The sequence below is a fragment of the Eschrichtius robustus genome, chromosome 14, assembly GCF_028021215.1.
Source record: "Eschrichtius robustus isolate mEscRob2 chromosome 14, mEscRob2.pri, whole genome shotgun sequence".
Lineage (NCBI taxonomy): Eukaryota > Metazoa > Chordata > Mammalia > Artiodactyla > Eschrichtiidae > Eschrichtius > Eschrichtius robustus.
In genome coordinates, this window is record NC_090837.1 from 100,014,862 (window position 1) to 100,075,809 (window position 60,948).

At 42.2% G+C, this 60,948-nt stretch overlaps 1 protein-coding gene and 1 long non-coding RNA gene across 2 annotated transcripts; both read left to right on the plus strand.

The window, feature by feature from the left end:
* The first annotated feature begins 11,668 nt into the window (after nt 1-11,668).
* Nucleotides 11,669-42,805, plus strand: ADNP2 (ADNP homeobox 2). The gene is made up of 4 exons (XM_068563449.1): nt 11,669-11,727; nt 20,091-20,211; nt 34,311-34,400; nt 38,037-42,805. The coding sequence occupies exons 2-4, from the start codon at nt 20,104-20,106 to the stop codon at nt 41,310-41,312; spliced, it is 3,474 nt and encodes a 1,157-aa protein (XP_068419550.1). The 5' UTR covers nt 11,669-11,727; nt 20,091-20,103; the 3' UTR covers nt 41,313-42,805.
* Nucleotides 42,806-52,150: 9,345 nt separating this feature from the next.
* LOC137776487 (uncharacterized) lies at nt 52,151-53,868 on the plus strand. The gene is made up of 3 exons (XR_011076230.1): nt 52,151-52,364; nt 52,454-52,598; nt 53,701-53,868. It is a non-coding gene; the product is annotated as an uncharacterized lncRNA (long non-coding RNA).
* Nucleotides 53,869-60,948: the final 7,080 nt, after the last annotated feature.

The window sequence follows — 60,948 nt, forward strand, 5'->3', positions numbered from 1 at the left end:
CTGCATTGGCAGGCAGATTCTCAACCACTGCGCCACCAGGGAAGCCTGGACTGCTTCTTTAGTTGTGAATCATGAACCAAGTTGTGAAATGTGACTCTGGATTTTAACTGCTGGGTTTTGTTGTTAACAGTAGATGGTAAGGGGCCTTCCAGTGAAACTTAGGAGCAGTTTTCTCAGCTGTCTCTTCCAATAGACAAGACCCCTGAGCTGAAGATCATGAACAGACTGTTTAGGATGATGTTGTGGGGAGGTGGCCTCAGCCGCTGATGATAGGACTGGCTATAGTGGATGAGTCCTTTGCAACGTTTCGCCATGATCTGTGTGCAGGAAGGCAGAGTCTAGTGTTGGAGGTGAAACCCCTAAATGCATCGGCCTTCCCTGTTATCAGATCATAGGGTAACTGATGTATCCCTGGAGGAGTACACCGTGTGCCCGTAGGGCTATTGGAGTGCTCTTGGTCCAAGGAGCTCAGGGTTTCTGAAAACCGCTAGTTTTAATTTAAGAATGCCATGGGTTCTTTCAACCTTTCCAGAATATTTGGGGGGCAAAGTAGTGTAGTTGCTGAGTGAGGAGTAACACCTTACAGAGTTCTCTCATAATGGTTCCTGTGGACGAAGAATGCTGCCCAGCATCAAGCCATCAGCCGCTGCAGCTGCCCCCATCGGAGGGCCCTGAGGGGAGTTCAGGAGGGAGAGAAACAGGATGCTGGCCCTAGATAGTTAAGATGCATATCAGGGGAATAATTTCAATGAGCCCAGACTTTTGCATCTTCCCGGACGTAGGAAAACACGATCATTAACTTGAGATACGTTTTTTTTTGTGATCAGCAGTAATCTTTTGATGTTCCATTACATGTTTTTGTTTGTTTGTTTGTTTCAGCAAAACCTGACTATGTATCCTGGTTCCTCCGTTTCCTCTTTGGAGTAGCTCCTCAGAGCTACTGAGAGGCTGTCTCCTGGGCTGTAGTCCTCAGTAAGGTCACTGAATAAAACACAACTCACAACTTTTAGGTTGTGCTTTTTTTTTTTTTCAGTCAACATTCCTATAAAATGTGTGCCTTGATGACTTGATATGAAAGTTGGGATACCCCGTGTTGGAAACACAAAATCAAACAATTTTTAGCATCTGTAAGGACTAAAGCTTTTTGGGAAGGAAATGCTTCAACCCATTCTGGAAATATGCATACAATAACTAAAACATTGGAAACCCACGGAAGCCACATAAAATCCATCTGAAGGTATTCAGAGGGCCCTTGAGGCTTTGGTTCTTGGCTGTGTCCCATTGGGATGGTTAATTGTTATGTGTGAACCTGACTGGCTACAGGATGAGCAGAGTAAACATTATTTCTGGGTGTGTCTGTGAGCGTATTAGCATTTGAATGGTAGACTCAGGAAAGTTGATTTCCCTCTCCAGTGTGGGTGGGCACCATCCAATCCCTGCGGGCCTGAATAGAACGGAAGGAGAAGGAAGGAGGAACTTGCCCCTTTTTCTGCCTGCTGAACGGGGACACCCCTGTTCTCCTGCTCCTGGGATTTACACCAGCAGGGCTCAGACAGAATTACACCACTGGCTTCCCTGGGTCTGTAGCTTGCAGACAGCAGATTGTGGAACTTCGCAGCCTCCATAATTTTGTGAGCCAATTCCTCATAATAAACCTTCTTGTGACTTTTCTTGTGTCCCCTTCTTCCAGATAAAGAACGAATTATGACAATCTATTGATCAGATTCTAGGTAATTATAAATTTGAATTTAACAACCTTCATAGAGCAATGGGCCGAACACTTGCCACCTGAAAGAGACCAAAGCAGATAACCAGCTGAGGTAAGGCCTTGCGTCCCAGGCAAATTCTCTTTTACTGGATCTCCATGTGCCCCTACTGGGTACTAGTTTTTGCGGACCAGGACATTTGGTGCTGCTTGCCTCAGACCAACTCCTCATGAACTTTAGGAAGAGTATTCTCAGACTTGTCTATACACAGAGGCCCTAAATCTAGAAGTCACCAAGGCTGGAAATTCTGAGACATGAGCTCTGAAATGAGGCCACCTTGATTACTCAGGCACTTTTCCTAGAGGAATCAGACTCATTGTGATGTCAACAACCAGAGCGGAGTTCCCAAAGGTGGGACCGTACAAAGAGAAAGGCTCTAAGAGAGTTACCATTACCTCCGCGGACGTTACGGCCACCCGCCTCCCCCGCCTCCCCACCCCCGGGAATCGCAGGCTGGTGGGGCAGAGGGAGGTGACCACAGTGCTCTAGATTTCGGGTTGGACAGCCATGTACCACTGCTAATACTTGCTGTGCTTGGATCAATGAAACAGGCCAAGCAGGACACACGATATGTCACCTTAAAGAAAAAGCTATTTGTCGCTTTAGGGTTAATCCTCATGGTCTACGGGACTTTTTTCTCTCGGCCTAGGTGGGGCAGTCGGTGTTCCTAGTTCAAAGCAACCTACAGGGACTACTGATGGCTCTTGTTTTTGTTGTGGTCATGACATTCTATCCAGCCTCACAGGCTTCCGTGCAGCCGCTCCCTCATCAGGTCAGATGATTGCCGTGACGATACAACAGCTAGAAGAAAAAATAAATCTCATGATATGATTGATGATGGAGACAGCTAGAGGATCCCCAAGCTGTGAGGATCTGGATCCCTAACCTTCCCTGAACTGATCGGCTTCCCACAGGCGACAGAGAGACCCAAGTGGGAGGGGGACCGAGAGACTAAATACACAAATGGACAAGGGTCAGGCCATTTGTGACAGCCTCTGGCTCACCACCTCTGCAGCAGTCAGCCCGGAATAATCAGGACTTGGTCAGTGGCTGCCAGCTTCCCTATTATGATTATTATTTTTTGCTTCCACTTCCAACTTAGGACCAGCCAGAGAAACTCAGATGTGCTCCCTAGAGCCCGGTCTGCTCCACAAACATAAGGGGTCCCAATTCTAGTCAGCCACCTGCAGCTCCCCAGGGCACCTGCCTGAAGCCTTCCCTTTTCACTCCAAAGGTTTCTCACTCATCTGCCTGCCTCTGAGTCTCTACCGAACACAGGTGATGGTGACTGACAACGCTTGCTACAGCAAGACCCAGATAAATAGGCTCTGTTTGCTCTCATTTGGGGGATCTTCATTTATCTCCACTGACAAACTGGACTTATGTAGATTGTGAAGCTGTCTGAAAAAGAAGGATGGTAACAGCTGAACTGGAGTGACCTTTCCCAAGCCTGTACTTACTTAGATCAGCGCCCCACCCTGCTTCAGAGCCTTCATTGGCTCCCCCGCCCCTGCTCTTCTTAACCATCTTGATTGGCTTCCAGCCTCTCTCCCTTACACTGGTAACCAAACCGACCTTTTATTTTCTGGAATGTGCCTTGCTTTCTTTTCCTTCCTGGCTTTGGGACAGGCAGTTTCTTCTACCTGGAATTCTCCCCTATTTCTCTCTTGAACTGGATACATCCTCACTACCTCTCAGGTCTCCACACGGACATCACTTTCTCTGGCCAGCTCTCCTCCACGCCTGCCTGTGTTAATTGCTCCTCCTATTGTTACCGTAATGCACCATTTTCCCACTGATTATTTGGTTGTGTTCACCATTAAACTGTAAGCTGAATTATAGTGGTCATATACCACACCAAGCCTAATCCCATCGACCCTCACAGTAGTTTTGCAACTCCTTATCTAGATAATCTGAACATATCTGAAACTTTTCCTCTGAAGAAATTATTTCTAGAATTATTTTCTATCAGTATGGGATCTAATGCTTTGCTGATTACATAATACCACCAACTGACTGTACACTTTAACTTTTCCATGATCTTATTTGTCATAACTAACCTAGGAAGGCAGTTGTCTACAAAGTGTTTTGTATTTTAACTTTATTATTATATTAAAATCATAGAATCTCAGGGTAGAAGTGACTTCAAGAACAAGCTCCATCTAGTACATTCCTTTGTGTTGGTTCACTCTTTACTCTCTCTCACCCATGTTCATGGCTTTGTAACTGAGCGGGACCCTATGGGGTCTTCCCGGGACAGACCCCTCCCCCATATCCTCTGCTGCAGCTCCTCTCTGAAGTACCTGGGTAACAGTATCTGAAGCACGCTTCCTGAGTTGTTTTACAGATGCTAAAACCACCACCAAGTGGAAGAAATTAACTACCTTATGACCATGAGCATGTAGCCCCCAGACCTCCTGGAGCCTAAGGATTGATAAGGTGAACCCCTGTGACACCACCTTGGTACCCCATCATCAACCAGTCAGAGAATTGTGCACGAGCTGGTCACAGACCCTGCGACCCACCCCCTCTCCCTCACCCGGCCTTTAAAAATGCTTTGCTGAAACCCTTTAGGGAGTTCGGGTTTTTTTTTTTTTGTTTTTTTTTTTTTCACATAGGTATTTGTTTAACTTTATTAGAAACTATCAACATGTTTTCCAGGATGATTATCCCATTTTGCATTCTTACAAGCAATGTAGGAGAGTTCCAGTTGCTATAGATCTTTTTTTTTTTTTTAAACATCTTTATTGGAGTATAATTGCTTTACAATGGTGTGTTAGTTTCTGCTTTATAACAAAGTGAATCAGTTATACATACACATATGTTCCCATATCTCTTCCCTCTTGCATCTCGCTCCCTCCCACCCTCCCTATCCCACCCCTCTAGGTGGTCACAAAGCACCGAGCTGATCTCCCTGTGCTATGCGGCTGCTTCCCACCTGCTAGCTATTTTACATTTGGTAGTGTGTATATGTCCTTTGAGCACTAGCTGCCCTGGACTCCTTGTGTGGTGCCTGCAATAAATGCTGCACTTTCCTTCACCGCAACCCACTGTCAGTAGATTGGCTTTGCTGTGCGTAGGCCAGCTGACCCAAGTTTGGTTCAGTAACAGCTTCAATTATTATCTGTATTATGGTGACTTTATATTTCTCACCCAGACCTGCATTCTTAGATCCAGACCTGTATTTCCAACTATTTGATTTTAGCATCTAGAGGTCTCAACAGCCATCTTCAACATTGTCAAGACCAAACTTGTGATCCCTTCATCCTCTTTCCAGTGTTTCCACTATCTGTCCTCACTGCCCTCATTCTTGACACTTCACTCACAGCCCTGTCCAAACTGTCAGGTCTGGTTCACTTCACTTCCTAAATACCTCTTGGAGCTATCTGCTCTTCTTCATCTCCAGGGCTACCCGCCAAATCTCGGTTCCAAATGGCCATCGTCTTCCCCCTGCACGTCCCCGGCACTCTCCTCTGATTCCCACACCTGCTCTCCTCCACACTAGAGCCAGCTGTGCTCTCCAAAAGCAAATCTGATCCTGTCATCCCACGCACTGAAAACACTTCATTGGCTTCTCATTGGTCTTATTATTATTATTTTTTTAATTATTATTTTTCGCTGTGTTGGGTCTTCGTTTCTGTGCGAGGGCTTTCTCTAGTTGTGGCAAGCGGGGGCCACTCTTCATCGCGGTGCGCGGGCCTCTCACTATCGCGGCCTCTCTTGTTGCGGAGCACAAGCTCCAGACGCGCAGGCTCAGTTATTGTGGCTCACGGGCCTAGTTGCTCCGCGGCATGTGGGATCTTCCCAGACCAGGGCTCGAACCCGTGTCCCCTGCATTGGCAGGCAGATTCTCAACCACTGCGCCACCAGGGGAGCCCCACTGGTCTTAAAAAGACCAAAATGGTTTACTGATCTGGCTCCTAGCTTCCCCTCATAATGTTTTTTCTTCCTGTGACCTGACCTGTAATTCAGTCATTCTGGTTTCCTTGGTCAGCCTGTGCCAGGCCCGCTCCAGGCACCGGGCTTGGCAGGACTGTTCCCACTGCCTGGACTCATCTCCCCTCACCACCTCTCTCTGCCTTGATCCACTCAGGCCTCCTTGTCCTTTTGACCTCAGGTTGCCACTGCATCAAGATTGCTCAGCCGGATCAGGTCTCTGGGCTGTAGATACCTGGAGAGCCTACCTTCTTCAGGAGCGTTTACTCAGTTGGTAATTAAACTTTCACTGTGTACTTATTTCTCTAATGATGATCTCCCTCACTGTTCTCTAAGCTCTGTGAAAGCAGGGATGGAGCTGCTTTTGTTTTCTGCTCATCACTGTCTCCTTGGCGTCTAGTAGACACACAAATAAATGTAGAACCAAGGTGAGAAAGGCAAGATCACATGTCAGGGGTTCACAAAGAATATCATCTCCCCTCTCCATAGAAATTTCAGTGGTTTTGGATTAACCGTAGCAATTAAATTTATTGTAGGTGAGCGTGGACAGTTGTCTCTGTGTGTTGCCAGATGCAGTTGCAGAGGGTGCCTACGAGGCCTGGAAATCCAGCCCACTCTGCTAGCCGAGCTCTGCCCAGAGGAAGGGACACTCCTTTCTCTTTCTTTCTTTCTTTCTTTGTCTGGAAGCTGGGTGGGGCCCTCAGGGCAGCACACGCCCAAGGGCTCCCCCTGTGGGCCAACGTGTCAGGCTCTGGGGCCAGTTTAAGATTTTTCTCTGTTCTGTGGTCACCCAGATTGCTCTTTTTATGGTGGACAATTATTTTTGCAAAAGCTGATGCTGATTATAGAAGGAACCAGATGAGAGAGTAGGAAAAGTCCAGCACATCTTTTGACCCAACTGAACCTAAAATCAAAGCATCTGTACTTGTACTGACACCAAGTAGGTTGAGAAGAAGCAGAACAAACTTGTTTGTGCTATGACGTGCCCAGCACATGTCCTCAGGTCTAACTTCTGATTTTGAATGATTTGATGACTGAGTCCCTCTGGGTGATATTGCTCATTCCTCTGTCATGGGGAGGGACAGTCCTTTCTACATCAAAGCCGTTGATTGTAGTTTTAAATGTCATTTGTTACATATCCACGCATGCTGAAGTGTTTAGCAACATTAGCGACATAGTAGACCAATGTCTGCAATTTCCTTTGAATGCATCCAAAAAACAAAAAAAAGATGGAACAAGAGATGAATAGTTGATTCACATTAGCCAAAACATGGAAACAACCTAAATGTCCATCAGCAGATGAATGGATAAAGAAGATGTGGTATATATATACAGTGGAATATTACTCAGCTATTAAAAAGGGTGAAGTAATGCCATTTGCAGCAACATGGATGGACCTAGAGATTATCATACTAAGTGAAGTAAGTCAGAAAGAGAAAGACAAATACCAATATCAAATATGATATCACTTATATGTGGAATCTGAAATATACCACAAATGAACCTATCTATGAAACAGAAACAGACTCACAGACGTAGAGAACAGACTTGGGGTTGCCAAGGGGGAGGGAGGTGAGGGAGGGAAGGACTGGGAGTTTGGGATTAGCAGATGCAAACTGTTGTATACAGGATGGATAAACAACAAGGTCCTCCTGTAGAGCACAGGAAACTATATTCAATACCCTGTGATAAACCATCATGGAAAAGTATATAAAAAAAAGAACGTCTGTACGTGTAGAACTGAGTCACTTTGCTGTACAGCAGAGATTGGCACAGCATTGTAAATCAACTATACTTCAATAAAAAAATAGAAGAATTGAAAGAGATGAATAGTTAGATAGCTGGGTGATAAAGCAAATAGAGTAAAATTGTTAATGATAAGATCCAGGTGATGATGGGCTTCTCTGGTGGCGCAGTGGTTAAGAATCCACCTGCCAATGCAGGGGACACGGGTTTGAGCCCTGGTCCAGGAAGATCCCACATGCTGCGGAGCAACTAAGCCCGTGCACCACAGCTGCTGAGCCCAAACTCTGGAGCCCATTGAGCCACAACTAATGAGCCTGTGTGCCACAACTACTGAAGCCCGCGCACCTAGAGCCCGTGCTCCGCAACAAGAGAAGCCACCACAATGAGAAGCCCACGCACTGCAACGAAGAGTAACCCCTGCTTGCCGCAGCTAGAGAAAGCCCACGCACAGCAGTGAAGACCCAACACAGCCAAAAAATAAATAAATTAAATAAATAAATTAATTAAAAAAAAAAGAATACTGGATACTCTTAAGAAAATTGTAAAAAAAAAGGATCTAGGTGATGGTGTTTACTGTGCATTTATTTCAACTTTTCAGTATGTTCAAAATTTTGCATAAGATGTTGGGAGAAAACTTAATTCATTCAACATTTATTAAAACCTTATGATATTTATTAAAATATTTATTAATATAAATTTTATGAAAGTAACCTAGGCATCAGGGATACAGTGATGATCGGAAGACATGGCCCCTGTTGGTACAGCACTCCCTGAGAGAGACAGACATGTTAGCAGTTGATGATCAGTGATAGATACACACAGACTGCTCTGGGCGTGTCAAGAAGAACCCACCACATTTTGCCATGTGTATGTGTGCGGTGGTGGTGGTCAGGGAGATCTTCCTGGAAGAGAAGCCACCAGAACTCAGCCTTGAATGGCAATGGGATAGAGATCAGGTCAGGTAGTAGGGAAGGAAGGAATTCCATGAACAAACCCTGTACAGTGTTTGCGGCAGCGAGAGATGGGCTGGACTGGTCAGCTCTGGGGAGCTTGTGTTCCAAGCTGGCCAGTGGGGCTTGCTCCTTGGTGGTGGGGGGAGGTGGAATGGCTGAAGGTAAGAAGGGAAAGGCAGGGTCAGATTTGCTTTTTGCTGCGTCTCTACCTAGCTGACTGCAGAGCATCCCTGAGACGCCAAAGCTGGAGGTCAGGTCGGTGCCTGACTGTGCAGGTGTTCCTGTCAGGAGATGCACACGTGGTAAGACGGCTGCAGGTGGGGGAACAGATTTGAGGAGCATTAAGGATGTAAAATTAGAAAACTGGAGATGGGAAAGATGAAGGGTGGTAAGCATGCTGCTTACGGTTAGAGGGGCTGTTGAGGAGGGATGATGGGCTCAGCCTTGAACACCTGGGGCACCCAAGTGGAGCTGCCAAGTTGGCAGCCAGAAAACAAAGCTGAAACTTAAGGAAGAGGTGGATACACTTCATTACTGGAATCGAAATAATGAAGTTTGAATCTGCAGTTGAGACTAATATGGGAGAGTATGGAGAGTGATAAATGAAAGGGATGGGGTTTCCAATACCTGGAACAGTGCCTGGCACATAGGACGTGGTGATGAATATGAACAAAAGTGGGAAGAATTCTGGGACAAACATTCAAGGATGGGCTGAGAAAGGGAAGCTGGTAAAGGTGTAAGGACCGGTCAGAGAGGGTGGAGAAGATTAAAGGTCATGTTTGGGAAGGAAGGGCTTCAGGACAGGGAGGAGGTTACACATAAAAGATGAGGACTAGGGCTTCCCTGGTGGCGCAGTGGTTGAGAGTCTGCCTGCCAAGGCAGGGGACACGGGTTCGAGCCCTGGTCTGGGAAGATCCCACATGCCGCGAAGCGACTGGGCCCGTGAGCCACAACTACTGAGCCTGCGCGTCTGGAGCCTGTGCTCCGCAACAAGAGAGGCCGCGACAGCGAGAGGCCCGCGCACCGCGATGAAGAGTGGCCCCCGCTTGCCGCAACTAGAGAAAGCCCTCGCACAGAAATGAAGACCCAACAGAGTCATAAATAAATCAATAAATAAAATTTAAAAAAAGAAAAAAAAAAAAGATGAGGACTAAAATCTGTTCTTGGGTGTAACAGTCGGGAGGTCACTGGTAGCCAAGGGGTATCTGCAGAGCGCAGAGGGTGGGGACGAGAGCGCAGGGTGAGGAGTGGAAGCAGCTGAGGCATCGGGAGAAATGTGACACAACTGCTCCATCCTGGAGCGCCGTGGTCTAGATCAAGGGTGACTGGAAGCCTTTAACTTTTCATCACACCCATAATTACTTGAAGAAAGATATCTAGGGACATCATACCCATTTACTGCTGTGATTTATTATCAAATTAAATCATGATTCATAAATAACTATAAAGAGCAAATTCTCCTTCAATTATGCCTTGTATTCCTGGAGGAAAAAAGCAATTTGTGGCTAAATAGCATCAGCCCAGCATTCAACACAATTTTTTTAAAAATAAATTTTGTGTATGTATTTATTTATTTTTGGCTGCGTTGGGTCTTCGTTGCTGCACGCGGGCTTTCTCTAGTTGTGGCGAGCAGGGGCTACTCTTCTTTGCAGTGTGCGGGCTTCTCATTGCGGTGGCTTCTCTTGTTGTGGAGCACGGGCTCTAGGTGCGTGGGCTTCAGCAGTTGTGGCTCGCGGGCTTTAGAGCGCAGGCTCAGTAGTTGTGGCACACGGGCTCAGTTGCCTCGCGGCATGTGGGATCTTCCCGGACCAGGGCTCACACCCGGGTCCCCTGCATTGGCAGGCAGATTCTTAAGCACTGCGCCACCAGGGAAGCCCTCAACACAATTTCTAAATTAACTCAGACATTTATTTAGTGCCTGTTATGTTTTTAGTCACTGGGCTAAACTGAACAGAAGTTACCAGTAGAAAGAGAGAAGCTGAAATTATGGGAGAGGGATGGCTGGACAGTGAGGTGCTGGGTAGGGCAAACAAGGCCCAAGGATGAAGGCACTGGCCATGGGCGTGAGCAGACACATCCTCTGATCAGGATGGTTGCGGAGGAAAAAGGCGTGTACGTGGGGCCAGGAGGGGGTTCCAGGGAGACCAGGTCTGATGGTCTTGCTGTTCTGGAAGAAGGAGGAGACATGGTCTTCTGCTGAAAAGGAAGTTGAGGATTATCCCGGCAGCTTCAATGAAGTGGGAAAGGTCTGGAATAGTTATTGAGGAGCGATAAAGTAGCTGTTTGCATACACACCAGGCCTCTCGTTAAACTGCAAGTTCTCTGAGGGCGATGTGGCCCTTTTCTTCCCCCTTGGGCGCTTGACTCAACGGAGGAAGACCCAAAGGCATTTTGAAAGCTCCTACTCCATGATTTCATTCATTTTGAAAAATAATTATTGCTTCACAATTTTTTAAAGAGTTGGGTAGAAGTGAACTTCTAGGCCGTTTAAGCGATTTAACAAATGTATGCAATTAACTTTTTTCCTACACAACATGTAGTAGCTCTGACTTAAAAATCAGAATTCTCAAGAAAAGGTGTGACATTAATTTTCTTAGAAAATAATTACTAAGTCAGGAGACCCTATCCAGTCAGTTCACCAAGATGTGTCAATCAAGGGCATACTTGTCAAAGTTCTGATAGTCCAAGTTCTATCCTCCAATGGCAGGGCAGGCTTCTCCTCACAGCTGGTTTCCCATTGGCTCTGAGATGTGGGCGGGGCCACCCATTCCTGCTGCTGCCACTAGCTCCACCCCACCCCATGCAAATGAAATCAAAGCTCTGGTGAACCCACGTGATTGGTCACGTGGTACGACACACTCGCCCCCTCCCCCCCCCTCAAATGACATCATCACCCTCTCAAACTCTCACGAGAGTTTGCACAGATGCTGGTGAGAGGCTGGCAGGCCAGGCCACTGTGGCAGGAGGGGGGTCAGGGGAGGGAGCTTCAATACAGACCCCCATTCCCACTGCTGAGTCTCCAGTCCAGCTTAAGGCAGGGGCCCCTAGGGGCCTGTGGGGCAGTGCCCAGGGGTCCCATACACGCTCTTCCCCCATTGGCTGGCTGCACTGGCATGCAAATGAGGGCGCGCGTCACTTCCGGAGGCCAATCGAACGCCATTTTCTCTTTCTGGCCGAGCTGGGAGGAGGGGGACGGGGTCGCGCGGGGTGGGCGCGCGCCGAGCCGGGGTCCCGCCGCGCGGGGCTGAGGCGGGCGGGCGCGGGGCCCCAGCGGGCGCGGCGAGAGCGGCGGGGGACGCGGCGGCGCTGCGGTCGCGCAGCGGCAGGTAACCCCAGACCGCGCCGACGCCCCTGGCCCGGCCCGGCCCGCGAAGTCCCGGCGGCGGCCCCGCCCCATCCCGCCCACACCCCGCGGCCCGGGGCCGCCTTAGAATCCTGCGACATTCTCCCGGCGCGGGGTTCGCCGCCAGAAGGACGCCCGTCGTTCCTCCGCGTCACGTGGGGGCCGGGGGTGGGGAGGGGGGTTCGGGGGGCGGGGCGGAGGGACGGGACCGGGGTGAGAGGGGTGCGCGGGGACTGGGCGGCGGCAGGGGAGGGCCGGGCGTGCGGCGGGCGGCGGGACGGGGACCCGGGGAACCGCCCGGAGCGAGTGCGGACGAGGGCGGAGCGGACGCGCGCTCACCCGGCCTGCCCTGTGGCGGGTGTCTCTCAGGAGGAGAGAACAGCCCGTTAGCAAAGCCCAGTTCCTTCACCGCTGAGCGTTTGCTGTGAATATTGATCACATGCAGTTGTTGACATGAACGTTTTAACTTTTCATATGCCGTCGCTTACTGCGTTGACGTACAGTCTGTGTGCAGAATTTTTCCTCTCACTTGGCTTTGGAACGTCCAAACCTGTAACCACCAGTTCACCCTGTACACAGTTGCAAAATAATAAGTAATTAAATATTTAAAGTATTTTTTTTGAATTTGAATGGGAGGCTTGCCTGAATGCTCTTAAAACTCGTTCTAATTGAATGGAATGGGTAATGGCAGCCTCTTGAGACCTGAAGGACTCTTCTGTGTGGTGATTTACAATGCAGATGGGCAAGTGCCGGCAGCCACCGGCGGGTACCCTGGTCTCGCCAGATAGGTGGGGCGGGGAGTCAAGGTTGTGGGGAGCGTCTTGGGGAGAGGACCGCGTGAAAAGTGCGGCTTGTGGGAAGTGCGTGTTCATCTTTGGAAGTCAAGTAATGCGTGCGTGACTTATTTAGAGCTGAACGAACTTTGATATTCCGGTTGGAGATGCAGCTGTGTTGAGCCAGTGGTCTTTAGGCGTGGAAGTGACAGACCTGTGTGCAGGAAGGGAACTGGTGCCGGTCTGGAGGAGGGACTGGAGTGGGGGCGGAGATGCTCACTCGTCCGTCTGAGCAGTGGTGAGGACGTGAGAGCTGGATTTAGGGTTAGGAATTGAAGGTCGGTGACGGGAGGTGAAGGTGGAGTTGTTACAAGATTTTTAACTGCAGAGATCTGGGACACCTTTTTAACTTGAACCCAGGTTTGCGATGTGCTTTTGGTGAATTTGTGGTTGAAGTCCCTTTGAGGGGGTCACGCCCCAGCTTTCTGCCGTGGCCGCCACTCTGGATGTCACACACCTGTTAGGGCAGTGTGTTGCAAGTGGGGAGACTGACTGAAAGGTGATGACTTGCTGAAGGCCACAAGTCTGAGACGGGGTCTTCCTGTGTTTGAACCCAGACCTTTGAATCTTGCTTTCATGCATTGTACAAATACTATGTGTTTTTTTAAAAAAAAAAATTTATTTATTTATTTATTTATTTATTTATGGCTGTGTTGGGTCTTCGTTGTTGCGCGCGGGCTTTTCTCTAGTTGCGGCGAGCCAGGGCTTCTCTTCCTTGCGGTGCGTGGGCTTCTCCTCACAGTGGCTTCTCTTGTTGCGGAGCACGGGCTCTAGGTGTGCGGGCTTCAGTAGTTGTGGCTCCCGGGCTTCAGTAGTTGTGGCGCACAGGCTTAGTTGCTCTGCGGCGTGTGGGATCTTACCGGACCAGGGCTCGAACCCGTGTCTCCTGCATTGGCAGGCGGATTCTTATCCACCGCGCCCCCAGGGAAATCCCTGAATATTATGTGTTTTTAAAGTTACTTAAAAACAAAAAACAACAAACCTGTGTTCCAGTAGTTGGGACATTTCATTTAGATTTTTTGGAGTTAGATAATGGCAAACTCACAGTCTGTGTTCTAGGTGCTTTTCTTGTATTAAACTGTTCTTCCTCAAAAGTACTTCTCAGAGTAGGTTGTGCAGTCCCTGTTTCACAGAAGGAACTGAGGCCCCAGGATTAAGTGACTTGTCAAAGATCACACAGCTAGTCAACTGTGGAGCTGATTTGAACCCAGGCAGTGCAGCTCCAGAATCTTTTGCTTGTGAGATGATTGTGTGGGGTTGCTTCTGAAGTGAAATCTTTTTAGAACTTAGATTTCACAGGAACTCAAAAGAAAGTTCTGTGGCTTTAAAAAGTATTATTTATTACCTGAATGATTTACTTTTTTGTAGTGTATTTTTTCAGTAATGGAATATTCTTAAATAATCATGATACTAAAAAGCAACAGAAGAAACCCTTTAAGTGCCTCTTTGGGAAGTAATATTTTCTTGTGCGCATCAGCGCAGTTTTTGGTAGTTCCGTGTCTACCACGCACTGTGAAATTAAAGGTAATTTACTGTGAACAGAGGTTGATTAGTGCAGCTGCATTAGCCTGCTGTTTCCTAATGGTGAAGATACAGATTTAACTGAGTACTAAGAATATATAGAGAACAGCATCAATAAAGGATGTATAGATATGGAAGCATTGAACAGCTTCTTTCCTAGTTAATTAATCCACTAGGTCCTCTGTATGGAATCTTGCATCTCTTAGAATGGAGAAGTAATGGTAAAAGTCAGCTTCTGTTCCCCAAAGTGATTGGCAACAGTAGACCAAGGATTTTGAAAGAATTGTTTTAAGGTTATGAAACTTCTGTGATTTACCTATGTTTTATTTTTTATTATCTTTACTTGGTTTCCCTAAAACAGCAAACTGCTGAAAAGGGGAAACTTTTTTTTTTTTTTTAAATTAAGAATGGATCTGTGTACTTGTTTTGGGAGGGGGCGGGCAAACACAATAGCAATGATGAGGGAATGGGGGCACTTACAGTTGATAATAAAAAGCTCCTATTCTCCAAATTCAAGAAGACAGACTTCCTTGGCCCTCCTCCCAAGCCTTGAACAAGTAACTGCAGAGCCCTTTAGAACTTGCCCAATCACTGGAAGCCTCTTTTCAGTGCCTTCCTCCTGAGGGTTGGCCCGTCAGTAGCAGCCTTGGGAACGGTCCTGTGAAAATTGGCCAATCCCTAAACTGCTTCTGAGAGTGTACCAATCCCTGTGCTCCTTGCTTCTCAAAACTGTGATAAGATCAGCACTTGCTATGTAAGGCCAGATTTCTTTGCAAGCAGTAAATTTAGCTTTTTTGTTTTGGATATATGTGGATGGTGGTCTTAACCTTGGACAATCCTTTTTATCAGCTTTGGGGAAAGAAGAGCCCCAAAGGCTAGAGAGGATAGTGGGACTTTAAGGAGGAAATAACGGCAAGTCTGATAGAGTGAGTGGAAAGCATAAAGAAGGATTTTTGTTGAGGCTTGCTCTGGCCAAGGAAGCCAGTCTGGGCTTGAAAGTGACCTTGTGCTTAATATTTAGGAATATTAGGTTCTTGACAGCTCCTCTGTTAAATTATGCTTTTGAAGGCTAGAACTCAATTCCGTGAATTTTATTGTTAATAATTTTATTATTTTTAACTTTACTTCCTATGATTTTTATATCTCCCAGTTTTAAAATGCTAAATGATCCTTCAAGCTCACTTTCTACTGAGCCTGAGATATACTTTGCACATAGATAACTTGTCTGAAAAACGTATCCATTCCAAATCAGCTTCTCAAATACTTCATGTTTCTTTCTTACCCACGGAAAGGGCCTCCCACCGTTAACCCTCCCTGCCCCGCTCATCTCTAGTTTTATTCCAGTCCGCCTTTTTGGTTTTACTTACCTTTTGCCCAGTATATTCAGGCTTTTACTACCTTATCTCAGTCATTTTCTGATGCTGATCTATTCACTTGGAATGTCTTGGACTCCAGCTCACCAACCCTCCACAGCCTTTCCATTTTGAACATCAGTGATAGGCCCAGATGTGCAAAGAAAACATGATTCCTGCCCTGAAGAAGTTCAGTCCAATAGGGGAAATAGGTATAGAAGTAGATAATTGCAACGTAGTGAGGTGAGTGCAGTGAAATAAGTATAAACTGGCCACTCTGGGAATTCCTCGGAGGGGCACCAAGCTTATCCTTGAGGGAGGAGGGGTTATAAGAGGGTATAGAAGTGGAATTGCGGACTTACAGAAATTGTTATTTAAAACCTTGGGAGATACTGCCAGTTGTCCTCTAAACATGTAGAAATTACAGTTTTTCTACTTATCCTCACTACCAGTGGATGTTATCAATCTTTAAGTTACTGTTTTGATAATAAAAAATTGGCATTCATTTTTTTACCTGGCATTTCTTTAACTCGAGTTTAACGGATTTTGTTTTATAGCTTGCGCATTAAAACCTGTTTTGAAATAGTTTCAGATTTATAGAAAGTTGCAAGTACAGTACAAAGAAGAACTTCTTCCCCTGAATCATTTGAAACTAAGTTGACAAAAATGATGCCACGTTACCCCCAATATTGTCTGTTTCCTACAATAAGAACATTCTCGTATATCCAGAACACAACCATCAAAATCAGGAGATCAATTTATTACCATCTAATCCTCAGACTCCATTGAAGTTTTGCCAGTTGTTCCAATAACATCATTTATAGTAAAGAATCTAGTTAGAATTGCACATTGTATTTAGTTATCTTTAGTCTCTCTCAATCTGCAACAGTTCTTAGTTTTTCCTTCCATGATCTTTTTCTAAGTGTATACTTAGTTGATTTTTAGTAAATTTATAGAGTTGTGCAACCAACAACACAATCTAATATTAGAACATTTCCAGCACTCTCCCCAAAAACCTATCCATGTGCAGTTACTACCCGTTCCCACCCGCAGCTGACTGCTAATCTACCTTCTATCTCTGTAGATTTGTCTCTTCTGAACATTTCATGTAAATGGAATCAGACAGTATGAGGACTTTTGCATCTGGCTTCTTTCACTTAGCATCATGTTTTTGAGATTCATTCATGTTGTAGCGTGCATCAGTACCTAGTTACCTTTATTGCCAGATAGTATTTTGTGGTGTGGGTATGCCATATTTTGTTCATCCATTCACCATTTGGTGGACACTTGGATTGTTTCCACATTTTGGCTATTATGAACAGTGCTCCCTTGTATCATCTGGACACTTTTGAAGATTGCAGGTTAGGTATTTTGTACAGTGTCTCTTAACTGAATGTCTGCCAGACTTCTGTTAATTACACTTTCCCCTTTGGTTATTATCAAGTATTTTGTGGGGAGATGCTTGGAAACCATGTAAAATATCCCATTCCTCACTATACTTTCAATTTATTAAATTGTTTATGTTACCATGGACTTAAGTTTATATTCTAGTGGGTTATATTTTGGTTACTATTTCTGAATACCAAACCACCCCAAAACTTTGTAGAATGAAACATTTTATTGAAAAAACTCAGTAATTCTTTGGGTCAGGAGTTCAGGTGGGAGCAGGGAAGATGGCTTGTTTATATTCCACAGTGTCTGGGACCTCATCTGGGAAGACTCAAAGGCTTGGGGTGACTGGACAGCTGCAGGCTCTAGAGCATCTTCACTCTTGTGTCTGCTGGTTGATGTGGAAACTCTCCGTGTGGGCTAGTTGAACTTCTTACAATAAGGAATCTAGATTCCAAGAGTAATGGTACCCAGAGGGCAGGCAAAAGCATGTGGCATTTTTATGGTCTACCTTTGGAATTCACATGGCATTACTTCTGCCGTACGTTATTGGTTGAGGTTGCCACAAAGTTCTGCCCGGGTTCAAAGGGTGGGAGCATAGATGCCCCTACTTTTTGGGAGGAGTGTCAAGGACATATTTTAAGGAAAGCATGTGGGATGGGAGATACTGTTACACTATCTTTGGAAAATTCAGTGCCACAGGTTAATCTGTTATTGTCATTACTTATTTGGTACCCACATTGTCCCATATTTGGCTTGTGGGAACTTTTTCAAGCTGACTTCTTTTGAGTCCTTTTGACATGTCTCACCATTCTTTGAGCAACTTCGTTATTTTCTGGCATAAGACATTCTAGGCTCATCTTGTCTTTTATGTGTTACAGCCCTAGAATCAGCCGTTTTTTCCAAGGAGCCCTGTTTCCTTTTAATGGAAAGTGGTATTTAGAAAATAAGATTTGAGGGACTTCCCAGGTGGCACAGTGGTTAAGAATCTGCCTGCCAATGCAGGGGACACGGGTTCGAGCCCTGGTCTGGGAAGATCCCACATGCTGTGGAGCAGCTAAGCCCATGAGCCACAACTACTGAGCCTGCACTCTAGAGCCCATGAGCCACAACAGCTGAGCCCGTGTGCCACAACTACTGAGTCCATGCCCTGCAACAAGAGAAGCCGCCGCAATGAGAAGCCTGCGTACCACAATGAAGACTAGCCCCCCTCTCTCCGCAACTAGAGAAAGCCTGCACGCGGCAACAAAGACCCCACGCAGCCAAAAATAAGTCAATAAATAAATAAAATTAAAAAAAAAAAGAAAAGTAAGATTTGGGCCCAGAGAGTGCTCACTGTTACTGGAGTGTGTAACTGCTTCCAGGCTCTCGCAGTGGACAAAGCTATACAATGTACACAGACACATTAACAAATGTATTTATTTTTTAATCTATGTATGTGTTAAAAATAATGAGGTCACAGCTATACCCCTAATCATGGTCAAGTACCACAGGATTTATTTTAATTTTATGCTTTTTCAGGTATTTTAAAAACAGCTTTATGGAGATGTAATTTACATACCATACACTTCACCTTTTTTAAAAAAAATTATTTATTTATTTATTTATTTATTTGGCTCTGCCGGGTCTTAGTTGCGGCACGTGGGATCTTCATTGAGGCACGCGGGATCTTTAGTTGCGGCATGCAGGATCTAGTTCCCTGACCAGGGATCGAACCCGGGCTCCCGGCATTGGGAGCGTGGAGTCTTAACCGCTGGACCACCAGGGAAGTCCCCAGTTCACCTATTTAAAGTGTGCTTACTAAGTGGCTTTTAGTAGGTTCGCAGAGCTGTGCATGCATCACCACAGTGGATTTTAGAATATTGTCATCATTCCAGAAGGAAGCCCTGTTGCCGTGAGCCATCACCTTCCAGTCCGCCTCAGCCTTAAGCAGCCAGTGTTCTCCTCTCTGTCTCTATGGATTTGTCTGCTCTGGGTACTTCGTGTACACTGAATCATATAACACGTGGTCCTTGGTGTCTGGCACCTTTCACTTAGCATAATGTTCCCTCACACAGGATCTTCGTTGAGGCATGTGGGATCTTTCGTTGAAGCACGAGGGCTTCTCTCTAGTTGTGGCTCATGGGCTCAGTAGTTGTGGCACGTGGGCTCTCTAGTTGTGGTGCGGGCTCCAGAGCGCGGAGGCTCAGTAGTGGCGGTGCATGGGCTTAGCTGCCCCGCAGCATGTGGGATCTTATGCTTCCAATGCAGGGGACCTGCGTCCCCTGCATTGGAAGGTGGATTCTTAACCACTGGACCACCAGGGAAGTCCCAGTTCTTATGTGCTTAATGGCCATTTGTATATTGTCTTTATAGAAATATCCATATCCTTTGCCCTTTCTGTTTATGTATTTATTTATTTATGGCTGCATTGGGTCTTCATTGCTGTGCGCGGGCTTTCTCTGGTTGTGGCGATCAGGGACTACTCTTTGTTGTGGTGCGCGGGCTTCTCATTGTGGTGGCTTCTCTTGTTTCGGAGCACGGGCTCTAGGCGCAAGGGCTTCAGTAGTTCTGGAGAGTGGGCTTCAGTGGTTGTGGCTCTCGGGGGCGCAGGCTCAGTAGTTGTGGCCCACGGGCTTAGTTGCTCTGCGGCTTGTGGGATCTTCCCAGACCAGGGATCGAACCCGTGTCCCCTGCATTGGCAGGCAGATTGTTAACCACTGCGCCACCAGGGAAGTCCCCTTTGCCCATTTTAAAGTTGGGTTATTTATTTGCCTTTTAATTATTGTTATAAGAGTTCTTTATGTATTCTGGATATAAGTTTCTTATCTGAAATAAGATTTACAAATATTTTCTCCCATTTTGTGGATTCTCTTTTCCCTTTTTTGATGGTTTCCTTCAAAGCAGATAGGTCTTTAAATTTGATGAAGTCCAGCTTATCTATTTTTTCTTTTGTTGCTAGTGCTTTTTGGTGTCATACCTAAGAATCCATTGCCATATCCCAGGTCATGAAGATTTATGCCTATGTTTTCTAATGAGAGTTTTAAAATTTCACCTTGTGCATGGAGAGGTGTAAGATCCATTTTGAGTTAATTTTTGTGTATGGTATAAGGGAAGAGTCCAACTTCATTCTTTTGTATGTGGAAATCTAATTGTCCCAGAATAAAAGTTACTCTGCTTTACCAGCCCTGTTTTAAAAAATTTTATGTGTGTGTGTGTGTGTGTGTATGTGTATATGCACTTATTACAGTTTTGTTTTCTTCCCTTTTAAGGAAAATTTCAAAAATGTTTCAAATTCCCGTGGAGAATCTTGACAACATCAGGAAGGTACGGAGAAAGGTGAAAAGCATTCTTGTGGATATTGGGCTTGACAGCTGCAAGGAGTTGCTGAAGGTAAGAAGACATAAGTAACAGATTAAGAGAAGACAGTAATATTGGAGATACTGGGGGTGGTGAGATTTGAACTGGGAGGTTTTGGAGAATGGGTAAGATGCCTCAAGATGGAAATTGCCGACTCTTGAAATGAGGCATGGGAATAGCATTCGTTTTTATTCATGTCTTTGACTTAAAGTGGACTACTTTAGGCTCTTCCAGTTTTTAACGTTACTTTTAGGAGGGACTGTTTATAGTCATTAGTTGCAACATATTTTTGTTTTTGATCTTTGAGGGGAATGTCTTGAATTATATAAGTTATTTTAGCAGAAGAAAACTAACTCAATTTTCCAATATTGTTAGAGTGATCGTCAAATGGGGATGCATACTTGTATGATAGGGCTGTTTGTTTTCTTCTGTTTTTTTCTGATTTGTGAATTTAATACATGCAGTCTTACAAAAGTTTAAAAATTAAGGTCACAGTCACACACTTTATTGATAAATTATGTTCTCGTATAGTTTTATCTTTTCTTATAACTTGAGAATGTATGGCCGGCATAAAGAAATAAAAATTGTTAAATAAAGCTTTCTTTGTAGCTTTATAGCCACTTATAATTCTATGCATGTTTAATTCATAGCTATTGAAATAGGGACCGTGTCTGCTTTGAATTTTTCAGACTTGTGAAGAATTCAATTCAAGGTGTTATTGGCCTGGGAAGAGTTCAGTTTCTTTTTTTTCTTTTTTTTTTTTTATTATTTATTTTTGGCTGTGTTGGATCTTCGTTTCTGCGCGAGGGCTTTCTCTGGTTGCGGCAAGCGGGGGCCACTCTTCATCGCGGTGCGCGGGTCTCTCACTATCGCAGCCTCTCTTGTTGCGGAGCGCAGGCTCAGCAATTGTGGCTCACGGGCCTAGTTGCTCCGCGGCATGTGGGATCTTCCCAGACGAGGGCTCGAACCCGTGTCCCCTGCATTGGCAGGCAGATTCTCAACCACTGCGCCACCAGGGAAGCCCAAGAGTTCAGTCTCTTAATTTTCAAAACTCAGACTTTGAACCAGATTGACTTTTATTTATAAAAAGGTGTTCAGGTGTTCTGGTGCTGAAAGAACAATACTTACCAGGATTCTCATTAATGGTCAGAATTGATTTTTGCTCTAAAGTAAAATTTCTGAAAGAAAGACCTCAAATAGTTATCTTCACACATTACCGCCCCAGAGAGATCTTCCCCCTAAAATGCTGCCCTTTTCACTTTATCTTACCTGCTCTGTTTTTCTTCAGAGCTCCTGCAATACCTGATGTTATTTGTTTATCTGTATCCCTCACTTGAATGTAAGAAGGCATGGACCACATTGTTTTGTTACCCACTCTATTACCTGTACATGCTTAACATATATATATATTTTTTAACGAATATTTTTCAAATGAGTGAATGAAAGTAAAACCCAAGTAGAGAAGTACTTTTAATAACAGACTGTGCCTGAAAGTTTATTTGGAAATAAAAGGTTGGGGGAGACACTGAATTGGAAACTCTTAGACACTGTTGTTCAAGAACAGTCTTAAAGGGAGAGCACTGCCAGTGTTCTTGCAGCTCTGTCTGTAAGTCATATTTTATGCATGAGGAAGAAAGCAGGATAATTTTTTGGAGACAGGTTTGAGAAGGTAGACAGTGGACACATAGTCCATTAATAATAGATAAGTATGTGAGTTTAAGTAATATTTGCAGAGAATATAAAAATAACAAGCTAAGAGCACGATATGTATAGACTGAGGAAATTTCAAATGATAATGTATGAGAAAATTTTTGGAATGGTGCCTGGCACGTGGTAGATGCTCAAAAAATGTACCCTGAAGGTATAGCAGTGCCTTCAGTAACAGACTGAAACTCTTTTTGGAATATTAGGGGGATAAAGGCGTGGCTTTCATTTTAGTCCTGGCTAGTAGCTAATGGTGTGACCTTGGGCAAGTCTCTTACTCTTTGGGCCTCAGTGTCCTCATTCTAAATGTAGAGAATTAGTCAGGATACTTACCCTTGAAGGGGGTTGACGGTCTAGCAGGAGCTGAGACAAACTTGAAACAATCAGTGAGAAACAGAAAGATCACTTCTAGCTGAGGAGGCTAGAACAGCCTTTATGGAGGAGATGAGATTTGAACTGTTTTTTGTTTGTTTTTATTTGTGTATTTATTTATTTATTTTTGGCCGTGCCGCACGGCATGAGGGATATTAATTCCTCAGCCAGAGATAGAACCCGTGCCCCCTGCAATAGAAGCACGGAGTCTTAACCACTGGACCACCAGGGAAGTCCCCGTGTTTTTAAAGATAGGGTAGGATTCTCCAGTGGAATTAGAAAGAGTATTTCAGGAACACGGAATTTAGAATCACAACCCAGTTGATTAACCCCCATCAAACTAGGCTAAGTGAATTCAGTTTTTAAAAAAACTGTTCTATTTGGAAATAATAATTCAAACTTACAGAATAGTTACAAGAATAAAAATAGTACAGGGAACACTCATTACCCTTTACCCAGACTTACCAGTTGTTAACATTTTCTCCCATTTGCTTTAATATTTGCACACTCTTGCTTGTGCTGTGTGTGTGTGGTATTTTTCCCTGAGCCACTTAAGTAGGTTGCTTATCTCATGACCCTTATTACCTAGATACTTAAAGTGTGTGTTTTCTAAGAATAAGATTAGTCTCTTAAATTGCCACTGGATGGTTATGAACTTAGGTAAATTTATCATTGATATGACATTTTTGTCTGATCATTTATAGCATTTTTCCCCCTGTCAGTGGTGGACCCAATCTAGGGTCAGGTATTGCCTTTGGTTGTCATCTCTCTTTCGTCTCCTTTAATGTGAATTTACTTTTTAAATGGAATTTTGTTACAGAATTAGTTTTATTTTTAGGTAAAATGCCAGTAACAACTAAAATTTTTCATCCTGGAGTCCTTTGTTTTTGACATGGCGTAAAACTGGACATTCCTCACTTACTTGCTTCCTCAGTCAGCCTAAGAATTGTTTACTCATCTGAATTTGTTCAGGACTGTTTACTTTTTCTTTCCAAGACTATAGTGACACAGAAACGTACATACTTCACAAGAGAAAAGTAAGAGATTTGAATGGCATACCAGAATTGTTAGTTAATTAACTATTGGGTTAAATTTTACTAATTCTTTTGGGGGAAAATTTTTGTTTTATTAATTTGTAGTTGGTCCTATATTTTGCAAAATTTTTGAAAATTCAAGCAATGTAGAAGTTCATTATAGAAAAATTAGAAAATATACACAGAAACTTAGAGGAAAAAAATGACTCACTTGTAAACCGTTACCCCAGAATCTCCATGGTAAACACTGTTATATCTTTCCAGATTTTTAGAAACAGGACATGATCTAACTATATAAAATACTGTACTAGTAGCTTTGTTCTTACTTTTCACTGAATCTCATATGAAGAACTTCTTTCCATGTCAAATGCATTTATTCTTAATCCATTGTATTATTTAGAGTCTCTTGGTCTCAAGCAACGAAAACCAATACCGACCAAGTTAAGCAAGAGGGAATTTATCTGAAGTCTGGGCGCTTACGGAGAGTCAGCCCTGGGAACACCTGCCCATGTGGTCCTTTCCGTTTCCTTAGCTAGCATTTCAGATTTCATAGTGAGAAATCACTCTGCCTCCTCTGATTTCCAAGGTGTATACGACTCCACTTATCCTAAGAGTTAGGCCCTCAAAATCATAGGCTGTACAGTTCTTGTCAAAAGCCTGGCTGAGAAAAGTGAATCTAAGGGGAAATAGGCTCTTCCAAGAACCTTATCTCCTTTTCTAAAAATAGATCTAAACCCTGCTACTCCTTAGAGTATCTTGAGGAGTTTTTTAAAAAGTTAACATTTGGGGGCTTCCCTGGTGGCCCAGTGGTTGAGAATCCGCCCGCCAAGGCAGGGGACATGGGTTCGAGCCCTGGTCCAGGAAGATCCCACATGCCGTGGAGCAACTAAGCCCGTGCGCCACAACTCCTGAGCCTGCGCTCTAGAGCCCGTGAGCCACAACTACTGAGCCCTCGTGCCACAACTACTGAAGCCCGCGTGCCTAGACCCCATGCTCCGCAACAAGAGAAGCCACCACAACAAGAAGCCTGTGCACCGCAACGAAGAGTAACCCCTGCTCACTGCAACTAGAGAAAGCCCACGCGCAGCAATGAAGACCCAGTGCAGCCAAAAATAAATAAATAAAATAAATAAAAATTTAAAAAATATAATAAAATAAATTAGATCAAGATATTAAAAAAAAAGTTAACATTTGACCAGTTAAATTAAAGGCTAGCTACATAATTTGGAGGGCACTGTGCAAAATGAAAATGTGGGGCCATGGACAGGCCCCACAGGCGCGCTGTCCCAACCCACAGCAGATGGGTGACTCCCAAGAGATTGCGACTTCTGTGCCAGGATGCTTCTGTTACCTGGATCCAGGGTGGGCTCAGGGCCCCAAGTTATCTGCCAGACACCTTGATGCAGCCAGTCCAGGGCTGGGCCAGTTACCACCTTCCTCCTCCTCTCCCCGAGGCTGTGCCTGGCTCTCACAGGGCGACTGGGGAATGTGGACCTCTTGACAACTTGGTTATTGCCCCAGGTGGTGGACAAGAGTCTAGGAGTGGTTGCAGGGTGAGGGGAGTTTGGAGGGGTGTGGAGACCGAGAGCAGGGACAGAATCTGTCCCAGGACAGTGGAGGTAGGACCACGCGTGAGCTGACGCTTCAGGCCCCTGACACATGCTCCATGGTCCTATCAGACTTCACTTTGTAAAACAAATTCAAAGATGAAATTATTAACGCTCTCAAAATGCTGACAACAGGGATTATACCCCAGCACTGGCCTGTCTGAGCACAGGGCTCTGTGCAACTGCATTGGTTGTTTCAAAAACTTTCCCAGTTCTTTTTTTTCTTAATTTAGTTAAAAAAAAATTTAGTTATTTAACCTCATGTTGAAAATATTATTTCAGTATGTAATCAGTATAAAATAAGTAATGAAATATTTTAACCTCTTTTTTCTCTTAAATCTTCCAAGTGTATTTAGAATTTTTTTATTATATTATGGTAAGATATATATAACATAAAATTTGCCATTTTAGCCTTGTCTTTGGGCCGCGCTGCATGGCTTGTGGGATGTTAGTTCCCTGACCAGGGATTGAACCTGGGCCCCGGCAGTGAAAGCTCCCAGTCCTAACCACTGGACCACCGAGGAATTCCTCATTTTAGCTCTTTTTAAGTGTACAGTTCAGTAGCATTAATTATATTCACACTGTTTTGCAACTAGATTTTCATCATCTCAAACAGAAACTCAGTAACCTTTAAGTCGTAACTCCCCATGCCCCACCCTAGCCTCTGATAACCTCTAATCTACTTTATGTCTCTATAGATTTGCCTATTAAAAATATTTCATGTGAGTGGAATCATGCAGTATTGGTCCTTTTGTGACTGGCTTATTTCACTAGCTTAATGTTTTCAAAGTTCATCTATGTGTGGCATGTGTCAAAATCTTAACTCCTTTTTATGGCTAAGTAATATTCCATTATGTAAACATATACCACATTTTATCAGTTCATCTGTTGATAGACACTTAGGTTGATTCCATCTTTTGGCAGTTGTGAATAATGCTGCGGTGAACTTTGGCTCACAGGTATCTGTTTGAGTCCCTGTTTTCAGTTTTAGGGTATATACCTCAGAGAATTGCTGGGTCATGTAATAATTGTTTAGCTTTTTGAGGAACCACCTAACTGTTTCCACAGTGGCTGCACCTTTTTCAGTTCCCACCAGCCATGCATGAGGGGTCCAGTTTACCCACAGCCTTGCTAACATTTGTTCTCTCTTTCAGTCTCTCCCTCCCTTGCCATTGTGGCCACTAATGATGTTGAGCATCTTTTCATGTGCTTATTGTACTTTTGTGTATCTTTGGAGATGAGTATTCAACTCTTTTGCCCATTTTTAAATTGGATTGTTTGTCTTTTTGTTGTTGAGTTGTAGTTTTTTATGTATTCTGGATATTAAACCGTTATTAGATATGTTTTGTAGATATTTTCTCCCATTCTTTTTTACTTTCTTGATAATATCTTTTGATGCACAAAAGTTTTAAATTTTGATGAGGTCCAATTTATTTTTGTGTTTGCAATGCTTTCTATGTAGTATCTAAGAATCCATTGCCAAATTCAAGTCAAGAAGATTTTCTCCTATGTTTTTTTCTAAGAATTTTATGGTTGTAGTTCTTTCTGTTTAGGTGTTGATCCGTTTTGAATTAATTTTGTATATGGTGTGATATAGGGGTCTAACTTTATTCTTTTGCATGTGGAAATCCAGTTGTCCCAGTGCCATTTATTTGACTAATTTTTCCCACATTGAATGGACTTGGCAGCCTTGTAGAAAATGATTTGGCCATAGATGCATGGATTTATTTCTGAACTCTCAATTCTAGTCCATTAATCTATATGTCTATCCTTAAGTTAGTATTACACTGTTTTGATTACCGTAGTTTTGTGATAAGTTTTGAAATTGGGAAGTGTGAGCTCTCCAACTTTGTTCTTTTTTTGTTTTTTTTTAACATCTTTATTGGAGTATAATTGCTTTACAATGGTGTGTTAGTTCCTGCTGTATAACAAAGTAAATCAGCTATACATATACGGATATCCCCATTTCTCCTCCCTTTTGCGTCTCCCTCCCACCCTCCCTATCCCACCCCTCTAGGTGGTCACAAAGCACCGAGCTAGCTGATCTCCCTGTGCTATGCGGCTGCTTCCCACTAGCTATCTGTTTTACATTTGGTAGTGTATATATGTCCATGCCACTCTTCTCCCTTTGTCCCAGCTTACCCTTCTCCCTCCCGTGTCCTCAAGTCCATTCTGTACATCTGCGTCTTTATTCCCGTCCTGCCACTAGGTTCTTCAGAATCTTTTTTTTTTTTTTTTAAGATTCCATATATATGTGTTAGCATACGGTATTTGTTTTTCTCTTTCTGACTTCCTTCACTCCGTATGACAGACTCTAGGTCCATCCACTTCACTACAAATAACTCAATTTCGTTTCTTTTTATGGCAGAGTAATATTCCATTGTATGTATGTGCCACATCTTCTTTATCCATTCATCTGTCGATGGACACTTAGGTTGCTTCCATGTCCTGGCTGTTGTAAATAGTACTGCAGTGAACATTGTGGTACATGACTCTTTTTGAACTATGGTTTTCTCAGGGTATATGCCCAGTAGTGGGATTGCTGGGTCATATGGTAGTTCTATTTTTAGTTTTTTAAGGAACCTTCATACTGTTCTCCATAGTGGCTATATCAATTTACATTCCCACCAACACTGCAAGAGGGTTCCCTTTTCTCCACACCCTCTCCAGCATTTATTGATGGTCGATCTTTTGATGATGGCCATTCTGACCCGTGTGAGATGATATCTCATTGTAGTTTTGATTTGCATTTCTCTAATGATTAGTGATGTTGAGCATCCTTTCATGTGTTTGTTGGCAATCTGTATATCTTCTTTGGAGAAATGTCTATTTACGTCTTCTGCCCATGTTGGGATTGGGTTGTTTGTTTTTTTGATATTGATGTGCATGAGCTGCTTGTATATTTTGGAGATTAGTCTTTTGTCAGTTGCTTCGTTGGCAAATATTTTCTCCCATTCTGAGGGTTGTCTTTTCGTCTTGTTTCATTTAAGGATTGACATTTCCATTTCTGCAAAGGTTTCCTTTGCTGTGCAAAAGCTTTTAAGTTTCATTAGGTCCCATTTGTTTATTTTTGTTTTTATTTCCATTTCTCTAGGAGGTGGGTCAAAAAGGATCTTGCTGTGATTTATGTCATAGAGTGTTCTGTCTATGTTTTCCTCTAAGAGTTTTATAGTGTCTGGCTTTATATTTAGGTCTTTAATCCATTTTGAGTTTATTTTTGTGTATGGTGTTAGGGAGTGTTCTAATTTCATTCTTTTATATGTAGCTGTCCAGTTTTTCCAGCACCACTTATTGAAGAGGCTGTCTTTTCTCCATTGTATATTCTTGCCTCCTTTATCAAAGATAAGGTGACCATGTGTGCGTGGGTTTATCTCTGGGCTTTCTATCCTGTTCCATTGATCTGTAGTTCTGTTTTTGTGCCAGTACCTTACTGTCTCGATTACTGTAGCTTTGTAGTATAGTCTGAAGTCAGGGAGCCTGATTCTTCCAGCCCTGTTTTTCTTTCTCAAGATTGCTTTGGCTATTTGGGCTCTTCTGTGTTTCCATACCAATTGTGAAATTTTTTGTTCTAGTTCTGTGAAAAATGCCATTGGTAGTTTGATAGGGATTGCACTGAATCTGTATATTGCTTTGGGTAGTATAGTCATTTTCACAATGTTGATTCTTCCAATCCAAGAACATGGTATATCTCTCCATCTGTTTGTATCATCTTTAATTTCTTTTATCAGTGTCTTACAGTTTTCTGCATACTGGTCTTTTGTCTCCTTAGGTAGGTTTATTCCTAGGTATTTTATTCTTTTTGTTGCAATGGTAAATGGGAGTGTTTCCTTAATTTCTCTTTCAGATTTTTCATCATTATTGTATAGGAGTGCAAGAGATTTCTGTGCATTAATTTTGTATCCTGCTGCTTTACCAAATTCATTGGTTAGCTCTAGTAGTTTTCTGGTAGCATCTTTAGGACTCTCTATGTATACTGTCATGTCATCTGCCAACAGTGACAGTTTTACTTCTTCTTTTCCTATTTGGATTCCTTTTATTTCTTTTTCTTCTCTGATTGCTGTGGCTAAAACTTCCAAAACTATGTTGTTGTTTTCTTTCTTTCCCCCAATATTTTATAGGCCGTTAGGGGCCCTTTTCAATTCCATATGAATTTAAGGATTGACATTTCCATTTCTGCAAGAGACTGTTGGAATTTTGATTGGGATTATATTGTAGATCATGTTGGATAGTATTGACATCTTAGCAATATTCCTACTCATCAGCAAAGGATGTCTTTCTATTAATTTAGGTCTTTAATGTCTTTCAATAATGTTTGGTAGATTTCAGTGTACAAGACTTCCACCTCCTTGGTTAAATTTATACCTATGCATTTTATTATTTTAGATGGTATTGTAAATGATGGTATGTAGATGGTATTGTTATCTTAATTTCCTTTTCAGATTTTTCTTTATAGGTGTATAGAAACACAACTAACTTCTGTATGCTGATTTTGTACCCTGCAGTTTTACTGAATTTATCATTACCTCTGGTAGCTTACTGTGGATTCTTAGGTGTTTTCTGTATATGTAGAATCATATCATCTGTGAATAGAAATAGTTTTACTGCTTCCCTTTAAATGTGGATACCTTTTATTTGTTTTTCTTGCCTAATAGCTCTGGCTGGGACTCCAGTAGGATATTGAATAGTAGTGGTGAAAGCAGGCATCCTTGTCTTGTTCCCATTCTTAGGGGGAAAGCTTTCAGTGTTTCACCATTGAATATTATGGCTTTTCATCAATGTCCTTTATCCTGTTGAGAAAGTTCTATTCTAGTTCTCTGGGTGTTTTTTTTAATCATGAAAGGGTGTAGGATTTTGTCAGATGCCTTCTCTGTCAGTTGAGGTGATTGTGTGGGTTTTTTTCTTTCATTCTATTAACTTTGGTATATTACACTGATAGATTTCCTTATGCTGAGTCCCCTTGCATTCCTGGTATAAATCCCACTTGGTCATAGTGTATAATCTTTAATATACTGTAGGGTCTTGTTTGCTAGTATTCTGTTAAGAGTTTTCATTTTCATTCATAAGGAATATTTGTCTGTAATTTTCTTTTCTTGTGATGTCTTTATTTGGCTCTGGCATTAGGGTAATGCTGGCCACATAAAATAAGTTAGGAAGTGTTACCTCCTCTTCTGTTTTGGGGAGAAGAGTTTGACAGGAACTGGTGTTAATTCTTCTTTAAATGTTTGGTAGAATTCATCAGTGAAACCATCTCGTCCTGGACTTTGCTTTGCTTTGGTGTTTTTCATTAGTGTTTCAATCTCTACTTGTTACAGGTCTGTTGAAATTTTCTATTTCTTTAATCAGTTTGGGTAATTAGTGTGTTTCTAAGAGTTTGTTTCATTTAGTTTATCTATTTTGTTTGTATATAGTTGTTGCTAGTATTCTCCTCTAATCCTCTTATTTCCGTAAGGTCAGTGTAAGTCCCCATTTTCATTTCTGATTTTACTTATTTTTATTTTCTCTCTCTTTTCTGTCAGTCTAGCTAAACATGTATTATTTATTTATTTATTTATTTATTTGCTTACTTACTTTTGGCTGCATTGGGTCTTCATTGCTGCACGTGGGCTTTCTCTAGTTGCAGTGAGCGGGGGTTGGGGCTACTCTTCGTTGCAGTGCGGTGGCTTCTTGTTGTGGAGCATGGGCTCTACAGTGCAGGCTCAGTAGTTGTGGCGCACGGGCTTAGTTGCTCTGTGGCATGTGGGATCTTCTCGGACCAGGGCTCGAACCTGTGTCTCCTGCATTGGCAGGCGGATTCTTAACCACTGGGCCACCAGGGAAGTCCCAACATTTGTAAATTTTGTTGATCTTTTCAAAGAAACAACTTTTGGTTTCTTTGATTCTTTCTTTTATTTATCTTTGCTGAGTTCCCAGGTCATTTTAATTTTGATATGCAGCCAGGAAGCTGTTCAGTTGTGAACACCAGGAAGCTGAGAATTAAATCACATGAGTTTTCCCTGAATTACATTTTAATGCTGTAAAATAGTCATGTGAAACTTTCTTCTGCACTTGTTTTCGATTACCTTCGTTATTTTACTCAGGTTTCCCCGTGTAAAACCCTAAAAGAAGTTTTTTTTCAGAACTCTGGATCCCCATCAGGGATCGGTCCTGACCATGCTTTTCGTTGCTTGGTCAGCCTTGTTAGGCAGGCCCATCCCTTGAATCTCATTAAAATGTAGAGGAAACTAGTACTGGGTTGCTTGATTAAAAGAAAAAAAAGAACACAAATGTAATCAGTGGGGAAGTGGAAGAGACATTGGATGTTCTTTCTGTGTATGATGTATGTGTTGCTTAGAGGAGAGATTTCTAATGTATGATGTGGACCCTTGAGGAATCATGAAGTTATTAGGGAGTTACTACAATTTCTCTGGTGGCTGCAAATTCAAATGAAGCGTTGTCTGAGAATTGAAAGTAATCTCTCCCATTAAATTACTGTTATATATCAAATGGTCATAGATACTGAGGTGATTAATATTATCCAAATTTATTTAAAAGTCCAAATTTATTTAAAAGTATTACTCTTCCTGTCAGCTTTTGTCATCCTCTGTTTTCTCAATTAACAGCTACCCGAGATACAAATACTGTCACATGGAGACCAGAAACCTTTAAAGAAGCGGTAGGGAAAAAGGGGGTCAAAAAAAGAAGGTCCCTAGGTTAGAGTTTCAAAGTATGTCTCAGATTTATTGAGGGAGGATGAGATAGAAGGAATTAATGTTGACTGTCTAGTAGAAATTTGGATCCATGGTCATTTTCGCCTTTTTGTCGCCTAGTGGGTTATTACCTTGTGAGCCTTTTTTTCCTACCAGTCTTCTGTTGCATCCTGTCTACTCTGAGGCTCTTCCTGGAGGTACCATTCTCCCCCCGTAGAAGCCCCAAGGGTCTGCCTTTGGTGCAAAGGCTTGACTACTCTTGCTCTTGCTTCTCCCTGCACTGCACGACGTTCCTTTCTGTGCTGTTCTGCTCGGGGCTGCCATTTCTGAGGCAGCTCGTGCACTTAACTTCTGTGCGTCAAGTTACAGATTAGATGAGAACATTTCAACCAATGTTTACAAATTTGGGGTTGCTGCATCTAAATTAGGGAAGCTTAAACAAAAAGGGTGCACTGAACCCACCCCATGTCAATCTTCTGAGACCTATATATGTATAAACAGATTTTTAAAAATGTGTTAACCTATGTTTCTACATCTTATGTACAAAAATATATTGAAATATTCTTAATCCATTTATTTCCTAATAATTGTTTTTTTTCTTACTAGCTCTTTTTTTCCTGCATCTGACAATGGAAAGCACTCTTTCCTTTAAACTCTTCTCATCGCCTGTGATAGAACATTACTGCTTCCCTCTTCCTTTTCCAGTGTTTTCTTATGAAAAATTTAAGCCTACAGAAATACTGAAAGGGTTGTACTGTGAAAACCCATGTACCTACCACGTAAAGTCTACAAAATTAACATGAATATATATCTATACTCATCATTTTATCTCATTTTTTGATGTATTTCAAAGAAAGTTGCAGGCATTGATAAATTTGCTGTTTTTGTATTTGAAGTGAGACTTTCGTAGACAGCATATAATTGGATCGTGGTTTTTAACCCAATCTGACATTCTCTACCTCTTATTTGAGTGTTTAGACCAGAGGTAGGCAAACTGTGGCCCATGGGCCAAATCTGGCTTGCTGCCCATTTTATAAATAAAGTTTCTTGGAATACAGCCATGCTTATTAGTGTTTACATATTGTCTATGGCTGCTTTTGTGCACAATGGTGGGATTGAGTAGTTGTATCAAACAGAGACTGCATGGCTGTCAAAGCCTTAAATATTTATCATCTGACTCTTTACAGAAACAGTTTACCAACCCCTGTTATTTAATGTGATTGTTGACATGATTGGGTTTAAATTTCCCATCTCCCTGTTTGTTTTTACCTATCTCATCTGTTCTTTGTTCTTTTTATTCTTTTTCTGCTTTCGTTTGGATGAATATTTTTATGATTCCATATTATCTCCATTTCTGGCTTATTAGCTATACTTTGTGGGTACCTTCCTCATATAATACTGCTTCACATACTGTATAGAACCTTACAGCAGCATGCTTTCATTTCCCCTTCCAGCCTTTGTGCTATTGTTGTCATATATTTTACCTCTATATATGTTACAAACCTCACAATAAAAGCAGTGTTTTATCCAATTTAAATCCTTGTAATAATTTGCACTTTTCTCTAGTTCTGAATTGACTTGGTAGCAATGTATTAGCCTAGGTATAGTCCAAGGCAGATGTGATATTAATTATCATTCTCTGGCTTAACTAATTCTTTATTTTATATTAAAATAATCTTTAATTATTAAAAAAAACCCAGTAATATATACTGTGAAAGTTAGAAAGTACAGGTTATCATTTCTTTAGAAAATAAAAATATTAAATGCCACGTACCTACCATTTAGAGATTTAGCTTTCTCTTTATGTGTGTAAACATATAAATATAAATGTGTGTAGTATTTACCACAGTGAGCTCATATCGGTCACTCTTTTTTATTGCTTGCTTTTTTCAGTTACCTTCATCTTTCTGTGTCATTAAATGTTCATCCTATCTAATACCCAGTCCATATTCAGATTTCTACAGTTCCCCCCAAATATTTTTCACATTCTGTCTCTTTGAAGCGGAATTCAGTCTAGACCCTGCTGCATCTGGCTTTAGGGTCTCAGAGTCACGTCCCTTTCCGTCTTGCCGTCCCTGTGGTGGTGTTAGCCACACACTTGAGCCCCTGCGTCATTCCCCACCCTGACACTCTTCTCCGTGGTGCTCGCGCTGATGGAAGACAGTGTCTGCTCATGCAGTTTCTCTCTTTCAAAACTTACTTGTGGAAATCTCATCTGTTTATTTCTTATAAAACTGTAACTTTAAAAAAATATATATATTTATGTATATTTTTGAATTTACGGAAGACTAAAGACATGGGAAAAAATCCAGCACCCTAACAAGTACGGCCAGGAAGGAAATCAACTCTGTAATAGGACGGTTTAATGAACTACAAACAAGAAAGGATGGGAAAGGAAGAAAAAAATGTGCATTGAATTTAAGACACTGTAGAAACTCGGAAGACATATTCATTTACTATTCAAGTGTAAACTCAGTAAGCACTTGGCATAAATTAAAAGGCTGCTGCTGAGGTACAAAAACTGTAATATTAACTTGGATTATTTCAACATTTTCCCCAGGTCTCCAACTTGATGGGAACTCTGTCACAACTTGCCATGGGCTGCATTTTCATTTCACTCTTCCCAAGTAGATTTCTTAGGTGCCAAGTAATCCCATCAGGTTCTAATTAAATATTTCTTTATCTTCTGAAATTATGTGATAATCTCTCTTTTTCTCCCTTTTTAAAAGGACCTTAAAGGCTTTGATCCAGGAGAGAAGTACTTTTATAACACATCATGGGGAGATATTTCTCTCTGGGAACCTTCTGGAAAGAAAGTGGTATGTATTTTTATTTTTGATTTTCATGTTTCCTCAGAACTTGGGGGTAAGTGTCAATTTAGTTCTGAGGAACATCATATGTTTTGGGGTTGCAGATGAATGAATGGGAGGAGGAGGAGGTATAGTGTAAATATTCAGGGAAGTAGAAAGAAAAAGTTAAACGTTTTGTAATATAGGATTATTGATGCTTTGAGAGTTTTCCGCTTATCAAGTTGGTAAAGTGATGTAGTGAAACTATTATTTGTCCTTGATTATTATATGTCTCTGATGTAAGAAGGGCTTCTGATTTATATAACTATTCTCAGTAAAAAGAAATGTCATGACTTTATATGTAATGAAGGTACATCCTGGTTTCAAAAATTAAAATAAGAATATGGAGTTTGAATCGAGGAACACAGTTTATAATAATTTGAAGCCTCACACGTAAACAGATTCGAGCTAAAATATGTGACATACTGCTGAATTCTCCTTCTTAAAGTGTTTTCTTCTGGAAAACCCTTCCTTCCCCCCAGCCACTGGGCTAGCACCTTCGTCAGCGCCCAACCAGCGCGTCCCAGATACGACTTCACTGTCCCCCTCGCCGCTCCCCCAGCCCGTTAGGCCAGGTCGTGTTGGCCTTGGGAATTCTGGCTTTAAAAACAAGTTCCTGTAGCCAGTGAGTCATTTTGCTGTCAGAATTTTATTTAAAAACATTTCCGTTGTCACCTTGTCCTCCTGAGTCCTGCTTTCTGCCTCTGTTTTGTGTCTCTTATCCTCCTTAACCCGACACTCCCCTCTCTACCCACAGACACAGGATTCCTTGAAACTGCTTTGATTCGGTTATTCTGCTCAGAGCAGCTCATGGCTATTCAAATGTGCCTTGTTTTGAAGACCTTGGCTTTGTGAATATTTTCTTGGGCCTCCCTGATTTTTCTCATCCGAATTCTTAAAAGATTCTGTAACATAACGTGCAGTATAATGTATAATTATATGCTTTTCATCAGGAAACATTTTTTGAATTCCTGTTACAAAGTAGGTAAAACTTTGAGTGCTTGATACAAAGAGGTGAAAGTTAGGGTTCTTTTCCTCAGGGAGTTTATGTTTTTGTTCGGGTGAATAGGGCCTGGCATAAAAAGTTAAATAACGATATGAAAGAGTGGAGATTGAATTTGTTAAGTAGATACCATATTGAGAAAAAAACCCAATAAACCACTGTTGCCTGGCACGGTGGAGGCTGTGTGGTCTGCTCGTTTCAGTACCTTACCCCTCTCTGTGCCGTAGGTAGCTTTTTGCTTTAATTTGTCTCTGGGTAATAGGATATGTGAACAGAGACGGTTTCGGGCACCGTAGCAGAAAAGTGTGACCCTGCTGGATTATGCGGCTCGTGCTGCAGAGAAATGAGATGTGTTGGACTTTTGGGTTTGGGACAGAGACGCTCAGGTTATGTCAGGTGATGGAGCCCAGGTGATGGCGCCCAGCTGTTGTGGGACCTGAGGACGAGGCCTTAGGCTGACGGGGAGACAGGGACTGTCACGGGCACAGGGTTTCCAGCAGCACCCAGAACACCTGGCTCCACTTCTTCTCTGCTTCTCTCCTTGGTTATTTTTTCTAAATCTGTTACAGTGAACCAAGGGCTCAGTGTCCTAGAACTTTCACATACAAGTTTTTCTCTGAATATTTTGTCAGGGATTTTGTGCTTACGGACTTACTGTTTATTTTCCATTTTAATAGGTTTGTAGTGGTATCTTCTCTGGTGTTAATTTGCATTTCCCTAGTGACTAATGATGCTGAGCATCTTTTCGTGTGTTTGGCATCTGGATACCCTCTTTACTTTAAAGTATTTGATGCTTAAAATGTTTTGCCAGTTTTCTAAAAAATTGGGTTATATGTTTTCTTACTGAGACTTGAACATGTCCACAAAAATGATTCTGGACACAAGTCCTTTATTAGATATGTGGTTTGCAAATATTGTCTCCTAGCCTGTGGCTTGTCTTTTTATCTTTTAAACAGTGTCTTTCAAAGAGCAGATTTCTCACTTTGATGACGTCCTGTTTGTCATTGTTTTCTATTATGGATCATACTTATGGTGTCATATTTAAGAAATCTATTCTTAGCCCAAAGATCTGTTCAATACTAACAGATAGTAACAAGTTGTTAGTAAGTACTATTGACTCTTTAATTGGGTGTAATTTTCATTAAGTATCTGGTTTTTCAGTACAGCATTGTGTGGAGTATAAGATGCACCATTTTAAAATGAACCACTAATGAAACTAAAGTAATACTTCACACTTAAGCTGTGTTGCAGCATTGAACTGTCAGTTGTAAGGTGTTTTCAGATTTCAGAGATATTAAAGTATGGGGGGAAGAGTGTGTCAGAATCAGTGAAAAATGTTTTTTTTACTTTGTGATCTGTGGTTGGCTGTTGCCCTAGGTTTATTATAGATCCTCCTGGAAGTGCCAGAACCTGGGATTTCTAATTGCTGGGAAGGCAATAGTAACATGTTGTTGAATGTGTTTGGGTGATTTCTCTGACCAGTGACCCAAGAGGAGAACTGCATGACTAGGAAAGAAGGTGACAAAAGCCACAGGAGGGGAGTATGTGTATGTGTGTATGAAAGAGAGCGGTCACGAGAGCACAGATCTGGGAAGGAGGGGGGTGGCCTGCGGCCACTGCAATAGCTGAGAAAAGGGTTGCAGAACGGGAAGGCCTCTGCCCCAGCGTTTAACCTGTCCGCACCTTAACCCTCCTCCTTTGTGAAGCTAGGGCCCGTGTTTCCTGGGGCACCAGCCCTGGGGTCCGGAGGCTGTCATACTGCTCCCGGTTGTCAGACCAGCAAGGTTTCCCGGGTGCTAGAGCAGACTGTGCTCCTCAGTTGGCCAGCTGCTGTACAGATGTCTGTTCCTGTGCCCGAAGCTTGTGGAATTTCCCATATTTGCCTTACAGAGAAATACCGTACTGTCAGAGTTACAGTCTGTGGCCTGAACTTACCTCAGGATTCTTCACAGTGAGTTAGGCACAGGCCCTCTTTCTTCAGTGCTTGTCGCGTGGTTTATTGGCTACTTGCTTGTGCCACGCGCTGTCCATGTGTCTCCTGCCTGCTCCAGGAATCTGGGAAATGGAAGACAATGATGATGGGGTTAACAATTTGCAAGTTTGGTTATGTTAGATAAATTCCAGAAGTTTTAGAATTTGGAGTAAAAACAACATTGGAACTAAGAGAAGTGGGATGAGAAGGGGAGAAAATAACTTTTTCGTGCAGAAAATTGAGTTTATTTTAATTAATGCAGTTAGGACTGCATCAATTCAAAGTATAGGACTAAGTAATGAGATTTGTGGTTTAATGGCTGGCTTGGAAACAGGGTTCAGCTAGCTGTGATTTTGGGGCCAAACTGTGTTTGTATGGCCTACATGCTGAGAATAGTTGTTACATTTTTAAATGTTTGAGAAGGAAAGAAAATGAAAAGAATACTGTTTTGTGACATGTGAAAATTTGAGTTAGGGTCTCTAGTGTTATTTATCCGTGGGTACTTTTCCCTTACAACACAGCACTAGATCTAGCCAGTTAGAAGAAAAAGAATCATATACTTGTCAACTGTAGAAGGTGTAGCATCTGATAGTTTTATTAAACTATGCTTGACTTTCTTTTCTTTTAACAGAGATATCGAACAAAACCATACTGTTGTAGCCTCTGTAAATACTCCACAAAAGTGCTTACTTCATTCAAAAATCATTTACATCGTTACCATGAAGATGAAATTGACCAAGAGCTGGTGATCCCTTGTCCAAACTGTGTGTTTTCCTCTCAGCCCAGAGTTGTGGGAAGGCACTTCAGAATGTTTCATGCACCTGCTCGGAAAGTCCAGAACTACACAGTGAATATTTTAGGTGAAACTAAATCATCTAGGAGCGATGTGATAAGCTTTACATGTTTAAAATGTAACTTTTCAAACACTCTGTACTACAGCATGAAGAAGCATGTGCTGGTAGCCCATTTTCACTACTTAATTAATTCCTACTTTGGCCTGAGAACCGAGGAGATGGGTGAGCAACCAAGAGCTGACGACACCCTTTCTACAGAGAAGATGCCCCCATCCGACAGGTATTACTGTAAAAAGTGCAACGCCAACTCCAGCAGCCAGGATGCTTTAATGTACCATATTTTGACGTCGGATATACACAGGGATTTGGAGAATAAGCTTAGGTCTGTGATCTCAGAACACATTAAGAAGACTGGACTTCTGAAGCAAATGCATATTGCTCCAAAACCAGCTGCACGTGCGGCTGTACCATCCAACAGCAGTGCTCCGGGCCTCCCAGCCACACCTCCTTGCTTCCACCTTGCCTTGCCGCAGAACAGTCAGAGCCAAACCGTGGTACAGCCCGTTCAGGGTGCACCCCCTCCGGTGACTGTGGCCTCGGGCGCTTCTGGAAGCCTCACCCACTCTCCGCCTGCCGTTGCCCAGTCTCATGTGACTCTGGTCTCCAGTACTCTGCCAGTGGGCCAGAGCAACCTCACTCTGCCGCCCTCAACACCTCAGCCTGTCTTTCTCTCTCATGGAGTTCCACTTAATCAGGCAGCAAACCCTCCTGTGTTGCCCTTGAGTCAGCCAGTGGGACCTGTAAATAAGTCTGTTGGAACCGCTGTCCTCCCCATAAACCAGACCATCCGCCCGGGGGTTTTGCCCCTCAACCAGCCTGTTGGGCCCATAAGCAGGCCAGTTGGGCCTGGAGTTCTTTCGGTAAATAGACCTGTTGGGTCCGGTGTCCTTCCTGTCAATCCCTCTGTCACCCCTGGAGTTCTTCAGGCGGTCTCGCCAGGGGTGATTTCTGTGAGTCGGACAGTCCCGTCAGGGGTCCTTCCTGCGGGACAGATGACCCCTGCTGGGGTTATCCCTTCAGGACAGACGGCAACTTCTGGGGTTCTCCCCGCTGGCCAGGTGGTTCAGTCAGGGGTTCTCCCCATTGGCCAGACGGCGCCATCGGGGGTGCTCCCCCCTGGGCTGACGGTCCCGCCGCGGGTTCTCCCTCCTGGCCAGACGGTCCCACTGAGGGTTCTCCCTGCAGGTCAGGTAGTCCCACCTGGGCTCCTTCCTCCCAGCCAGACGGTCTCGTCAGGTGTTCTCCCTGTGAACCAGGGTATTAACTCTGGTGTTCTTCAGCTCAGTCAGCCTGTCGTGTCAGGGGTCCTTCCTGTGGGCCAGCCAGTGAGGCCGGGGGTCCTGCAGCTTAATCAGTCTGTGAGTACCAACATCCTGCCTGCACATCAGCCCATTAGACCCGGGGCTTCGCCAAACACCGCTTTCCTAACGTCAGGCTCTATTCTCAGACAACTAATACCCACAGGGAAACAAGTGAATGGGATTCCCACATACACACTTGCCCCGGTATCTGTCACTCTGCCTGTGCCCCCTGGAAGTGTCACCACTGTCGCCCCTCCCCAGATGCCCATCCAGCTCCTGCAGTCGGGCACGGCTGCGCAGATGGCCGGCTCCATGGCCAGCCTGCCCTCCCCGCCAGCGGTGGTGAACGCCACTCAGAATGTGTTCGTTCAGCCCTCTGCGTCTGTGGCAGAGGCAAGTCAGGTGCTCAAACAGGCAAAGCAGTGGAAAACCTGTCCAGTTTGCAACGAGCTCTTCCCTTCCAATGTCTACCAGGTCCACATGGAAGTGGCACATAAGCACAGCGAATCCAAATCCGCTGAAACACTGGAGCCGGAAAAGCTGGCGGCATGTGCACCATTTCTAAAGTGGATGAGAGAGAAAACAGTTCGGTGTTTGTCCTGTAAGTGCTTAGTCTCAGAGGCGGAGCTTATCCGCCACTTACTGGTGCACGGCCTGGGGTGCTTGTTCTGCCCGTGCACGTTCCACGATATTAAAGGCCTCTCAGAGCATAGTAGGGCCATGCACCTAGGGAAGAGGAGACTGCCCGTGGACTATAGTGACAAAGGATTTCAGCTGGATGTCGATGCCAATGGCAGCCTGCGGTTTCCCCACCTTGACTTCATCACCATCTTGCCCAGGGAGGAGCTGGGTGGGCGGGAGGTCTACTTGGCCATCCTGGCTGGGATACACTCCAAGTCACTGGTGCCCGTGTACATCAAAGTGAGGCCGCAGACTGAGGGTGCGCCCGGGAGGCCTGGCAACCAGGCGCTGACCTGCCCGTTTTGCTTCGGCACCTTTGTGACGGCTGAGGCGTACGAGCTGCATCTGAAGGAGCGGCACCACATCACGCCAACAGTCCACACGATTTTGAAATCCCCGGCTTTCAAGTGCATCCACTGCTGTGGGGTTTACACGGGCAACATGACCCTGGCGGCCATTGCCATACATCTCCTGCGCTGTCGGAGTGCTCCAAAGGACAGCAGCTCAGGCCTGCAGGTCCAGCCTAATTTTATTGAGAACAGTGAAGTGCTTTTAGTCAATGGTGAGGTGATACACGACTCCAGTTTTTCTGTGAAGAGAAAGACGCCTGATGGCCAGTTTGGGGCTGAAGACCAGAGGGATGGCGAGGAGCGGCCTCTCATCATAAATGCTGACACAGACCCGTCCCCAGAGAAGGTGACGAGTGTCGTGCCTTTTAAAAGGCAGAGGAGTGAAAGCAGGACGGAGGGACCCCTCGTTAATGATGATGCTCTCCAGATTTTAGCATTAAATCCTAAAAAATATGAAGACCGTTCTTATGAAGAAAAAAAGCAGTTTCTTAGAGATTATTTCCACAAGAGACCATATCCCAGTAAAAAGGAAATAGAACTGTTATCCTCACTCTTATGGGTGTGGAAAATTGACGTGGCTTCATTTTTCGGAAAAAGAAGGTATATTTGCATGAAAGCAATAAAAAATCACAAGCCTTCTGTACTTTTAGGCTTTGATATGTCTGAACTTAAAAATGTTAAACACAGATTGAACTTTGACTATCAACCACAAAACTTGTAAAAAAAAAAAAAATTAGGAAATCTAAAGTACTAGATAATTAGTAGTCTTTTTCAATTGAGATTTTAAAAAATGTTATTTTCTTCACTGTATGTTGAACTAATCAATTTCAGTGGTCTTTATGCTGCTCTTTAGATTTATTTCAGGTGCTCAGAAAGACTTCTCTATAAAGAAGTGAATAGTTCTTTCAAATTTATTGTTTCCTGCAGCTTGATTTTGTAACAGTTGTTTTTCATTTTTTCCTCTGTCATGTAAATTAAATCTTTTGATATTTCATGCACGCCTTGTTTTCCCAGTAGTGTCAGTATCATGCTAAAAACTGAAATCTATATATGTTTGTTTTTCATTTAAGGAAATTTCAGCTTGTTTCAGAATACTTGATTAACTGCGAATTAAAACTGCTCTCCCTCAGCTTCACAAGTAGCAGCAGATGATACAGTAAATGTTTAGAGAAGTGAGTAGAAGCCCCTGTGACATGTCTGGTTCCTTAAGGATGCACTGCATTAACTTATGCTGATTTCTTCTTGTAAGGTATTTGCTTATTAGATTATACTTTTGATTTACGTTTTTTCAGGTTTGTCCTAATAGCTGTTTTTGATTGTAACTCAGAAAACCAAATGTTTTCATTTGTTAAAAATATACTGAACCTGAAGTCTGGTATTAAAGCTCATAAGTCAAGAGTTATTTTACAAATAAAGTAATTCTGTAGGTACAAAAATACTTCTCAGTGTAGACTTTTCCCCTCTTTTTGATACGCTGATAAGTCTTTTCTCCATTCAAAGATAAGACAATAAATCTCTTGTGCCTTTAGAACAAACACTGAAAACACACACACAAGCTCTCCTCCTAACCTAACTGTTCATAAACCAGTGAAAGGGAAGGACTGCGTTACTCAGGATAACATGTTGGCCCCTGGGTGTGGCGACTGACTGAAATTTAAACACAGGTTTTCAGGGGACAAGGCGAAATGAGTAGACCGGAGCTAGTCTCCTGGTCGGCATATTAAATCTCTGACAGTTTCCTAGAGGTAAATGTATTCATTTTGGGGAAATGGGCTTTCCCATCGCCTAGTTGTCCAGGTTAATGGGGTGGGGTATTGCTAAGGAGCTCAAGTGTATTACTCTCCTTTGGACAGCTAAGCCTTGGTTTTTTCAAACACAATATAAAATAACTTAAAGCACCAGAAGCAGTAATGGAGACCATCCAGTTTAGACCTTAAGTCGTAGTGCTGGTGATAACAGCAGAGGCACCTGTGCAACATACTCAGAAGATAAAGACAGTCTCTGGGAAATAAGATAATGTTACCGTACGGATTTTTAAAATATAATAGCTGCATGTCATTGCTGTAATGTACATTTTTGAGGCAGTCGTGAAACTGGTGTGTGGTGGTTGGTGTGCTCTGTTGTAAATTCAAAGAGCTTGTTTAAGTTTTTTTTTTTTTAACCTATTGTTTTCAGAGTGTCTATTTTGAATTAAAACTTGTTACACCACTGCAAGTAGAACTGTTTAATTCTTTTAACTGTTAAAACATCACGGTGACTCAGGAACAATCTAAACGTGGAAGTAGATACCATATTTATTTTCTAAAACACATTACTTGTCACTGTGAAAATAAGCACAACCCGAAAGGGCTAACTAATTACAGGGCCACAAAATAGATGTGGCTAGAGACCCTTGCCGTGTCTGGCGGTGGCTGGGAGTCGGCCTTTCTCCATCCAGGCTGTGCTCTGTGCCGAACGGCGCCGCTTGCCGTCTGCATGGTTTGACCGTCCCTTCTTCAGTTGTGCACGTTCGGGGTTCTGTTGCCGCTGGGGCCTGATCGTTCTTTGTTCGGGTGACTGTCCTGTCCGCTGCAGGATCAGGGCAGCATCCGTGGTCTCTACCCTCCAAGCCAGTAGCACCTCCACCCGCCCCCCGGGCTGGCAGATGTGTCCCTGCCAGGTGTCCCTGTGGGTCAGCGTCAGCCCCCGAGGAGAACCCCTGTGATGAAGGAACTCTGATTTCCAGCTGTATTTCAGCTTTTGATGTGGAGTCTTTTCATACTATGCTAGTTACTGGTTATTAAATAATGTTTTAGGCTTATGGATCAAAATTTGATGTAAGCTGAGCTTCAAAAAGCACGTGGGAGTTCTTGCAAATGTAAAAAATGAACGAATTTATTACTGTTTTTGGCTCTGCCGTGCGGCATGCGGGTCTTAGTTCCCTGACCGGGGATCGAACCCGTGCCCCCTGCAGTGGAAGCGTGGACTCTTAACCACTGGACTGCCATGGAAGTCCCTAAATGTATAATTTGAAAATGAAAAACTAAACTATAGATGAATAGTGGTGGAGGTTTTTTTAAACTATCCATTAAAAGATTAGAAATGGAGAAGGAAAGGAGACAATCCTTTTTATTACCACGGTTACGAATAATTGTATACTTTAAAAAATTTTTTATTAATCTGTGTAGCATGAGCTCTAAAAATATTTCATATTTGGAGACACTGCTTGGGAAAGATCCTCCGTGTTCTCCTTGCTGCAAGCAATGAATCCTCCCTTCTCCTACCCTCTTCCCCCCAAATTACATATTTGAAGTCGATTCAGTGAAAAGACAAATTGGAATGTAGGATACTGTTTTAGCTTCTGAATCCTGTTAACACACCCTTGTTTTGGATGTGTGATTTTTTAATAACTAGGGACCACATCACTTCATTTGTTCCAGTGACTAATAAATGAGAGACAGTAATTCGGGAGTGCTCCAGAAAGCTTTTCGTCCACCAGATGACAGGATAAGCACCTTCACCACCCACACCTTTGCTTAATTCTTCTTTTGGTCACTGCTCTCCCACGCCTCCCTCAGCATGCTGCTTCCAGAATGAAACTGCCAGCAGATCTCAGTCTGTCGGATTGCCTTAGCAACTCAGCTGAGGAACAAGTCGGCTTTGATTTCACCTTGTCCTAAGGCCCATGAATGTTTTCTCTAGAAAGCTGCAGGCGAATGAGGTAGGAAGGGCCGAGTGTGGACCCTACAGCTCTCGAGGACAGTAGGCCTCGGAGTCTGACCGTGCAAGAAGCTGCGGGACTCCGACACAGCTGCGGGAGTACCTGCCTTCAGTTTCCGTGACGTGGGCCACAGGGCTGGCACGAGGGCGGGCAGACAGCAGAGATGGCCGTGTCGAGGACAGTGCTGGGTACAAGGGCAGTGTTGGCACCGCAGTAGCTTGAAGACTACATGGTATAGGTGGTGTCCGCCCACTCTTCCCCCTTCCCCCTCATCAGTGAGATCAAACAAAACATAGCCAATCAGTGAAGAAGCCAGGCCGGTCCTGAAAAGCCAACAGGGGCCAGAAGACCCTCATCCACATACCACCAGCTAACCGCAAAAACTAGCCTTCTGTATCACCACGCTGGACTGCATTCCCGGGCCAAGGAGCTCTTCCAGGAGTTCCCGGTCCAGGTGGTGATCAGGAAGGGGCTGTTGCTCATATGAGACTTGGCAGTTGGCCTCCCTGGTGTTGTGGACACATCATCCTCTCCCTCAAGCTCAGGCCAGTTCAGTCTCCCTTGCAGTAGCCATGTGGTTCTGGTTCTTCATTCAGTTTTGAAGTAAGACCTCTGGAAATCCTGTGCTGTGCTGTAGTTGGGCAGCAGCTGGGCCAGGCCTGCAGTAGACGGTTGCTCTTCTGCCCCCGAGTTCCCGGGCGGGGGGTGTGGCCAGGGAGGGCAGCCGCCCACCTCCTGTTACCCTTTTCCAACAGCTCTTCACGTACGATGATTATGTGCAGCTCTCTAATTAAGAGTTCACTAAAGAAAGCAACAACCCTGACCAGTTAAGAAAAGAAAAAGCCCCAAAACACTAACCTAGTTTTTACATTGTTTTTAAACAGACCTTCCTAGTAGATAATAAACATTTATCAACAGTTTACTATTGCTAGGAAATGGGCTGAGTATTTTAACGACAATGATAATGATCTACTTAGTGCTTACTCAGCTGTGCACAGCTGACATGCATTTTAACTCTCAACAATCCTACAAGGTAAATGGTAGTCTTCGTTGTGCCTAAAAGGAAACTGAGGCATGGAGAGGTTAAGTAAGTTGCCCAAGGCAGGGAGCTAGTTAGGTGAAAAGAGCTAGGGCGAGACCTGGGGGCCGAGCGTCATGCTCTTGGCTGGTATGATACGTTCCTCTGTTCACATATTTCCCCATTTAAGCCTCATAATACTCTTATGATGTAGGGTTTATTTTACCTGCATTTTAAAGATGAAGAAATGGGATCCAAGGTAGAGTGACCAGCTGTCCCAGTTTACTCAGGACTGAGGGATTTTTCTGAACTTTCAGTGCCAAAACTGGGAGCATCCAGGCAGGTGGGGATAAGTTGGTCACCTTACTCAGAGGACAGTTCACCCCCCCATGGTGACATGTCCCTTAACTGATGCAGTACTGTCTGTAATAAATCTGTCTGCTCTCTCTAGACGCACACGTAGCCCTTTAGGTGTCGAGATATACAGGGCATCCTGACCCTAGATGGTTACAGCACCAACAGTAGCAGTGCCCTCTGTGTGCCAGGTAATGTTCTAAATGCTTTGCGTAATGAACTCAATGACATGATGTGTTGTGAATGAAAAGTGAAAGGAGGGAAGTCCTGGTTAGAACAACAATAAAAGAAGTACACACAGATTTGCTATTTAGATATCTTATAATGTCTCCCCATGTTACTAAATAGAGTCCCTGCTGAACTATCAACTAAGGAATAAAAATTCCAACTATGAGGTACTGCCAGAAAACTTTTTCTTTAGTTTTTTTTTTTTTTTTTTTTAAATATTTATTTATTTATTTATCTATTTGGCTGGGCCGGATCTTAGTTGTGGCATGCGGGATCTTCGTAGTGGCATTCGAGATCTTCAGTTGCGGCATGCGAACTCAGTTGCAGCATGTGGGATCTAGTTCCCTGACCAGGGATTGAACTCGGCCCCCCTGCATTGGGAGCTCGGAGTCTTAGCCACTGGACCGCTAGGGAAGTCCCACTTTTCTTTAGTCTTAAACACTTAAACTTAATTTCATTCTCTTACTGATAGTTATAATTTTAATGTTCTCAAACCAATTCCTTTTTCATAGGTGCTGAGAGTAAATATCTAAACATGCATTTCTTAACATAAAGCTTCACCTTGTAGCACACCTGCTGATTTATACTTCTGGAATCTATTTTTTCTGTTATGCAGTTATTAAATCTCAGCTTTAGAATTTTTCTAGTTTTTGATAACCTGTCCTAATTACTACTTAGTTTTTAAAATTTAAAAGTTTAAAAATCATTTTAGCAATAAAGATGTTCTAGAGGGAAACTCTTCATAGTAAGTGAACGTGCCCTAAGAACATACTACTCGTAGCAGTGCCGAGCAGTTACTTTCTTTCAGATTCTAAACCCAGGATTTTCTTAATTTGTGATCCATGAACCATCTGAGTAAAAAGTGTAAACGTTGATGAAAGTTAAAGTCTAGATTATATTATCAGATTTTTCATAATATACAGATAAGATGACAATTTACTGGCACTATCAACCTCAAAGGCCTATGTTAATGACACATGAAAACAGCCTAAGTTTTATGCTTATTTGGGATAAGATATCTAGGCGGGTTACCTTGTAAAGTAGATTAAAATACAAATCAAAATCTGTTGTATCTGACAGGGATCTCTTAAGGCCACCATATTGGCAGGTGGAAAACAAATACACCATTCACTCAGATGACCTAGCTCACTTTTTTTTTTTTCTTAAGTCTTTTTTGAATTTGTTACAACATTGCTTCTGTATTATGTGTTGGTTTTTTGGTCAGGAGGCATGTGGGATCTTAGCTCCCTGACCAGGGTTCAAACGCGCACCCCCTGCATTGGAAGGCCAAGTCTTAACTACTGGACTGCCAGGGAAGTCCCCTAGCTCACGTTTTGAGAGGGAAAATGTATATAACGCTGCTAAATAGTAGCTAACATTTGTTTTTCACAGCCCGTTAAAGAAAGTGCTTCCCAAACCACTGATCTTTATCCCACTCATAAAATCATGAGCAGTGTTTGTTTACTTTTAAACAAACAAAAAATTACATAAATTCCTTTTCAGAAGGAAAACTTTAACAATTAAAATTTAGAATTTTATCAATATTTAAATTATAAATCAAGCTTCAGCCATATGGGTATGTTTGCTATGAACAAACTAAGATCATGTGGTCATACTATCAAATGCAAATTCAGAATTAGTTGTCATAAATGAATATATTTTTTCAGAAATTAGTTGCTTACAGTTTACAATCCACGATATGGAAAGTTTAATATATTAATTTACCATTTGCCTAAACATAATCGAGAGAAAATTGAATAATAGCAACGAGTAATGAATGGTTCGGTAGTTTTTCTTAAAACGATGTTTCTATATAGATCTATCTTGAGCGTTAGTTGAGTTGTAAAATCAGTAGAAACAACAGTTTTGCTAGAGTTTATAGATAAAGTTGACTCATTTTGCCTCCCCAGTCCTCTGTGGAGCAGCTTTCAGAATTGTTAGACTGAAGACCCGGAAAATCCTACATTGTCTATGAAATAGTGATACTGACACACATACACACACACAAACGCACACACAAGTTAATATGATATCAAACTTAGACTACAGCTCACAGATTCTAGAAGGAGTTTCCATGCAGACTTAGATTTAAGGTCTTCTCATTACAAGGAAAGCATCTTTGGTCCTAAAAAGGACAGGAGATTTATCCTCAGTTTGCTGTTGTCTTGTGGAAGGTGACTTAAGAAAACCCTGGGAAAGTCATGAGATCATTTTAAAGAAATTATGCATTTTGCAGGGAAGGTAATTTTTGGTTATTTTTAAAATTTAATTTTGTCTAGATTTTATATGTGCTTTCAAATAACTAACTGGAGTGGCTACGTACATCAATAAGACAACTTACACAAAAGAAGGAGGGCAGCTGATGCAGGAATTTCTGAAGCTCACTGGGGAAGCCTAAGTTTAGCCCTGCCAGTGGCTTGCTTCCCCACTCCAGTCACATGACTCCAGGCATGTTAGCAGAGGCCTTTTCACTACGTTCAGCTCTAAGGTGAGTGCCCTTCTAGTAACATATCAGAAGATCAATAACCTCGCACCAGAACTCACATTGTTACCACAGTGGTTCTTGGTGCCCTGTTTGCTTGTTGCCATATATTTCACTGCTGACCTTGTTTTTATTCACAGGTGGTGGTAGTGACCACCTTGGTCCAATAAGTCACTAATTTAGAAGTAAGCAGGATACACATATATCAACACCCAGTATGTAGAATTTTCTAACCATATCCTAGCTATCGGCATTGCCAATTTTTTGGCCTCTACGTAACATTCTGTGTTAGATGATTTGATGACTAAAGGTGAAGCTGGGATCCTAAAAATAGATGTATTGTTACTGACAACATGGAATCAACTCAGAATTTTAAAAACGAAAATGGAAAATCTTGGTAAATTCATTATGAGATCTATTCAGTAATCAAAGTAGATTGACATTACTCTGATTACAGGTTCTTATCTATCTGAGTCCCACTTAGAAATGAATCTTTAAATATATGTTTAGAACTGCACACTTTTTTTTTTTTTTTTGGCTTTGCCGCGCGGCTTGCGGGATCTTAATTCCCCGACCAGGGATTGAACCTGTGCCCTCCGCAGAGAAAGCGTGGAGTCCTAACCACTGTACCGCCAGGGAATTCCCAGAACTGCACACTGCTGTCCAAATGAAACATAGCTTATTTCCAGGATCAAAATACCCATAATGTCTGAGGCTTGCAGTGTAGTTAAATGATATCCTCAATCTAATTTCTCAACACTTAAGAAGTTCAGGGTGTGAACTACTTAACCTTACTCTGCCATCTGAGAAGCTACGCCGGCCTGGCTGTACTATGCCTGTTTTTCCATTCACAAAATGGCAGGTGGGGAGAGGTGATTCCTTCTGTGTTTCATAAGAAATGGCCTCAGTATAATCATATGTTTTATTTTCAATGCACTAGAAATAGAGAATGGGTCTTTGCCAATTCCTGGACAGTTAATTAGTAAGCTGCTTCCTTGCAATGACTTGTGTAAGAATAGATTAGTTGACGTCAATGCATTCCTGTCCTACAGGGTTGCCAAAGTGGCTACAAAAAAAACACTAGACACCCAGTATCTTGTAATGACCTGTAATGGAATATAATCTGCAAAAAAGCCTGGTCACCGTGCTGTATGCCTAAAGCTAACACAATGTTGTGAATCAACTATACTTCAATTAAAAAAAAGACTAGACAGATTCAGAGTTCAGAACACAGTATACTCTTGAGGGTAAACATAAGAGTCTTTTGCCTTCTAATATAAAGTCCACCTCAATCTAGATCATTTGGTTGTAACTCAAACTATGTAGACTAGCATAGAAGTCTAAGAGATTGTCTTTCATTACATTTCTCCACGCACCCCGCATGGTCAGGACCTTCTGCCCGTGAGGATAAGCGATGTGAAGGAAGACAGTGCCAGAATGATTAATTTTCTTTGATTTAAAGTTTAATATTCATTTATTTAAAAAATTAAGCTGCTACCTACATTTGGTAATGTTATATTCTTCCAGTAGTGGTTTCTCACTGCTAAGACACTATTTGTGTGCATAGTCTAAGATTATCAGCAACATTATTTTATAAGTATTTCACTATTGGGATAATATTGCAGACTTTTCTTCCTAAAGCAGTAAAGTACCTTTGGACCAGGTTTTCCTGGGTATGTGCTATATATATCTGTCTGCCTATCATAGTTTATATCGATTGAGATGATATGTCCAGTAGTAGAAAGATGCTAATAAAAATGCAAAGGGCAACCTGAGTCCCAGTAAAACAAGGTGAAGTGCTTTGACTGTTGAGTTCACCTGAAGCTGTCAGAATATGTTACACACATCAAGCGTGTCTGCCTCACTTCAGGGGCTTTAGGGAAGTGGGAGGTGCACTTTCACGTACAAGATGTGCAGAGTCCCTACAAACCTAAAATCTAAGAGAAAAGGGTGAGGCTAGAACAAGTTACTCTGATGACATAATTTTGGATAAATGTGGTCTTCATTACTGTATTACTGTATTATAGGTTTCTAAAATTTGTCAAAATCAGCCTTTCATGTTGGACCTTTTGAGTTCGGTGGTTCAGTCCCTCATCACTGGAGGCTCCTGGAGTTTGTACAAGCGTGGGTGACTTGGGTCTGCGTTTACATTGCTTCAGCCCCTTCCCCCTGATTCGTTCTCATATTTTCACCTGAGCCCACCTGTGAGTTGGCGTTAAATTGCCACAGACTGAAGCATGAACTGCCCTAGAGATTTAAATCCTAACATTGATTCCTTGCCAGGTGCTAGTTACAAAATCATAACCTGAAATGAAAAGATGGTAAATAGATCAAATAGCTTTTTTTTTCTGTTGCAAAGTCGGTTGGCATCTGAATATTTGGATAGATTAGTTAAAAATCCAAATATCTTGGTAATTTAAATATATGACTATATCTTAGTGTTTAAATCACAGCAATGTTTGAGATATAACCCAACATACCCGCAAACTCATCAGCTCTCCTTAGAAGTCTTCAAGACTCCTGTCTGAATCTTTGTTCTGTAATAAAGCAACATTAGTTTAGGATTAACTGAATTTGTGCATTTAATTTATGAATAAAATTTTTTTTTAAGTTTTTAACGACTGTGCAAGGAATAATGTTGGTTATTAACTTGGTAACTTGAATTGCAAAACTATTTTTACACGGAATGCTTATGTTTTTAAGTTGATAGCGTTGCTTAATAGAAGTAACTATTAGTTCAATTTGATTAACTTCCTGTTTCCATTATCACCATTTGTGAAACCTGACAGGAATTTTACAAATGAGCAGGGGCTGAGGTGCTTTCTGACTCGTATTAATTTTAAAGGATACATACTCAAAACTTCTTGATCACGTGCAATGGTGCCATGCTAAGTATGCGATGCAGCCACTGAAGATGGCGACCAGTGTGGTTGTAGACGGGCACATGTAGCCACGAGGTACCTCACTCATCCATTCGTCATTCCCAGCTACTTCAGTGGTGATGCCAGAGGGAGGAGACTTGCCTCAGGTGTGACCTGAGCCCGAATCCAGCACCTGTGCCCTGTCGACTAAGAGACGTGCCTTCCTGAGCTGCTTCCTTAACAAAGGTTCATACTCCTTGTGCCTTGTAAGTTGTTTGATGGTAAGTGAGGCTTTCTTTAAAGGCAAGTTTTGAGAGTTCCAATAAGAAATAGGTGTGATTTTTTTTGGTGATGTTTCAATAGAAAATGGTTCTGAGAGTATGTATTTTGCATTTGCTTAGTACCTGCGGTCTGCTCACCTGAGTCTCTTGACAATCCTGTGGAAGAGATAAGTTAGGCTTTGCTTCTTGCCGACGAGCAAACTGGCCCAGAGAGGCAAATGACTTTTCTTAGGCCGTATGATACAGTGGTTGGCAGAGCCAGATCTAAATTGGAGTTGCTGACTTATTTTCTAGCATACGCTACCTCCCCATGAAGATAAGTCTTTAAAAAATAATGTTTTAACGTGTGATAACAGATGACCTCAGTGAGAGAGAAATGAGAAAACTGCTCAATCAACCCAAGTGCAGCCGAGGTTGCTCACTGGTGGAGGGGAGGGAGAAGAGGCCAGCAACACCTGGAAGCGCTTGAAGCAGCACCTGAAAGCGGTCCTTGCAACGGGAGTCCAACAGGCCTGCTGCTTTCAACTGATGTGATTCCCACAAACGGAAGGAAACGGCAAACTGATGCAACCTGTATTTGACTTTCAGATTCTTCAACAGTGTTTTTCAACCTGGGAAGGGTCGAACACCCTACGAAGATTAGGGAGGGTGAGAAAGAAACGCTTTCAAAGCTGGACGGCCCTAAAGCCCACGCGAATCGCAAGCTGCTAACAGCGGTGCACGTGACCGTGGGATCTCCGCCCACGACCCTGACGTCAGCAAACCTTCCCGTGGTCTTCAGCAAGGACGGATTCTGCTCTGTGGACAGCCCAGAACTTCCTTGAAGAAAGGGTTCTGCTGTTTGGAGAGGTCAGGATAAGTGTTGTCTGAGAGGATGTGAGTGATTCCGTGGCCCCGGAGCCTGCCTGCTCTGACACCTCGGCCTTACCTCATTTCAGGTTCAGAGAAACTTCGAGTCTCCGGCTCCACCAAAACCCTGCGACGCTAGCCCCACCCCTTCAGCAGAGGCACAGCGCAGCGGCGAGGAGGAACACCTCCAGGGTGGCTGGATCACCTTCTCCTGACCCTGGCTGCCCTTCCAAGGTGGGTGACGGTATCTCAGTAATCGCTGTGCCAGCTGGGCTTGTGCCAGGACGGTGTAAAAGGCTTTGTCCTCTAGAACCTGTAGAGTATAAGTGGCACATGAGTCCTGTCTTTGCTGCAAGGGTCTGGGGTTCATTCCGTGCTTTTCCTTTGGGTACTGAATTCTGCATTCGGTTAGGAAGCGTCACATTCAAGTTATTCCTTGTCCCCAGACCTCACTGCCCTCACCTTTCTGCCTGGAACACTCCAAACCACGCTTGAAGCAGCTACCCCTTTTGTTCCTCAAACTAAGACCAGCGTGATCCTTAGATTCGTTGTCGAGAAATTAGTGTAATCTGGGAACGTGTCATGTGACCTTTAAGGCCCGTTCCTGCACGGACCCCAAAATGATTCATTGCTCCACGCATCCTTGGTTATCAGACCACGGGTCAACAGGGCAGTGTGTGTGCAAAAGGATGTTTGTACACAGGCACCTGAAAAGAGAGGGAAGGAGCCTGGATGAACAAATCGGCTAAGAATCCAAAGCGTTATTTCTAGACTGCTTATGACCAGAAATTTGTACTCATTTCCTTTTTCTCCCCCAATTTAAAAAATTGTTAGAATACACGTAATATAAACTTTACCATCTTAACCATTCTTAAGTGTACAGTTTGGTGGCATTTAAATACATTCACATTGTTGTGCAACCATCACCACCATCCATCCAGGGAACGTTTTTATCTTCCCAAATTGAAACGCTGTCTCTATTCAACACTAGCTCCCATATTTCCCCTCCCCCAGCCCCTGGAACCCAGCATTCTACTTTCTCTGTGTATGATTTTGCCAACTCTAGTGATCTCCTTTAAATGGAATCGTTCAGGACTTGTCCTTTTGTGACTGGCTCATTTCACTCAGCGTAATGCCTCCAGTTTCATCCGTGTGGTAGTGTGTGTCAGCGTGTCCTTCCTCTTGAGGGCTGGATAATATTTGGTCATATGTATTTCCATTTTTTGTTGATCTGTTCATCCTTTGATGGTCACTGGGGTTACTTCCACGGTTTACCTACTGTGAACAAAGCTGCTGTGAACTTGGGTGCCAAGATGCCATGCTTGTTTGCTTTCAGTTAACGCTCAACATGTCTGGGCTCCCGTGAGGCTCAGCTGTGACCTCTACGTGTCCGGGGAGATGGGCTGCGAAGCCCTTGCTGCACCTGGTGCGAGACGAGATGTGACTCCCTTCTTTGTGTTTTTCTGTATTTTACAAATTTTCTAAAATTAAAGTGCGTTTATTCTTTAAAAATACAAGGAGTGTATCATCTGACAGTGCTACCAGTTGGGAAAGGTGATTAAATCCACTTGACCCACACAGAAGTGAGATCACTGTATTCGTCTTTCTCTGACTTACTTCACTTAGCGCGATGCCTTCAAGGTCCATCCACGTTGTTGCAAGTGGCAAGACTTTATTCTTTTTTATGGCTGAGTAGTATTCCATTTTATGTATGTATGTGTGTGCATTTATGTAAATATATATATATGAAAATTATATGTATATAATTACACTAGGCCTGTCAATATTTTCTTTATATATTTAGGAGCTCCTCTGTTGGGTGCATAAATATTTACAAATGTTATATCCTCTTGTGGATTGACCCCTTTATCACTATGTAATGCCCTTTTTGTCTCTTATTACAGACTTTGTTTTAAAGTCTCTTTTGTCCGATATAAGTATAGCAGCCACAGCTTTCTTTTGGTTTCCATTTGCATGGAACATCTTTTTCCATCCCTTCACTTTCAGTCTGTGTGTAAGGGAGACAGCATATAGATGGGTCTGGTTTTTTTAATCCATCAGCCACTCTGTCTTTTGGTTGGAAAATTTAATCCATTTAAATTTAAAGTTATTATTGATAGGTATGTACTTATTCCCATTTTGTTAACTGGTTTCTGGGTGTTCTGTAGTTCCTCTGTTTCTTCTTCTCTTGCTCTCTCCCTTGTGGTTTGATTACTTTCTTTAGTGCTGTTCTTAGAGTCCTTTCTCATTATCTTCTGTGTGTCTGCTATAGGTTTTTGTTTTGTGGTCACCATGAGGCTCACATGTAACAATCTATATTTATGACAGTCTACTTTAAGTTGATAACAACCTAACTTTGAACACAGTCTAAAGCTCTACATTTTAATTGCCCCCCCCCCCAACATTTCATGTTGTTGAAGTCACATTTTACATCTTTCATCTTGTATATCCCTTAATATTATTGTAGTCATCGTTACTTTTACTACTTTTGTCTTTTAACATTTATATTAGCTTTGTAAGTGATTAATGCACTACCTTTACCTTTATCAGTGAGAATTATACTTTCATATGTTTTCTTCTTAGCAATTAGAGCTTAAAGTCCTCCTTCTAACATTTCTTGTAAGGCCGGTTTAGTGTTGATGAACTCCGTTAGCTTTTGCTTGTCTGGAAAACTCTTTATCTCTCTTTCAATTCTGATTGATAACTTTGCCAGGTAGAGTATTCCTGGTTAGAAATTTTTTTCTTTCAGCACTTTGAATATATTGTGCTACTCCTTACTGGCCTGCAAAGTTTCTGCTGAAAATACTGCTGATAGTATTATGGGGGGTCTCGTGTATGTAATAAGTTGTTTTTCTCTTGCTGCTTTTTTTGGAAGTATAGTAGATTTACAATGTTGCATTAGTTTCAGGTGTACAGCATAGTGAATACATATTTTTATAGATTATACTCCATTAAAAATTATTACAAAATAATGATTATACTTCCCTGTGCTGTACAATATATCCTTGTTGCTTATCTGTTTTACACATAGTATTCAGTAGTTTCTATAACGTAATCCCATCCCCTAACATGCCCCTCCCCACTCCCCTCTCCCCAGTGGTAACCACTAGTTTGTTTTCTATATCTGTGAGCCTGTTTCTGTTTTGATATATACATTCATTAGTTTTATTGTTTAGATTCCACAAATAAATGACATCATACAGTATTTGTCTTTCTCCGTCTGATTTATTTCACTAAACATAATGTTCTCTAGGTCCATCCACATTGCTGCAAATGGCAGTGTTTCATTTTTTGCTTATGGCTGAGTAATATTCCGTGTGTGTGTGTGTGTGTGTGTGTGTGTATGTGTATGTATCATTTATCCATTTGTCTCTTGATGGACACTTAGGTTGCTCCCATATCTCGGCCATTGTAAATAATGTTGCTCTGAACGTTGGGGTGCGTGTATCTTTTCAAATTAGTGCTTTGATTTTTTTCTGGATGAAACCCAGGAGTGGAATTGCCAGGTCATATGATAGTTCTATTTTTAGTTTTTTGAGGAAGCTCTGTACTGTTTTCCACAGTGGCTGCACCAATTTAAATTCTCACCAGTACGAGTTCCCCTTTCTCCACATCCTTGCCAACATTTGTTATTTGTAGACTTTTTGATGATAGCCATTCTGACAGGTGTGAGGTGATATCTCATTGTTGTTTTGGTTTGCATTTCTCTAATAATTAGTGATAGCATTTTTTCATGTGCCTGTTAGCCATCTGTATGTCTTCTTTGGAAAAATACCTATTCAGGTCTTCTGCCCATTTTTTGATTGAGATGTTTGTTTTTATTGATATTGAGGTGTGTGATGTGTTTATATATTTTGGATATTAACCTCTTGTCAGTCATATCATTTACAAATATTTTCTCCCATTCACTAGGTTGTCTTTTCGTTTTGTCAGTGGTTTCATTCGCTGTGCAAAAGCTTTGAAGTTTAATATTTTTCTTTTGCCTTAGGAGACAGGTCCAAAAAATACTGTTATGATTTATGTCAAAGGATGTTCTGCATATATTCGCTTCTAGGACTTGTATGGTTTCAGGTCTTATATTTAGGTTTTTAATTCATGTGAGTTTATTTTTGTATGTGATATGAGGAAATGTTCTAATCTCATTCTTTTACATGTAGCTGTCCAATTTTCCCAGCACCACTTATTGAAGAGACTGTCTTTTTCCCATTGTATATTATTGCCTCCTTTGTCATAGATTAATTGACCATAGTAAGTGGTTTTATTTCTGGGCTCTCTATTCTGTTCTATTGATCAATGTGTCTGTTTTTGTGCCAGTACCATACTATTTTGATTACTGTAGCTTTGTAGTATAGTCTGAAGCCAGGGAGCATGACACCTCCAGCTCTGTTCTTCTTTCTCAAGATTTTTTTGTTATTTGGGGTCTTTTGTGTTTCTATGTAAATTTTAGGATTATTTGTTGTAGTTATGTGAAAAATGTCATGGGTATTTTGATAGGGATTGCATTAAATCTGTAGATTGCTTTGGGTAGTATGGCCATTTATTTATTTATTTATTTTTATAGCTGTTTCAGCTCGTTTTTTAAAATTTATTTTATTTATTTTTGGCTGCGTTGTATCTTAGTTGCAGCACGTGGGATCTTCGTTGAGGCATGTGAGATCTTTTGTTGCAGCACGTGAGCTCTTTGTTGCGGTGCGCAGGCTTCTCTCTAGTTGTGGCGTGTGGGTTTTCTCTTCTCTAGTTGTGGCGCGCAGGCTCCAGAGCACGTGGGCTCTGTAGTTTGCGGCCTACAGGCTTTCTAGTAGAGGTGCACGAGCTCAGTAGTTGTGGTGCGCGGGCTTAGTTTGCTCTGCAGCATGTGGCATCTTAGTTCCCTGACCAGGGATCGAACCCGTGTCTCCTGCCTTGTAAGGTGGGTTCTTTACCACTGGACCACCAGGGAAGTCCCAGTAGGATGGCCATTTTAACAATATTAATTCTTCCAATCCAAGAGCACAGGGTATCTTTCCATTTCTTTGTATTATCTTCAGTTTTCTTCATCAGTGTTTTATAGTTTTCAGAGTATAGGTCTTTCACCTCCTTGGTTAAGTTTATTCCTAGTTATTTTATTCTTTTTGATGCAATTTTAAATGGGATTTTTTTTTGGCTTTCTCTTTCTGATAGTTCACCATTAATGTACAGAAAAGCAACAGACTTCTGTATATTAATCTTGTAACCTGTAACTTCACTGAAATCATTTAGTGGTGGAGACTTTAGGGTTTCCTATGGATAGTGTCATAGCTTCTGAAAATACTGACAGTTTTACTTCTTCCCTTCCAATTTGGATACCTTTTATTTCTTTTTTTGGGTCAGATTGCTGTGGCTAGGACTTCCAGTACTATGTTAAATATAAGGGGTGAGAGTGGGCATCCTTGTCTTCTTCCTGGTTTTAGGGGAAAAGCTCTTAGCTTTTCACCATTGAGTATGATGTTAGCTGTGGGTTTGTCATAATGGCCTTTATTATGTTGAGATATATTCTGTCTGCAACTTTGATGAGAGATCATGAATGGATGTTGCACTTTGTCAAATGCTTTTTCTGTGTTTATTGAGATGATCATGTGATTTTGATCCTTCCTTTTGTTAATGTGGTGCATCTCATTGATTGATTTGTGGATATTGAACCATTCTTATGTCCCTGGAATAAATCCCACTTGATCGTGGTATATGATCCTTTTGTATATTGTTGTATTCAGTTTGCTAATACTTTGTTGGGAATTTTTGCATCTATATTCATCAAAGATATTGGCCTGTAATTTTCTTCTTTTGTATTGTCTTTGTCTGGTTTTAGTGTCAGGGTGATGGTGGCCTTGCAGAATGAATTTGGGAGTGTTCAGTCTTCAGTTTTTTGGAATAGTTTGAGAAGGATATGTATTAGCTCTTCTTTATATGTTTGGTAGAATTCCTCTGTGACACTGTCTGGTCCTGACTTTTGTTTGTTGGCAGTTGTGTTTTTTTTTTTTTTTTTTTTAACTACAAATTCAATTTCACTATTAGTATTTCACAGATTGTCTATTTCTTCCCGGTTCAGTCTTGGAAGACTGTATATTTCTAGAAATGTATCCATTTCTCCTAGGTTGTCTTATTTGTTGACATGTGAGTATTCTTAGTGTTCTCTTATGAAGTTTTGTATCTGTGTTATTGGTTATTTCTCCTCTTTCGTTTCTTTCTTTCTTTTTTCTTTTTTGCCTCTATTTTTATTTATTTCCTCTCTGATCTTTATTATTTCCTTCCTTCTGCTGACTTTGGTCTTTGTTTGTTCTTCTTTTTCTAATTCCTTTCGCTGGTAGGTTAGGTTGTTTATTTGAGATTTTTGTTTGTTTCTGTATCACTTTAAACTTCCCTTTTAGAACTGCTTTGGCTGCATCCTATGGATTTTGGAAGGTTGTGTTTTTATTTGCATTTGTCTTGAGGTATTTTCTGAATTCCTCTTTGATTTCTTCATTGACCCAATGTTTTTTTAGTAGCATGTTGTTTAATCTCCACATGTCTGTGCTTTTCCTGTTTTTTTGTCCTGTGATTGATTTCTAGTTTTATACTGTTGTGGTCCAAAAAAAATGTTGATATAATGTCTATCCTTTTAAATTTGTGACACTTTTTTGTGGCCTAGCATTTGATCTGTCCTCAAAAATGTTCCATATGCACTTGAAAAGAATGTGTATTTTTCTGTTTTTGGATGGAATGTCCTGTAGATATCTATTAAGGTCAACTGGTCTATTGTGTCATTTACAACCACTGTTTCCTTATTGATTTTCTGTCTGGATGAAATATTCGTTGATGTAAGTGGGGTGTTAAAGTACACTATCATTATTTTATTATTGTCAGTTTCTCCTTTTATATATTTCAGTATTTGCTTTATATATCTAGAAGCTCCTATATTAGGTGCATTTATGTTAACAAATGTTATATCCTCTTTTTTTTAAATAAATTTATTTATTTTATTTATTTTATTTTTGGCTGTGTTGGGTCTTCGTTGCTGCGCACAGGCTTTCTCTAGTTGCGGCGAGCGGGGGCAACTCTTCGTTGTGATGCGCGGGCTTCTCATTGCGGTGGCTTCTCTTGTCGTGGAGCACAGGCTCTAGGTGCGCGGGCTTCAGTAGTTGTGGCACTTGGGCTCAGTAGTGGTGGCTTGCAGGCTCTAGAGCGCAGGCTCAGTAGTTGTGGTGCACAGGCTTAGTTGCTCCGCGGCATGTGGGATCTTCCCGGACCGGGGCTTGAACCCATGTCCCCTGCATTGGCAGGTGGATTCTTAACCACTGTGCCGCCAGGGTAGTCCCTATATCCTCTTCTTGTGTTGATTCCTTTATCATTATAAAACGCCCTTCTTTGTCTTTTGTATAGACTTTGTTTTAAAGTCTGTTTTGCCTGATATGAGTATTGTTACCCCACCTTTCTTGACATTTCCATTTGCATGCAATATCTTTTTCTATCCCTTACTTTCAGTCTGTGTGTGTCTTTAGCTCTGAAATGAGTCTTTTGTAAGCAGCATACAGATGGGTCTTTGTTTTTTTGGCTGTGCTGTGTGGCATGTGGAATCTTAGTTCCCAGACCAGGGATCAAACCTATGCCCCCTGCAATGGAAGTGTGGAGTCTTAACCACTGGACTGCCAGGAAGTCCCTAGGCAACCTATGACTTTTGATTGGTGCATTTAGCCCATTGACATTTAAAGTGATTACTGATAGGAATGTACTTATTGCCATTTTGTTACTTGTTTGCTGATTGTTTTTGTAGTTCTTCTCTGTCTTCCTTTAGTTTCTTCCCTTGTGGTTTGATGATTTGCATTAGTGTTCCTTTCTCTCTAGTTTTTCTGCATCTATTGTAGGTTTTTGATTTGTGGTAACCATAGGGTTCATATATTTTGACCTATAACTATATCTACCTGTTTTAAACTTGTAGCCATTTAAGTTCAAAAAGATCTAAAAGATTCTTCTGAAAGAGCTACATTTTTTTTACTTTCACATGTTATGAGTTTTTGATGTCATATTTTACATCTTCATGTTTATCCCTTAACTGTTTATTATAGTTCATTTTACAATTTTTTGCTTTTGAATCTTTGCACTAGCTTATTGAAGTGGTCAATCCACAGCCTTTAATATACATTTGACTTTACTAGTGGGATTTTTCCTTTCCTATGGATTCTTTGTTCTTGTAGCCTTTTGTTTTCCGCTTAGAAAAGACCCTTTAGCATTTCTTTTAGGGTCAGTTTAGTATTGATGAACTCTTTTTGTTTTTGCTTATCTGAGAAATTCTTGAACTCTCCCTCAGTTCTGACTGGTTATTTTGCTGGGTAGAGTATCCTAGTTTGTAGGCTTTTCCCTTTCAGCACTTTAAATATATCATGCCCTTCCATTCTGGCCTGCAAAGTCTCTGCAGAAAAATCAGCTGATAGCCTTTTGGGAGTTCCCTTGTATGTGACTCTTGGTTTTTCTCTTGTTGCCATTAGAATTCTCTCTTTATCTTTAACTTCTGCTGTTTTCATTATGACACGCCTTTGTGTGGGTGTCTTTGGGTTCATCTGGTTTGGGACTGTTCTTCCTGTACCTGAATATC

Bases quoted from the DNA above. Each gene is read 5' to 3' on its own strand.
- ADNP2 (XM_068563449.1), top strand. From the start codon at position 20,104: ATGTTTCAAATTCCCGTGGAGAATCTTGACAACATCAGGAAGGTACGG. The intron at 20,212-34,310 runs GTAAGAAGACAT...CCTTTTTAAAAG, and splicing joins GCTGCAAGGAGTTGCTGAAG to GACCTTAAAGGCTTTGATCC. The intron at 34,401-38,036 runs GTATGTATTTTT...TTCTTTTAACAG, and splicing joins AACCTTCTGGAAAGAAAGTG to AGATATCGAACAAAACCATA.